The 69,880-nt window shown below is 45.5% G+C and overlaps 5 protein-coding genes, 1 non-coding gene and 1 pseudogene across 7 annotated transcripts in view; 4 read left to right on the top strand and 3 right to left on the bottom strand.

Moving 5' to 3' along the window:
* PRAMEF8 (PRAME family member 8) overlaps positions 1-1,916 on the top strand; it is a 4,560-nt gene extending 2,644 nt beyond the window's left edge. The window contains exons 3-4 of the mRNA XM_054679576.1: positions 1-114; positions 1,031-1,916. The exon at positions 1-114 is cut by the window's left edge and continues 462 nt beyond it. Coding sequence (XP_054535551.1) covers positions 1-114; positions 1,031-1,592 — 676 coding nt within the window. The 3' untranslated portion in view covers positions 1,593-1,916. The remainder of the gene's footprint in view (positions 115-1,030) is intronic.
* Positions 1,917-3,714: 1,798 nt separating this feature from the next.
* On the top strand, positions 3,715-3,821 carry LOC129138498 (U6 spliceosomal RNA). The gene has a single exon (XR_008541810.1). It is a non-coding gene; the product is annotated as a U6 spliceosomal RNA (small nuclear RNA).
* A 4,419-nt stretch (positions 3,822-8,240) lies between these two features.
* On the top strand, positions 8,241-9,407 carry LOC129143374 (PRAME family member 1-like). Its single transcript, XM_054679537.1, has 2 exons — positions 8,241-8,371; positions 8,849-9,407. Exons 1-2 carry the CDS (start codon positions 8,241-8,243, stop codon positions 9,405-9,407), a joined length of 690 nt encoding a protein of 229 aa, XP_054535512.1.
* A 10,410-nt stretch (positions 9,408-19,817) lies between these two features.
* On the bottom strand, positions 19,818-23,683 carry LOC129143362 (PRAME family member 15-like). The gene is made up of 3 exons (XM_054679468.2): positions 23,376-23,683; positions 22,131-22,712; positions 19,818-20,379 (listed from the first exon to the last, which is right to left on the bottom strand). Exons 1-3 carry the CDS (start codon positions 23,666-23,668, stop codon positions 19,818-19,820), a joined length of 1,437 nt encoding a protein of 478 aa, XP_054535443.1. The 5' UTR covers positions 23,669-23,683.
* Positions 23,684-37,535: 13,852 nt separating this feature from the next.
* Positions 37,536-40,500, bottom strand: LOC129143364 (PRAME family member 10-like; annotated as a pseudogene).
* Positions 40,501-49,758: 9,258 nt separating this feature from the next.
* Positions 49,759-50,918, bottom strand: LOC129143379 (heterogeneous nuclear ribonucleoprotein C-like 2). Its single transcript, XM_054679573.1, has one exon. The coding sequence runs from the start codon at positions 50,901-50,903 to the stop codon at positions 50,022-50,024; it is 882 nt and encodes a 293-aa protein (XP_054535548.1). The 5' UTR covers positions 50,904-50,918; the 3' UTR covers positions 49,759-50,021.
* A 1,570-nt stretch (positions 50,919-52,488) lies between these two features.
* Positions 52,489-55,969, top strand: LOC129143370 (PRAME family member 2). 2 transcript variants are annotated; one of them, XM_054679515.2, is made up of 4 exons: positions 52,489-52,800; positions 53,197-53,505; positions 53,555-53,824; positions 54,772-55,969. In XM_054679515.2, exons 1-4 carry the CDS (start codon positions 52,514-52,516, stop codon positions 55,328-55,330), a joined length of 1,425 nt encoding a protein of 474 aa, XP_054535490.1. In that variant the 5' UTR covers positions 52,489-52,513; the 3' UTR covers positions 55,331-55,969. The 2 variants fall into 2 exon arrangements, with proteins under 2 accessions (XP_054535490.1, XP_054535492.1); XM_054679517.2 differs by lacking the exons at positions 52,489-52,800; positions 53,197-53,505; positions 53,555-53,824 and adding an exon at positions 54,035-54,300 and having other exon boundaries at positions 54,772-55,966.
* Positions 55,970-69,880: the final 13,911 nt, after the last annotated feature.

Raw genomic sequence — 69,880 nt, forward strand, 5'->3', positions numbered from 1 at the left:
TAAGGGGCAGTTCATTGCCCGATTCACCTCTCAGTTCCTCAAGCTGGACTATTTCCAGAATCTGTTTATGCACTCTGTCTCTTTCCTCGAAGGCCACCTGGACCAGCTGCTCAGGTGAGGAAGGATGGTGAGCTTTCTCTTCAGACCACAGCAGAGCCTTTCTTTGTTACAGTAAACACCAGTGGGTATGCACTGTGAGCCTGTGAGGAAGTAAGAGTGAGGGGACACTAGAATATCCATGCATTATCCTGTTGGTGGCTCTGTCCTGATATGGGTATCACACAACCATCCCAATAAAGTCAGAGGGATCTCCTGGGCTAGATGCTATAGAGAAGATGCCAAGCTAGGAAGCTAGCTACTACAGGGTTTAGATCTGGTGAGAGTGCATTTGTGAATTCCTCCTGAGGATGTGTGTCTAAGTTAAGATGATGGGAAATAGGGAGGTGAAGAGGGCACTAAAGAAGAGAATGCCCATCACACTCCTATATTTTAAAATATGAGGTCTATCCTCACCTGCCTAGTGAACAGGCAAAATCCTGTGTTTCCCTGTCAGCACCCTGTTTTGAGCTCCAGGTCGGTAATTAATGTACGGGAAATACATGATGATAGAATAGAGGGCGAGGGAGCAGGAGTGAAGAATAGTAAAAATGATAGATGGTTTGCTGATGGTACAGGCATGTCAGGGTCCCCTGCAACCTGGCCACCCCAGCTGATGTTGCAGGATCCTGCCTGGGTTTGTCATTTAGGACTGTGTCTCCATCGGGCTCCTGTGGCCCAGAGATGTGGTTTTCTACCTGACAGATGAGGAAAGGGAGCCTTAGAGTTCATGGACTTGATCCAGTCACCTCGGTGATGGTGAAGGACTGAGCCTCGATTGGGACTGCACTGAAGGAACAGAGTCTCCATTCCCAAACCCCAGGTGCTGACTATCCTCAGATGAGCAGAGCAGCCCTGGGTTATGGAGAGCGTCATCCCTCACCCTGAAGTCATCCCCACCTCTCTCCTCTAACTCCTTCTTGTTCTCTCCCAGGTGTCTCCAGGCCCCCTTGGAGATGGTCGTTATGACCGACTGCCTGCTGTCAGAGTCGGACTTGAAGCATCTCTCTTGGTGCCCGAGCATCCGTCAATTAAAGGAGCTGGACCTGAGGGGCGTCACACTGACCCATTTCAGCCCTGAGCCCCTCGCAGGTCTGCTGGAGCAAGTTGTGGCCACCCTGCAGACCCTGGACTTAGAGGACTGTGGTATCATGGATTCCCAACTCAGCGCCATCCTGCCTGCCCTGAGCCGCTGCTCCCAGCTCAGCACCTTCAGCTTCTGTGGGAACCTCATCTCCATGGCTGCCCTTGAGAACCTGCTGCGCCACACCGTCGGGCTGAGCAAGCTAAGCCTGGAGCTGTATCCTGCCCCTCTGGAGAGTTATGACACCCAGGGTGCTCTCTGCTGGGGGAGATTTGCTGAACTTGGGGCTGAGCTGATGAAGACACTGAGGGACTTAAGGCAGCCCAAGATCATTGTGTTCTGCACCGTCCCCTGCCCTCGCTGTGGCATCAGGGCCTCCTATGACCTGGAGCCCAGTCACTGCCTCTGTTGAATGCCTGCCATCAGGGTGGATATATTTCAAGCTTTCTTCTGGTCATTTCGCAGCTGAAATCTAGGCCATGAGTGCATGTTAAAGGGAACACAGACCCATCGTTTCAAATGCCTCCTAAGTGTGAATGGGAAAGGAATGAGGATGCAGGAGGGGCAGGACTGGGGGAAAAGTTGACTTGGAGTGGATGGGCTCTTTAGAGACCTGTGTCCCAGAGAATCAGAAATGGCAATCTGAATTGCTAGAGTGAGAATCGGGGAGGAGAGACACATGAGAGGGTTACCCCTGCACAGATGGTTGTAAAGTAACAGTCAGAAATAAAGGGAAACTGAGTGGAAACTGTCTGGTGTCCTCCATAATTGCTTAACATGGCTTAACAATTAAACAATTTAAACCTAAAAAAGTCCAGTTACTGATCGAGCTAATAAGGCACTGATTTGTCTGTGACTGATGAGGTTCAGCTCCTGGAAATCAAGCCATCAAAATGGAATTTGATCATTTGGATCAATTCCCTCCTTTTCTTTTCTTCTCTCTGTGCATCTGTTACCTTCTTGCTATTCTCTCTGCCTATTTAATGGGTTAATACACATGAGAGACGCACACAGGGCCTGAAGCATTCTAAGTGTAAAGTGAGTGTCAGCCCCTGAAGTTAAGCCCCTTCAGGTGCCCTCATTCTGTCCCAATGCCAAGACCCTGTTCACTCTCAATGGGTGGATTCAGAGCTCTCAGTTCCTGACTGTTACCTGTGCTGGGAAAGGACTTCACTGCCCAAGGCGTGGCCCTGCCCTGGAAGGAGAGCTCCACACTGTATGAGCAGGAGCCTCAGGGCATCACTAACCCATGCCTGTCATGGTGGGTAGCGGCCCTTGCTGAATTAAAGTAGTTGTGGCCAATAAAGACATCCAAATTCCCTTTTAGCAAAATGCTGACATTATGTAGGCATATAATACCTATAACATCAATGAAAGACCTTTTCTTAACTCCTCCTTCTTCTCCCTGTGAAGGAAGACTAGTGCATGGTAGTAGGAATCACACATCCTTAGAGGGTGGATAATGATCAAGTGCCTGTGGGTAATTAATGACCACACCTGTGCTGAGGGACCCTACACAAAGGGCACCTAAGTGTAGAACCCTGCCGAGGACTCAGGGGCTGGTGCTGTTGGGCACGAAACAGCCAAGAGGCTCAGTTTCCCTGTAAAATGAAGATGATGATGCCACCACCCTATGAGACTATCGTAGGACCCAATGAGACGGTGCACGGCCAGGACTTGGAATGGGGCCTGGCATACAGTAAGAGCTCAATACATGCATCTTGTTCTTTTTTTTCCCCTCCTAATAGAAGTCCCAGCATTCTTCACCCTTCAATCTCACCTTCTATTCCTGATAACAGGGAGGCAGCAGAAACCCAGGGCAGGCAATGGGACTCAACTTCTACATGCCACCACCACTTAATCATGATTCCCCCAAACAGCAGAGCCTCAGCAGCCAGCAGAGGGTGCGATGGGTGAGGCAGGACTGAGTTCATCTCTAGTGATCAAGAGATAAAAATTTCCAACCCATGAGACTCATGTGCCATCTGCTGGTTGCTCAGACCATCTGGTGTAATTTATTGATGCAAACAGGGTGATATTGAGTGGTATCTCCAAAAATCTGCTGTTATGTAAATGTTTATAGAGAATAAATATTGTGATTTATATATAACACATTTATACATATTGAATATATATATTGAAATTTTAACTTATAATGGCAATTTGGTATTTTAAAGTATGTAGTGCAATATTTTAAAAATGTCTGTGGGCCAGGCACAGTGGCTCACGCCTGCAATCCCAGCACTTTGGGAGGCCAAGATGGGTGGATCACGAGGTCAGGAGATCGAGACCATACTGGCTAACACAACGAAACCCCGTAGCTACTAAAAATGCAATTAATTGGCCGGGTGTGGTGGTGGGCACCTGTAGTCCCAGCTACTCAGGAGGTTGAGGTAGGAGAATGGCATGAACCCAGGAGGCAGAGTTTGCAGTGAGCCGGGAGTGTGCCACTGCACTCCAGCTTGGGGGACAGAGTGAGACTCCGTCTCAAAAAAAAAAAAAAAAAAAAAGAAAGAAAAAAAAAGAAAATGCTTGTGTTGGTCTGGGCAGCACATATACTAAAACTGGAATGATACAGAGAAGATTAGCATGGCCCTTGCACAAGGATGACATGTAAATTCGTGACACGTTCCATATTTTTCAGGAAACAACAGATGCTGGAGAGAATGTTCAGAAATTAGGCATGCTTTGACACTGTTGGTGGGAGTGTAAATTAGTTCAACCTTTGTGGAAGACAGTGTGGCAATTCCTCAAGGATCTAGAACTAGAAATATCATTTGACCCAGCAATCCCATTACTGGGTATATACCCAAAGGATTATAAATCATTCTACTATAAACACACATGTACACATATGTTTACTGTGGCACTGTTCATAATAGCAAAGACTTGGAGCCAAACCAAAAGCTCTTCAGTGATACACTAGATAAAGAAAATATGGCACATATACACCATTCAATACTATGCAGCCATAAAAAATGATGAGTTCAGGTCATTTTCAGGGACATGGATGAAGCCGGAAATCATCATTCTCAGCAAACTAACACAAGAACAGAAAACCAAATACCACATGTTTTCAGTCATAAGTGGGAGTTGAACAATGAGAACACATGGACACAGGGAGGGGAACATCATACACCAGCGCCTGTCGGGCAGTGGGGGTGTTGGGGAGGGATAGAATTAGGATAAATACCTAGCGTAGATGACGGCTTGATAGGTGCAGCAAACCACCATGGCATATGTATCGCTATGTATCCCTATGCACATTCTGCACATGTATCCCAGAACTTAAAGTAGATTTAAAAAATGCTTAATGTGGTTTTGAGTCTCAAATAAAATGACACCTTCAAAACTGATTTTGAAGATCAATGAATAAGAAATGCTCTTATTTAAAAATATTTAAATTTATGCAATTTTGGAGCTGGAAGGAAGTGCAATATTTTTAGGGAAATATGATTTATTTTCTTAGAGCAGTTATAAGGTCACAGTGAAGTTGAGCAGAAAGTAGAGCATTCCCACATACTTCATGACCCCACTCTAGCACGGACTCCTAAAGGATCAACGTCCTGCCCCAGCGTGGTCCATTTGTTCCAATGCATGAACCACACGGACCATCCTTATCACCCAAAGTTCATAATTAACATTAAGGGTTCACATCTGGTGCTGTATATTCTATGAGCTCTGATGAATTGATGATGACAAGTATTCACCCTTATAGCATCATGCAGAGTAGCTTCAGTGCCCTAAAAATCACCTGTTCTCTTTCTATCCATCCCACTGTACCCTGACTCCTGGCCCCCCCAGGCTTTCTACTGTGTCCATAGATTTGCCTTTTCCAGAATGTCATGTGGCCTTTTCATGTTGGTTTCTTTCACTTGGTTATGTGCATTTACTTTTTTTTTATGTTTTTCAGGACTTAATAATCTACACTGTCAGGATGTCCTACAGTTTATACATCCATTTATCTGCTGAAGAACATGTTGGTCCCTATTAAGTTTTGTCTATTATGAATGTAGTGATTAAAAACATCCAGGTTTTAGGTTTTCTCATTTGGGTAAGTGCCAAGGAGCGTGGCTGCTGGGCCATGTGCCTAGGTTGTGTTTGATAATGATTTTTTTCCTGGACAATCTCATGTGGTAGACAGAGATTGCTTCTTCAAGGGGAGGGACTGTGTCTCTGTCACCCTGTGGTCCCACAGCAGAGCATGGAGCCTGGCAGGTGGCTGTAAATGCTTATTGATCACATAGTGCTTAGAAATCACTTTATAGCCACTACAATGCAAATGCCGGGCAGTCAACATGAGCTGCCACCAATAATATAAACATGTTGAATATGGATGAAGTCACCCTCCTTTTGCCGGGGTCACTACCTGTGTGTCACGGCAGTGCCGTCATCACATGGATGAACTTCATCTGTTTTTTATAGATTTCCCCCCATGTAATACAGGACACAGTCTTTAAACAAAGAGTCACCAGGGTTCCTGATGGCCACTGGCCTGAGTCTGTCCCCTTGGAACTAAGGGCCCTCATAACTGCACTTACCTACCACAGGCGTCCCTGTAAGCACCACTAGAGGGCGAGCATCTTCACCAAACCTGATGGACCCAAGAAGTCTGACCTGAATGTCTCCCTGCTAGGCAGGAGTCCTCAGAGGAATCTTCTATCCAGTCCAGATGGAGGGAACTGGAAGAGTCTCCTCAAACCCTGGACCAACAAAGAGATTCCCTCCAAGATCCCAATTAGGGAGCCAGGACAGGGACTGAGAGGGAACAGGGAAGGGAAGGCACCATAGGTCCCAAAACCTGGAACTGATGGAGAAGGTCCCCTCCAGAAACTGTTTGGAGAGAACCATCTGGGAAGAATCAAAGTCTCTGAGATCTTCCACCTAAGAGCTGGACATCTGAATTCAGGAAGACTTACCTGAGGCCTTCCCATGGCGCAATCGAGAAGAGCTCACGGGGCTCTTGCCAGTGCAGGATGCATTGGTTCTGGAGGCATCAGGAAGAGATCGGAGGTCCCCTTTGAATCCCACTTCTAACACCAATGAGGTCCACTAAAAATTATGGGGTCTATAGATTTAGAAAAAAGGAGCGTAATTTCTTCTAAAGGTTTACAACCTGCTCGCTGGGAAATGGGCCTCCAGGCAGGACCTGAGGCAAGCGCTTGGAGGGAGGGAAGGTGACCCAGGAATCTATGCTGAACCTGTTGGCTGCCAAGTGTGCATATTCAGCAGGTTATTGGAGCAGCTATGAAAATTCACAGGGCGGGGGATGCATGCATGTATGGTGAGCAAATATACATGTCACATACGTCCCAGGTTCACCTGGTGGTTGAGGCTTTACATTTAAATGCATTATAATTAGGTTCTTTGCATCCAGAGGTGAAGTTGGGACATGAAGGTCCCCAATTCCTAACTAAAGGGCCTGGGGAGTCACCTTCTACAAATCACAAAGTCCCCTCAGAGGGGGTTTATTTAACCCTATATAAAGTGGCTTGAGGCTGAGCGCAGTGGTTCACGCCTGTAATCCCAGCACTTTGGGAGGCCAAGGCAGGCAGATCACTTGAGGTCAGGAGTTGGAGACCAGCCTGACCAACTTGGAGAAACACCATCTCCACTAAAAATACAAAATTACCTGGGCATGGTGGTGCATGTCTGTAATCCCAGCTACTCGGGAGGCTGAAGCAGGAGAATCACTGGAACGCAGGGGATGGAGGTTGTGGTGAGCTGAGATCACACCATTGCACTGCAACTGGGGCAACAAGAGCAAAACTCGGTCTCAAAATCCATAAATAAATAAATAAATAAATAAATAAATAAAATAAAGCGGCTTGTTTTCCAGCCTGACTCAGGGTAGCCCAGAGTCTTCTGAAGGTGCTGGTGAGGAAGCTCAAGGAGGCTTTGGCCATTGTCCAGATCCTCAGAGAAAGGACTGCTCACCATACAGGGTCCACTGTGGGAACAGAAACCTGCTTTTTCCCAGTGGAAGGTAAAGGGACTAGAAGTGGGGAGCAGTATGAATCAAAAGAGAAAACGGACTGAGAAAAGTCAGAGAGAGAACAGGGAGCAATGAGAATGAAAGCAAAAGTCAGGGATGGCTCCTTCTAAATTCTGAGCTTCTCCCTTACTTTACCTATAGGAGGTGGAAACTTCAAGTGCTGGACTTGCTGGATGTTGATGAGAATGTCTGGGCCGGATGGCCTGGAGGCTAGGCCCTGTCCTCCTCCCCAGAGGCCATGAGTAAGAGGCAGACAGCAGAGGACTATCCAAGGATGGGAGAGCACCAGCCCTTAAAGGTGTTCATAGATGTCTGCCTCAAGGAAACACCCCAAGATGAATGCCTGAGATACCTCTTCCAGTGGGTTTACCAAAGGAGAGTTTTAGTACACCTGTGCTGTAGTAAGTTGGTGAATTATCTGACACCCATTAAATATATTAGAAAGTCATTGAAAATAGTCCACCTGAATAGTATTCAGGAGCTGGAAATTCACAACATGTCCTGGCTGCATCTGATAAGAAAGCTTCATTGTTACCTGAAGGAGATGAAGAATCTTCGCAAACTCGTTTTCTCCAGGTGCCATCATTACACGTCAGACAATGACCTCGAGGAATGGTTACTCACCAAATTCAGCCTGTGTTCCTCAGGCTGGAACACCTCCAATTGCTTAAAGTAAAATTGATCACCTTCTTCAGTGGGCACCTGGAACAGCTGATCAGGTGAGAAAGGATCGTGCACTTTCTCTGTAGACCACAACACAGCCTTTTTTTGTTACAGCAAACGCTAGAAGGCATAACTTTTGTGTCAGTCAGTGGCGACATCACAGTGAAGGGGACACCAGAATATCAACACATTGTCCCATTCAGTGCTCCATGTTCTGGAGTGGCTATCACAGGATCTCTGCAATGAGGGCAGCGGGGTCACCTGGGGTAGAGGCTAGAGAGCTACATCATGTACAAGGCAGGTAGTGGGGGTTTCAGCTCTACTGGGGGGTGCATATGTGAATTTCTCGTTACAAAGTGTGTTTCAAGTTGATATGATATAAAAGAGGTAATACAGGAGGGTATGAAAGGAGGGATAGCGCATCAAACCTGTGCATTTCACAGTAGAATCTCTGTCCTCACCAGCTTAGTGATCACAAATGATCCTGTCTCTAATTCCCTGTCTGTAAAAGGTTGTTTTGAACCCCCGGAAAGGTAACTGACATGGGAAATGTGTGCTTCTTGAACAGAGGCTGAGGGAGTAGGCGTGAGAGTGGTAAAAAGTGATAGGTGGTTTGCAGATGCAGGCACGTCAGGGAGCCCCTGCCAGTAGGGAGCCCTAGCTGATGACCCTAGACCTTGCTCAGTTGAGTTCTTCGTGCACATCTCCCACCGGGTACCTGTGGCCCAGAGATGAACTTTTCTGCTAAAAGATGAAGAAAAGAGGCTTTAGTGATGTGATTTTGTGGCCTTGAACCAATCACACAAGCAATGGTGAAAGGATCGAGGCTAAACTAGGACTGCCCCTGAATGATCAGAATCCTCATCACAGAGCAACTTGCATGTGGACCATCATCACATGATGGGAATAAACTTGTGTTTGGGTGAAGCAGACATTTCCCTTTCAGTTATTCCCCACCACCTTCATCTAACTGGTATCACTGCCCAGAACTAACTTCTTGATCTCCACAGTTGCCTCCAGAACCCCTTGGAGAACTTGGAGTTAACTTGTGGCTACCTATTGGAAGAGGACATGAAGTGTCTCTCCCAGTACCCAAGCCTCGGTTACCTAAAGCATCTGAATCTCAGCTACGTGCTGCTGTTCCGCATCAGTCTTGTACCCCTCGGAGCTCTGCTAGAGAAAATTGCTGCCACTCTCAAGACCCTCATCTTGGAGGGCTGTCAGATCCACTACTCCCAACTCAGTGCCATCCTGCCTGGCCTGAGCCACTGCTCCCAGCTCACCACCTTCTACTTTGGCAGAAATTGTATGTCTATGGGCGCCCTGAAGGACCTGCTGCGCCACACCAGTGGGCTGAGCAAGTTAAGCTTGGAGACGTATCCTGCCCCTGAGGAGAGTTTGAATTCCTTGGTTCGTGTCGATTGGGAGATCTTCACCCCACTTCGGGCTGAGCTGGTGTGTACACTGAGGGAAGTCAGGCAGCCCAAGAGGATCTTCACTGGTCCCACCCCCTGCCCTTCCTGTGGCTCATCACCGTCTGAGGAACTGGAGCTCCATCTTTGTTGCTAGGGAAGGCGTGCCTAGCGGGGTAGAGAAATCCAAAGTTATCTTCTAGGCCCTTGGACACTAAAATCTAGTATGTAGGTGCAAGTTATGTTTGTTTTTTCTTATTTCCTTTTTTAATAATTCTAAAATTTTATTAAAGAACATTTGAGACAGGGTTTCGCTCTGTTGCCCCAGCTGGTCTGAAACTGCTGGGCACATGGGATTCTCCTGCCTTGGCCTCCTAAAGTGCCAGGATTACTGGCATGAGTGATTGTGACCAGGCCACATGCAACTTACAGGAAGCACAGAATTCTTTGCTTCAGGCAGGTGCTCAATATGAGGGAAAAAAGATAACAGCAGGGGGCAAGACTAGAGGAAAATGTTGAGGTGGAGTCAATGAGACCTTATGGGACCCATGTCCTACAGAGTCAGAAAGAGAAGCTAAAGTTCTACAGTGATGAGAATGTTATCCCTGCAGGGACGGTTACCAAGGAATATCAGAAATAACCTCAATGAAAACTTTCTGGTGTCCTCTGTATTTGATTGACTTGTTTTAGCGATTTTACATCAGAAATCTCTAGTAATTGAGTTACTGATGGAAAAGTATCAAAGTACTCTGTTGTCTGTGATTGAGATTCAGCTGCAAAACATCTATTTCCCACCCATTCTTTTTCTTTGCTTTTTTTAAAAAAAATAAATAAATAAAAGACAACATCTTGCTTTGTCACCCAGGCTGCAGTGCAGTGGTCCCGTCTGGGCTCACTGCAATCCTATCCTTCGGGGCTCAAGTGATTCTCATGCCTCAGCCACTCTAGTAGCTGGAATTGCATGCAAGTGCCACCAAGCATGCTACTTTTTGTATTTTTAGTAGAGACGTGGTTTTTCCATGTTGACCAGGCTGGTCTTGAGCTCCTGGCTTCAGTGATCTGCTGACCTTGGCCTCCCAATGTGCTGGGATTACGGGTGTGCCAATGATCTCCACCCATTCTTTACTTCTCTTCAGTCATCTGTTTTTTCCTTACATTTTCGCCTGCAAGGAGCAGCTCAGTCAGGCACAAAGGGACGGGCAGAGAGGGGCCCCGAGGAGAAGATGGGCTTGAGGTGGTAGGCAGAGCTGGGATCAAGCTACAGGGGCCTTTGTTGGGAAGCAGAAATGGCACCTAGTTCAATGACCTGGCCAGCTATGGGGCCACTGTGCCCACCCTGCTAACAGTGCCAAGTTCCTGGGTGTCGAAGGGAGGTTCTGTGCTAATCCTCCTGGGGCTGCATTTCCAAGATCTGCCCCCCACAGGGGTGACCACGGAGACTGACGTTCCTAATTGCTGGGTCTGGGGACCACGGTCCACTCCTGGAGGCACCCCACCTTGGCAGGGTTGTGAGCCAGGCCTGTGCCCCGTGTTCCTGAGGCAGACAGCTGTGCCACCCACACCCTATCATGGCTTAATAAGACCCGCTCCCAGGTCTGGAGCCTCTACAAAGCCTCAAACTCACTCCTCACTGCCTGCTGTTAGCCTGCAATATTCTTAACTAGAGTGCAGTTGGGGCTCATTAAACCAGACCCAGAAGCATTGGGTTTGTTTTTGCAGGGTTGGCCAGAGCTGCTGTGAACCTGCATCTCACATGTCACCTCTGTGGAGAAACACAGAGAGAGGGCATAACTGAGGCTACGTACACTTTGAACCTGATGGGATCCTGGGACAAGAGGGAGTCCTGGCTCTCCCGAGTTGGCAGGACAGTAGCTCCAAAGGCACAACTGAAGCTGCCCAGGTCGCAGTTCCAACCAAGGTCCCCCAGTGCTCTTGAGGGCTCAGGAGGTCTCCCCTTCTCCTGCAGCATGGGGGTGTCTGCTCCCACTGTGTGGTCCCTCCTGGCACCTGCTGTAATTTTGGAGCGGGGTTGGGGTCAAGCATGTATGCTGTGGCAGCCCAGATGAGTGTGTGCATGCTCAGGTTAGTGCTGATGCACCGTCCGCCTGCTGTCTTGAACACTCTGGGCTTTGGGCCCTGATGAGCGTGGGAGGGAGGCTGAGAGGGGGCTGAGGACAGATCAGTGCTGGCCTTTGGATGCTCCTTGATGCAAGTGACCTGGGCGCCATGGGTGGTGGTGGCAGGCAGACAGACTCCTGGATGGGAAGACGAGGGTACCTGGTGAGGCTCTACCTTGTGACCAAGCAGGGCCTGAAGCCCGTGGGCTGGTCCACCAGTGCTATGGACCAGAGTGGGAATATGTGGTGCCTTTTCTGTGCCTGCCAATGGCTACCTATGACCCAAGCAGCACATACTTCCTTCCCCATGATGCCCCAAAAGCCCCAGATTCAGGGAGAACATCAGGATGAACAGTGGCAGAGTGAAACTACCCCCTCTTGGGATGATTTTCCTGCAGAGACAAGCAATCCACTCTGGGGCCTTTTCTCTACTGAGAGCTGTGGAGATGATGAGATGACTTTCCTGGAAAGAGCAGCAGACACCACTGTGTACTCCAGGGACAAACATGGAAGCTGCTTTTGCTGTGCCTGGTTCATTTGCAGCCTTGCAAAAATCTGGCACCTGTGCTGGCACCTGGAGCTGCCTGCCCCACTGCTGCGGGAGCCAGTGACTGTCCAAAGTGGCCAGACCCCCTGCTCACTCACACACCCCTCACTGCTCCAGTCCTGACCCTCCCTTAATAGGCATGTGATCCAGGCCTGAAGCATGAGCCAAGCGTAGTCTACCAGTCTGAGTGGGCAGAACAAACCCAGTGAACCCCATCAAAACTCTGGCAAAGGTGCCCCCAGCCATAGAGGCTTCTGGCCAGAAAAGTCACATCCCAAGGATTTCATAAGAGAAAATTACTTAAACACAAAGAAAGACAATAAGAAAGGAAGGATGGAAGAGAGAAGTCTCTAACCAACCAGAAAACAAGAAATTAAATGGGAGTACTAAGCCTTTATCAATAACAACAATGAAGACAATATATCTCAGTTCTGCAAGTGAAAGGCTTAGGGTCCTTGAATGAGTAAAAGAATAAGACCATACTATATGCTGTTTTCCAGAAACTCACTTCACCTATAAGGACACATGTAGTCTGAAAGTGAAGGGGTAGAAAAAGATATTCCATGCAACACACCTGTATTTCCAGCTAACTGGAAGACTGACATGGGAGGATCATTTCAGCCTGAGAGGCCGAGGCTGCACTGAGCCGAGATTGCACCACTGCACGCCAGCCTTAGAAACAGAGTAAGGCTCTGTCTTTCAAAAGAAGAAGAAAGAAAAGAAAAGCAAAGAAGATGTCTCTTCACATTTTATGCTGCACAGGCATTTTTTTTCTGATCTGCACTGCACTGCCAAGCCAGGTGTATTCTGTTGAGCTCACTTTGCAGCTGCCTTGCTTCTTGTTTATCCTAAGTAGCACCCAGAATAGTAGGTGGCACATTGCAGGCACCCAGTCAAAGGTTTTTTTTTGTGTTTCACATTTTTTTGTCTGTTTGTTTTGTTTGTTTGTTTGTTTTTGAGACAGAGTTTCACTCTTGTTGCCCACCCAGGCTGGAGTGCAATGGCGTGATCTCAGCTCACTGCAACCTCTGCTTCCCGGGTTCAAGCAATTCTCCTGCCACCACATCCGACCAATAGGAAGGGGAGGCACTGGATGTTAATAGTGTCAAATGTGCCAAAATCTTCTCTGTGGTTTTTCCCCAGAGTCTCCCCCTCCAGGGCCACCTGAAAATCCTCAGCCCTGGACAATGCAAGATTTTTTTTGACTGAGGATCACTGTGCTCCTTCTAGATCCACCAGAAAGTGCCAGTCAGTCTGATAGGTCCTGGTTTGACTTACATCTAGCAAGACCTTCACCTGGTTGGCACGAGTAGATATGGGGTCACTTGGATGACAGGGACTCCAGTCCAGACCCCATTCTACCCCATTCCCTCCTGCAAAGATCAATCCTCACAGTCCTATGAGGCTGTGGCAAGTGCAGAGACACAACTGCACCATATCCAACGTGGCTCCCTTCCCCTGGCCTCACACCAAGTCTCCCTCCCTCTGACATGTCCCTTGTCTTTGCATCCAGGGTGGATGTTTGCCATTGACTCTCTCTCCCCATGTCTCCCTGCTAGACTGACTCTTTGCCCCTGGGGTGAGATGGGGCAGCCACTGGAACCTCATGTAGACCAGGGTGAAATCAAAGGGCCTTAGAAACTCGCAGCTCCACATCCAGGCACAGGTCCTTTGAGGATCTCAGACACAAGTCCACAGCTTATCAGGGACGTGGCTCTGTGAAAGCCAAATAACCCGGCCCCCAACCCTGCTGCCATCTCTCTCCTCTGTACTTACTCTGGCCCACATCAGCTCCTCTGGGCCACTCCCTTTCTGGGCCCTGTTCTTTTCCTTAGTCCCCCTGGCTCCATCCAGCCTGCAGCGAGTTCCCAGACCTCCCCCACCCCAGGCTGCCACAAGCACCTTCTTAGGCATCCACTCTGCTCTCAGAGTGAGCTTCTCCTCAGATCTTTATTGGGGAAAAAAGGAGGGCAGCCCCTGATCTTGGAAAAGACGGTCACAAATGAGACCTGGAATGAGATCCTGTTAAGGACTAAAGAAGTCCAGCAGGGCCTGAACAGTGATTTCTACTGTTAGAAACATGGAGAGGGCAAACACCACAGGCAAAGAAAGCCCTGACTCAGAACCAGACTTACTGCATTCCAGGTGCAGCCTCGTCAGCTCTAAGGCTGGGCAAGGGGATCCTAGAAGGGATGGGCCCCTGCACTGGGACCTGTCCCAGGCTCTGCCAACAGCCTGGCGCTTCTAGGAAAACCAGAGGAGTCAGCTCTTCCTGTGGAAGGCAGACAGACTTCCCCTCCATTGGTCCTGGGTGCCTCTTTAGGTCCAGAAGAGCAGCTGAGGAGCTCCCTGTTTTGTGCCTTGCTATGTGCACCCAAAAAGCTCAGTAGAATTTGGGGAGAATGTATGAGTCACTGCTGATTCCAGGGAGAGTGTCTCTCAGCACTGTTTGTGGCCATAGTCCTCGGTGCAGGAGAGATGGCCTGACATTTCCAGGAAGCAGAGGATTCAGCTTCTCTCACAGCTCAGGCTGGGGGAGGAAAACAGAAGTTCAGAAATATTTCAGAGACCCCCATCAAAAGCCTGGAGAAGCTTTGGAATCCCAGTAGAAATTCTGTGAGTGGAATTGAAGTCAGGCCGTCCCTTCAGATGGGCTCTGAAAGCTACTCTGACCTGGACAGCAGAGGAGCACCTTCAGAAGCACATGCAACCAGAACATGGTAGAAAGACCCCCCAAACTGCAGGATTCTCACTGGGGTCCTGAGGATGGTGCAGGATTCCCCCAAGGGGTTCATTTTTCTCCCAAATTCTTCAGATACACAGCTTGCACCATTCATGCTTCCAGATTGAAAAGTCTCCCTCCTTATGTCTGACCACACTGCTCCTCTTTGGGCTCTGCCCCAGCTCGCACACTCAGATTCACTCTTCCCAAGCTGGTATTCTGAGGGAAGCCCATCACGTTTGTGAGTAATGATGCTTCACCTTCCAGTAGGAACCAAGACTGTATCTGCCCTCTCTGCCCTCAAAGACACTGTGATGTTTTACGAGTCTGCATTATGTCTTTTGTAATTAGGTTTTTTTAATTTTTAAACTCAATCTAGAAGGAAGTCTTTCAATCCTTTTGTCTAGATGCCCACAAAATACCTGCCGTGTTTTATGTTGTCTTGGTTGCCTCCTAGGGTCCCATTAGAACAGTCAGTACTGTCCAGCCCAACCTCCACCTCACTTTGTAATTTAGGCCTGATTTCTTTCAGTGATGCCTTGACCTTAACCTTGAGATAAATTACACCCTCAGTAGTTCCTGTCTTCCACCTGAATGGGCATATGATCTACCATGTTAGGTAGCACAAAACCCAGGTGACCAGTGGATACACTGAGATTTTATTGTGTTTTTAGGGATGACATCACTGTCTTCTTAAAGCTGTTTTAACTCTGAAAAGTTTTGATACTTTTGATGTGACCAAAGGTTCTCCAATAAAGATACCATATATATATATATATGTATTTCTAATGTCTGAAACAGATTAAACCCTTCCCTGTATCACTATGAAGGTCACATATTAGTAAAACTTTACCAATATTTATGGAATAAGTGAATAAATGAGTTTTAGTCCTTCACCCTATTATTAATTCTTTCACTTTCATAAATCCATATCTAATTTAATCACTTAATAAGAAGAAAGTTGAAAACTCAACCACCGTTAACTGGGTGGAAGTTCAGGATCCAGTTGGATGTCATTTTTGGATTGGAAGTTGGTAATTGAGAAGGGGGTCGTGGTGAGAAAAGTCAATAAAACTCCTGAAGATGCACAGAAGAGACCCAAAACCCTGGCTCCTGGAGCTACTGCTTGATTCTCAGAGAGGTCCCAGCACCCTGCAAAGTGAGTCCAGATCTGGCAAGTCACCACTTGTTAGGGATGTGCCCGTTTGATCTGATGTTCTGTATAGCATGTCACACAAAAGTCTGGAAGACACTAGCACATACACTGTGAAGAGAAGTCTCAAAAAAAGGGAAGGTTATAGAAGACACTTGCTCTGTGTTTTTGGAATGTTTTGCATTGAGAATTCTGTCCAGAGAAGGCAAAAAGAATGAAAAACAAAGGAAGCTCACCCACATGTACCTCTATGTACCTTTTACCATGCTGGACTTTCTTTTGTTTTGTTTTCTTTTCCCTCTCTCTCTTTTTTTTTTTTTTTTGATATGGCATCTCACTCTGTTGCCCAGGCTGGAGTGCAGTGGCACGATCTTTGATCACTATAACCTCCACCTCCTGGGTTCAAGCAATTCTCCTCCCTCGGCCTCCCCAGTAGTTGGGATGATACGTGCCACCACGCCCAGTTAATTTTTGTATTTGTTTTTATTATACTTTAAGTTTTAGGGTACATGTGCACAACGTGCAGGTTAGTTACACATGTATACATGTGCCATGTTGGTGTGCTGCCCCCAGTAACTTGTCATTTAACATTAGGTATCTCTCCAAATGCTATCCCTCCCCACTCCCCACACAACAGGCCCCAGGGTGTGATGTTCCTCTTCCTGTGTCCATGTGTTCTCATTGTTCAATTCCCACCCTATCACAAGGACAAAAAAAAAACACCGCATGTTCTCACTCATAGGTGGGAATTTTTGTGTTTTTAATAGATACAGAGTTTCACCATGTTGCCCAGACTGGTCTCCAACTCCTGACCTGAAGTGATCCATGCGCCTCAGTCTCCCAAAGTGCTGGGATTACAGACGTGAGCCACCACACCGGGCCAATTGCTGGACTCTCATGACACACATGGATATGGTATCACAAAGGCAATTTTTTCCATAATCCAATTTATTTATATTATTGGTAGTGAGCTAATGTTGACGTCCCCAAGTTAGCAATTCAGTGGCTATACCCATGACAAACGTTTCCATGCATCACGTGGTCAACAGCATTTGCTCCTGGGTTCAAGAGATTCTCTTGCCTCAGCCTCCTGACTATCTGGGATTACAGGGGCCCGTCACCACCCCAGGCTAATTTTTTGTATTTTTAGTAGAGACGGGTTTTTACCACATTGGCCAGGCTGGTCTCAAATTCCTGACCTCGTGATCTGCCTGCCTCGGCCTGCCAAAGTGCTGGGATTACAGGCATGAGCCACCACGCCTGGCCATTAACCATTCTTAAAATATCACATTGCATTCTTTAAAAGTTTTATATCTTTCATATACGTAAATTACAACACAAATATTTATACTCAACTAGTATTTACATTATAGTAAATTTTCTTTTCTTGCTCTGTCCCTCAGGCTGGAGTGCACTGGTGCGATCACAGCTCACTGCAATCTTCGCCTCCCGGGTTCAAGCGATTGTCCTGCCTCAGTCTCCTGAATACCTGGGATTACAGGCGAATGCCACCACGCCCAGCAATTTTTTTGTATTTTGAGTAGAGACGGGGTTTCACCATGTTGGCCAGCCTGGTCTCAAAATCCTGACCTGAAGCGATCTGCCCACCTCAGCCTCCCAAAATGCTGGGATTACAGGTATGAGACACCAAGCCTGGCCATGACAATAGCCTCAGCCTCCCAAAGTGCTGGGATTACAGACATGAGCCACCGCTCCTGGCTCATAATAGTAAATTTTTAAAAATACCATATAATATAATCCTTGCAACATTAAATTACACCATCTGGTCTGATCTACCAGCAGATGGCACCCGAGACCTATGGATTGGACATTTTACTCTTCTTAGGAATGAATCCAGTCCAGAAATGCCCACCCTGCCTCCTGCTGGCTCCTGGGGCTCTGCTGTTTGGGGGAGTCATGATGAAGTTGTGGCAGAGGGTAGAAGTTGAGCCCCATTGCATGCCCTTGGTTCTTGTTGCCTCCCTGTTATCAGGAAAAGGAGGTGAGATTGAAAGATGAAAATTACTGGGACTTCTGCTGAGAAGAGAAAAAAGAACAAGATGTATTCATCTAACTGTGTGCCAGTCCCCATGCCAAGCCCTAAACATGAACCATCTCATTGGATCCTTCCAGGGTCCTATAAGCTGTTGGACATCATCATCCTCATTTTACAGGGACCTGAGGCTCTTGGCTAAGATCCCTGACAGCAATACCAGCCCCTGAATCCTCAGCAGGATCCTTCACTTGGGTGCCCATTATGCAGGCTTCCTCAGCACAGGGAAGGTCACTCATCACCCACAGGCCCTTGATCGTTATCCACCCTTTGATGATGTGAGATTCCAGAACACCCTGCACTAGTCTCTTCCTTGATAGGGAGAGAGGGGAGTTGTTATGAGAAAATCTCTCATCGATCTGACCTAGCTCCCTAATAAGAAGTAACTTTTTAAATGACAGATGGAAATATTTAAAAAGTGTTACATACCTGTATAGTTGTAGTATTTTACTTAAAGGGAATGTGGCTGTCTTTACTGGCTACAACCAGTTTAATTCAAGAAGGGCTGCTAGTCATCAGGGGAAAAAGCAAGGGTTGGTGCTGCCCAGAGTCTCCAGCTAATACACAATATGGACATCCCCTTCCAGGGCAGCGGGAAGAGAGTGGCTCCTTGTGCAGTGAAGCTGACGTCCACCAACTAAGGCTTCTGGAAGCATGTGGAGACTCACAGGGAGTGGGCAGGGTCTCAGCATCTGGCTAGCGGTGAAAGACCCTGAGAAGAAGGTGCTTTCCATGTGGATTGGCTCACTGTTCTTGCCCAGTAACGTTCCAGGCCCTTGGTGTCCACCTAGTGTGTATTAACCCACTGAACAGCCACAGAAACTAACAAGGAATTAACAGACATCTAAAGAAGTGAAGAACTGGAGGAGGCCAAGCCAAGCGTGGTGGTCCACGCCTATACTCCCTGCATTTTGGGAGGCCAAGGCAGGAGAATCACAAGCTCAGGAGTTCCAGATCAGCCTGGGCAAGACAGCGAGACCTTGTCACCACATAAAAAAACAAGCATACAGGCGAGGTGGCTCACACGCCTGTAGTCCTAGCTCCTCAGGAGGCTGAGGTGGGAGGATCACTTGAACCCAGGAAATTGAGGCTGCAGTGAGCTATGATTGTGCCACCGCACTCTAGCCTGAGTGACAGGAGACCTCTAAAAAACAAAACAAAACAAAAAAGCCTGACACAGTGGCTCACACCTGTAATCCCAGCACTTTGGTAGGCCTACTTGCGTGAATCACCCAAAGTCAGGAGTTTGAGACCAGCCTGACCAACATAGTGAGGAAACCCTGTCGCTACTAAACATACACAAATTAGCTGGGCATGGTGGTGCATGCCTGTAATCCCAGCTACTTGGGAGGCTGAGGCAGGAGAATCATTTAAACCCCAGGTGGAGGTTGCAGTCAGCTGAGATGGCACCATTGCACTCTAAACTCCATGCTGGGCAACAAGAGTGAAACTCTGTCTCAAATAAAAGAATGGGAGGAAACTGATTACAATAACCAAATTTCATTTCAATGCCTTGATTTTCTTGGGCTGCATCTTATTGATTGGACAACTCAGTCCGTGCCTTTTGTTTTTTCCATCAATAACTGAAGATTCCTGAGGCTTAAACTGGAAAACAGGTTACTTAATAATAGAGGGCACCAGACAGATTCTGCTCAGTTTTCCTTTATTTCTGATTGTTTCTTTACAACCATGCATGCAAGAGTAACTCCCTCAAGTATTCTCAAGCCTCCACTCTACACATTCAGATTCCCATTTTCGACTCTACAGGACACAGGTCCCCAAAGTCCCATCGAATCCATGGCAACATTTCCCGCAAGTCCGGCCTCTGCTTGATCAGCTTTCCTTTCCCACTTTCAGAGCCCATGTGTGAAACGATGGGTTCTGTGCTCCCTATAGGATGTACCTAAGACCTAGGTTTTAGTTTCCAAGTGTCCAGAAGAAAGCGTTTGACATATCCACCAAAATAGGCAGGCATTCAACAGCAGCATTGATCTGCCTCCAGGTCATAAAATGACCTGTTGCCACAGTCAGGGCAGTAGTCAGTACAGAACAAGATCCTCTTGGGGTGCCTTAAGTCCCTCACTCTCTTCATCAGCTCAGCCCTAAGTTGGGCAAATCTGCTCCAGCAGAGAGTACCATCAGCATCATAACTCTCCCGCGGGGCAGGATACAGCTCCAGGCATAACTTTCTGAGTATGATTGTGTGGCTCAGCAGGTTCTCCAGGGTTGCCATGCAGATGGGATTTCCACAGAAGCTGAAGGTGTTGAGCTCAAAGCAGTGGCTCAAGGCAGGCAGGATGGTGTTGACTTGGGAGTCTACGATGCCACAGTCATCTAAATCCAGGTACTCAAGGGTGGCTGCAACTTTTTCTAGGAGAATTTGGAGAGGCACAAGGCTGTAATTCGTCAGTCTGATGCCATTCAGGTCCAGGGTCTTTAGTTGACTGATACTCGGGCACTGGGATAGATGCTTCAAGTCTGATTCCAAAAGCGCACAGTTAGTTATTGCGAGGATCTTTAACGAGGTCTTCAGACAGCTGGGGAGAGAGAGCAAGAAGTTAATTCTGGGGAATCATAGGGGTGAGTGGAGGGTGGTGGGGAACGACTTCAAGGTAATGGATGGAGACCATTTTACCCAAGCCCAGGGTCATTCTGATTGTCTGATGGTCAACACTTAGGAAGCAGCGTGATGAAGACCTTTGCCACTGAGGTCAATTCCACTTTAGGCCTGGTGCAGTAACTCACACCTGTAATCCCAGAACTTTGGGAGGCTGAGACAGGTGGATTCCTTGAGATCAGGAGTTTGAGACCAGCCTGCTGATCATGGCAAAACCTCCTCTCCGCCAAAAATCCAAAAATTAGCCAGGTGTGGTGGCAGGCGCCTGCAATTCCAGCTACTTGTGAAGCTGAGGCAGGATAATTGCTTGAACCCAGGAGGTGTAGGTTGCAGTGAGCAGAGATCATGCCACTACACTCCAGCCTGGGTGACAGAGCGAGACTCTGTATTTAAAAAAAAAAAAAAAGAGAAAAAATAATTCCATTTGAGGCTGAGTCATTTCACCGTCATTTATAGGAATGGATCAAGTTCTCAGAATCCCTAAAGCTCCCTTTCCTCATCTGTCAGGCAGAAAACCACATCTCTGGGCTACAGGAGCCCAGTGGAGATGCAGGCATAAAGGACAAACCCAGACAGGATCCTGCAACATCAGCTGGGGTGGGCAGGCTGCAGGCGTCCCTGACACGCCTGTATCATCAGCAAACCATCTATCACTTTCACCATTCTTTGTGCCTGCTCCCTGACCCTCTGTTTCAGAATCATGCATTTCCTAGGTAATTAATTTACCTGGAGCTCAAAAGAAACTTTTACAACTGGGAATTAGAGATGGGATCATTCATGTTCACCAAACTGTGGGGCACAAAGCTGATTTTCTGACATGTGCAGGTTTGCTGACCATTCCCCTCTTCAGTGCCCACTTCACTTCCCTACTTCCCATCATCTTCTTAAAAATTATCTTGTTGGCTGGGCGTGGTACCTCTCGCCTATAATCCCAGCACTTTGAGAGTCCAAGGTGGGTGAATCACCTGAAGTCAGGTGTTGGAGAATAACCTGGCCAACATGGTGAAACCCTGTCTCTACTTAAAATATAAAAATTAGCCAGGTGTGGTGGCCCACGCCTGTAATCCCAGGTACTCAGGAAGCTGAGGCAGGAGAATCGCCTGAACCTGGGAGGCAGAAGTTGCTGCGAGCTGAGATGTCACAAGTGCACTCTAGCCTGGACAATCAAAGTGAAAATCCATCTCAGAAAAAAAAAGTTATCTTGTTTGTTTTTACTTTTATTTATTCATTTCTGACAGGGGTCTTGGGATGTTACCCAGACTGGTCTTAAACTCCTAGGCTCAAGCTATCCTCTTGCCTCAGACTCCCAAAGTGCTAGGATTACAGGCATGAGCCAGCGCCCCTGGCCTATTTTTCATCATCTTCACTTAGACACACGTCCTCAGGAAGAATTCAGAAAGGCACCCTCACTAGATCTGAACCCCCCAGTAGCTAGCTTCCTAGCATGGCAGCCTCTCTATAGCATCTCCCCTAGCTGATCCCTCTGCCTCTATTGGGAGGGTTGCGTGATACCCATTTCAGGACAGGGCCGCCAACAGGACAATGCATGGGCATTCTAGTGTCCCCTTCACTGTTACATCCTCATAGGCTGGCTCACAGTAGAGGCCCACTAGTGTTTACTGTAACAGGCTCTGCTGTGGTCTGCAGAGAAAGCTCATCACCCTCCCTCACCTGAGCAGCTGGTCCAGGTGGCCTTCGAGGAAAGAAACAGAGTTCATATAAAGCTTTTGGAGGCAGCACAGCTTGAGGAACTGAGTGGTGAACTGGGTAACAATCTCCTTCTTCTGCTCTGGGGAAACGTAGCGAGAGACATCCATGTGGGAGAGAACGAGCTTCTGAAGATTCCTCATGTGGCCCAGGTATGGGGTAAACTGTGTCAGGATGGGCAGTATCCACTTGCAATTCACTTCCACCTCCTGGATACAGTCTAGGTTCACCATTTTCAGGATGCTTCTGATATTGTGGAAGGGCATTCCCAAAATTTTCAGCTTCTTACAGCACAGGTGTAGTAAATCTTTCCTCTGCTTGACCCATAGAAGGAGGTAGGTGAGGTATTCATCCAGAGTCCTGTTCTTGAGCCAAAGTTCTACGAACACAGTCAAGGGCTGCTGTCCTCTCATCCTTGGACAGTCCTGCACTGTTTTTTTGTTCCTCTTGGCATTGAGGAAGCACCCATGGGCCATAGCTTCAGACCAAACCATCCAGAAGTTCTCACAGACATCTTGTAAATCCAGCACTTGAAGTTTCCATCTCCTGTGGGAAAATAGAGGTGAGACTGAGAATTTCAGAACTCATTTCTGAACTTAAACTCCACATCCTGGATAGCGGCTCCTCCCCTCCCTGCTTCTTGTCCCTCTCTCTGACTTTTCTTCACCCTGTTTTCCCCTTGGATCCTGCCCACTTCCACATTTTTTTTTTTTTTGAGACCAAGTCTCCCTCTGTCGCCCAGGCTGGAGTGCAGTGGTGTGAGGTCACCTCACTGCAACCTCTGCTTCCCGGGTTCAAATGATTCTCCTGCCTCAACCTCACAAGTAGCTGGGATTACAGGAACCCACCACCATGCCCAGCTAATTCTAGTATTTTTAGTAGAGTTGGGGTTTACCATGTTGGACAGGCTGGCCTCCAACTCTTGACCTCAGCCTCCCAATGTGCTGGGATTACATTGTGAACCACCGTACCTGGCCCAGTTCTCACTTTTCATGGTGCCTTTCAGTGCCATTAGAGGAGAGGTTCCTGTTACCTCCATGGACCTTGCATGGTGAGCAGTGCTTTCCCTGAGGAGTTGGTGAATGACCAAGTCCTCTCAGCTTCCTCACCACCACCATACCCCCTTGGGCCTCCTCACTTCTCATGACCCAGCTGTTCCTTCTGTTGGACACCTGGGCCCTCCCCACCAGCCCACCTGGCCCACCTCACCTGGGATGAACCCCTTGGGTAAGCAGTGCATCAAGCCCATCCAGCACAGCTTGGAATGCTTCCAGACAAGGCATCTTTATCAGAGGCCTCAGAGGGAGGCGGCGGAAGGGCCAGGCCTGCACCATCAGCTTCAGGGCCTCACAGCGTCTCCTGCTGAAGGCCTCCATGAACAGTGGGGGGAAAAGTTCCATGGGCAGCTCCTGCAGGGTGGAGATGGCCAAGGCTTGGTCCTTCAGCAGGCTCCGCCCCGCAAGCTCCAGGAGTCTGGGTGGAGTCCGGATGCTCATCTTCATGAATCTGCAGGGAAAACTTCCAGAGGACAAACCCAGAGAAAAGGCATCACTCTCAGGACAAGCCCATGCAATCTCATCTTCTCCTATGGCAAAAGTCACTGCTCTGGCAATGGTGAAAGAGCCCTCAGTTTACTCCAATTCTACTCTGTACTCAGTGGCCATTAAGCCAGCATTCTGCTTCTGCTGCATCAGCATGAGCGTCTCCCAAGCAGTGAGGAAGCAGGGCCACCACTAGCCCTTCCTTTCTATCCAGTGTTCCATCCAGTGACTAGTGAGTGTGGAGGAACCTGAAAGCGAACCCCTCCTACCATTGGGGGAAATTACTAATTACTCAAGGTTCTAAAACAATGGGAATGGGAGTGTCACAAGCCAACATGCCCACATTTTCAGTTCCTACAAATAAGCTTGTTGGGAACATTCATGGAGCATCCCTAGAATAGGTTCTACTTGTTTTCTTTTCATTATTTAAGCTTGCTTTCTCTTTCTCTCTCTTTCTTCTTTCCTTCTTTCCCTCTCTCCCTTCCTTCTTTCTGTCCCACTCTCTCTCCCTTCTTTCTTTCTTGTCTTCTTTCCCTGCCTCCCTTCTCTCATTCTCTCTCTTTCTCTCTCTCCCTCTCTCACTCTCTTTCTGACAGGGTCTTGCTCTGTCACCCAGCCTGGAGTGTAGTGGTGGGATCTTAGCTCAGTGCAGCCTTGACCTCCAAGCTCAAAGGATTCTTCCCCCACAGCGTCCTAAGTAGCTGGGACCACAGTTATGCATCACCACACAAAGCTCATCTTTTATTTTTTGACTTTTTGTAAAGACAGTGGATTTCGCTATGTTGTCCAAGCTGGTCTTGAACTCCTAGTCTCAAGCAATCCACCCCCCTTGGCCTCCCAACCTACTGGGATTACAGGTGTGAGCCTCCGCCCCAGCCTTATTATTGAAAATTTCAGTGAAAAGCTTTGAAAGCTATGTGACACTGTTATGCATCACTCGCAAGATAGACGTTTCCAATGCACACCTCTTACACATATTCAAACTGAACCACTTTGGCAGGGTGCAGTGACTCACACCTGTAATCTGAGCATTTTGTGAGGCCAAGGCAGGTGGATCATCTGAGATCAGGAGTTCAAGATGAGCCTGGCCAACATGGTAAAACCCTGCCTCTACTAAGACAGCAAAAATTAGCCAGGTGCAGTGGTTTGCACCTGTAGTCCAAGCTACTAGGGAGGCTGAGGTTGGAGGATTGCTTGAACCCAAGAGGCAGAAGTTGCAGTGAGCTGACATTATACCACCCCACTCCAGCCTGGGAAATAGGCTAGATTGAACAGAGAGACAGAGAGAGCTACATTTGACTAGACTTCTTAATCTCTACCCAGTTAATCCTGATTGGATTTTTGGCTTTCTTAAAGATCACTGATTGAATTAATATTCATCCATCAAAATGAAACATTTAGGGATAGGGTGAAAGTCCAAGACTCATTCACTGATTCCCTTCACAAACATGGAGTTTTACTAATATGTGTCCTTCAAAGTCCTGAGTGTGAGATAGGGAAGGGTTGAATCTCTTCCTGATATTAGACACAAAGAAAGCAAACTTGAAAGTATCTTTGTTGAGGGATCCTTGGCCACGTCAAATTTATCAAAATATTTCAGAGTTAAAACAGTTTTCAAAGACAGAGATGACAGTCCCTAAGAAAACACAGTAGAAATCTTCATGTATCTAATGATCACCTGGGTGGTATCATCTAATATTTTTTGGTGTGGGTGAAGCTAAGTCTCACTTTGTCGCCCAGGCTGGAGTACAGCGGTGCCATCTCAGCTCACTGTAACCTCCACCTCTGAGATTCAAGCAATTCTCATGCTTCAGCCTTCCACGTAGCTGGGATTACAGGCATGCACCCCCACGGCAATGTCTCCATTTGGGTGAAAGAGGATGTGATTGGTTTAAAATTAAGGTCAAAGATCCTTTTTGATTGATTTTGTTTTTGTTTTTTGGACAGGGTCTCTCTCTTTTGCCCAGGCTGGAGTACAGCAGTGGTGTGAGCATGGCTCACTGCAGCCTCAATCTTCTGGGCTCAAGTGATTCTCCCACACCAGCCACCCAAATAGCTGGGACTACAGATGCATGTCACCATGCTCGGCTAATTAAAAAAAAAAGTAGAGGCCAAGCACCTGTGACTCACAGCTGTAATCCCAGCACTTTGGGAGGCCAAGGCAGGTGGATCACTTGAGGTCAGGTGTTTGAGACCAACCTGGTCAGCGTGGTGAAACCCCACCTCTACTAAAAATACAAAACTTAGCCAGGCATGGTTTCAGATGTCTGTGACACCAGCTTCTGAGAATGGAGACTGAGGCATGAGAATTGCTTGAACCCGGGAAGTAAAGGTTGCAGTGAGTTGAGATCGTGCCACTGCACTCCAGTCTGGGCAACACAGTGAGACTCCATCCCCACCCTCAAAAAAAAAAAAAAAACGTTGTGTAGAGGAGGGTTTTTGTCATGTTGCCCAGGTTGGTCTCAAACCCCTGGGCTGAAATGATCCTCCCACTTTGGCCTCCAAAAGTGTTGGGGTTAAAGGCATGAGTCACTGCTCCCTTCAAGAATTTTAAAATGGCATCAGCCAAAGCACAATCAACTTTTTTGAAATAAAGACAGAACTGCATTTAGAGGAAAAAATTCAAAGCTTCAAATTGTTCATATATATATAAAAAAAGGACAGGATATAGATCTGTGCCATCGTAGGCTGCACTGTCACCATCCCAGACCGACTGACTCTAGGTCAGATGGGAGTGTCCTTACAGAAATTAGTGACTTACCAGATCTGGATGTAGTTTAGAAGGTGCTCAGACCTCAGGAAGAACCAGGCAGGAACTCCAGGCTTGAAGACTTTGGGTCTCTCCTGTGGGTCTTTAGAAGCTTTTATTGACCTTTCTAATCACAACTCCCACCCACGCCCCTCCACGTATCCGCTGCTAGCTTCCAATCAGAAAATGATATCTGATTGCATTTGTCAAGCTCCACCCAGTTAATCCTGATTGGGTTTTTGGCTCTCCCCAGATTAATGGATTGAGTCAGATATCCATTCACATCACATATCTATATTCAGTTTGTGAAGCAAGAAATTGACAGTGTTAGGGATAGGGTAGAAGTCAAGAATACATTCATTCAAGGCCAGTCGAAGTGGCTCACACCTGTAATCCCAGCACTCTGGGAGGCAGAGGCAGGTGGATTATCTGAGGTCAGGAGTTTGAGACAAGCCTGGCCAACATGGTAAAACCTTACCTCTACTAAAATTACAAAAATTAGCCAGGTGCGGTGGTCTGCGCCTATAGTCCAAGCTACTAGGGAGGCTGAGGCAGGAGGATCGCTTGAACCCAGGAGGCAGAGGTTGCAGTGAGCTGACAATACACCACTGAACTCCAGCCTGGAAAATACGCTAGATTCAAAAAAAAAAAAAAAAAGAAAAAAAGAAAAAAAGAAAAAGAAAAAGAAAAAAGAGAGAAAGAGAACTACATTTGATTCGTCTTCTTCCCAGTTAATCCTGATTGGATTTTTGGGTTTCTTCCAGATTTACTGATGGAATTAGATATTCATCCATCAAAGTGAAAGATTTAGGGTTAGGGTGAAAGTCCAGGACTCCTTCACTGATTCCCTCCACAAACATGGAGTTTTACTAATATGTGTCCTTCACAGTCCTGAGTGTGAGATAGGGAAGGGTTGAATCTCTTCCTGATATTAGACAGAAAGAAAAAACTTGAAAGTATCTTTGTTGAGGGATCCTTGGCCACGTCAAATTTATCAAAATATTTCAGAGTTAAAACAGTTTTCAAAGACAGAGATGACAGTCCCTAAGAAAACACAGTAGAAATCTTCATGTATCTAATGATCACCTGGGTGGTATCATCTAATATTTTTTGGTGTGGGTGAAGCTAAGTCTCACTTTGTCGCCCAGGGTGGAGTACAGCGGTGCCATCTCAGCTCACTGTAACCTCCACCTCTGAGATTCAAGCAATTCTCATGCTTCAGCCTTCCACGTAGCTGGGATTACAGGCATGCACCCCCACGGCAATGTCTCCATTTGGGTGAAAGAGGATGTGATTGGTTTAAAATTAAGGTCAAAGATCCTTTTTGATTGATTTTGTTTTTGTTTTTTGGACAGGGTCTCTCTCTTTTGCCCAGGCTGGAGTACAGCAGTGGTGTGAGCATGGCTCACTGCAGCCTCAATCTTCTGGGCTCAAGTGATTCTCCCACACCAGCCACCCAAATAGCTGGGACTACAGATGCATGTCACCATGCTCGGCTAATTAAAAAAAAAAGTAGAGGCCAAGCACCTGTGACTCACAGCTGTAATCCCAGCACTTTGGGAGGCCAAGGCAGGTGGATCACTTGAGGTCAGGTGTTTGAGACCAACCTGGTCAGCGTGGTGAAACCCCACCTCTACTAAAAATACAAAACTTAGCCAGGCATGGTTTCAGATGTCTGTGACACCAGCTTCTGAGAATGGAGACTGAGGCATGAGAATTGCTTGAACCCAGGAAGTAAACGTTGCAGTGAGTTGAGATCGTGCCACTGCACTCCAGTCTGGGCAACACAGTGAGACTCCATCCCCACCCTCAAAAAAAAAAAAAAAACGTTGTGTAGAGGAGGGTTTTTGTCATGTTGCCCAGGTTGGTCTCAAACCCCTGGGCTGAAATGATCCTCCCACTTTGGCCTCCAAAAGTGTTGGGGTTAAAGGCATGAGTCACTGCTCCCTTCAAGAATTTTAAAATGGCATCAGCCAAAGCACAATCAACTTTTTTGAAATAAAGACAGAACTGCATTTAGAGGAAAAAATTCAAAGCTTCAAATTGTTCATATATATATAAAAAAAGGACAGGATATAGCTCTGTGCCATCGTAGGCTGCACTGTCACCATCCCAGACCGACTGACTCTAGGTCAGATGGGAGTGTCCTTACAGAAATTAGTGACTTACCAGATCTGGATGTAGTTTAGAAGGTGCTCAGACCTCAGGAAGAACCAGGCAGGAACTCCAGGCTTGAAGACTTTGGGTCTCTCCTGTGGGTCTTTAGAAGCTTTTATTGACCTTTCTAATCACAACTCCCACCCACGCCCCTCCACGTATCCGCTGCTAGCTTCCAATCAGAAAATGATATCTGATTGCATTTGTCAAGCTCCACCCAGTTAATCCTGATTGGGTTTTTGGCTCTCCCCAGATTAATGGATTGAGTCAGATATCCATTCACATCACATATCTATATTCAGTTTGTGAAGCAAGAAATTGACAGTGTTAGGGATAGGGTAGAAGTCAAGAATACATTCATTCAAGGCCAGTCGAAGTGGCTCACACCTGTAATCCCAGCACTCTGGGAGGCAGAGGCAGGTGGATTATCTGAGGTCAGGAGTTTGAGACAAGCCTGGCCAACATGGTAAAACCTTACCTCTACTAAAATTACAAAAATTAGCCAGGTGCGGTGGTCTGCGCCTATAGTCCAAGCTACTAGGGAGGCTGAGGCAGGAGGATCGCTTGAACCCAGGAGGCAGAGGTTGCAGTGAGCTGACAATACACCACTGAACTCCAGCCTGGAAAATACGCTAGATTCAAAAAAAAAAAAAAAAAAAAAAAGAAAAAAAGAAAAAGAAAAAGAAAAAAGAGAGAAAGAGAACTACATTTGATTCGTCTTCTTCCCAGTTAATCCTGATTGGATTTTTGGGTTTCTTCCAGATTTACTGATGGAATTAGATATTCATCCATCAAAGTGAAAGATTTAGGGTTAGGGTGAAAGTCCAGGACTCCTTCACTGATTCCCTCCACAAACATGGAGTTTTACTAATATGTGTCCTTCACAGTCCTGAGTGTGAGATAGGGAAGGGTTGAATCTCTTCCTGATATTAGACAGAAAGAAAAAACTTGAAAGTATCTTTGTTGAGGGATCCTTGGCCACGTCAAATTTATCAAAATATTTCAGAGTTAAAACAGTTTTCAAAGACAGAGATGACAGTCCCTAAGAAAACACAGTAGAAATCTTCATGTATCTAATGATCACCTGGGTGGTATCATCTAATATTTTTTGGTGTGGGTGAAGCTAAGTCTCACTTTGTCGCCCAGGCTGGAGTACTGCGGTGCCATCTCAGCTCACTGTAACCTCCACCTCTGAGATTCAAGCAATTCTCATGCTTCAGCCTTCCACGTAGCTGGGATTACAGGCATGCACCCCCACAGCCATGTCTCCATTTGGGTGAAAGAGGATGTGATTGGTTTAAAATTAAAGTCAAAGATCCTTTTTGATTGATTTTGTTTTTGTTTTTTGGACAGGGTCTCTCTCTTTTGCCCAGGCTGGAGTACAGCAGTGGTGTGAGCATGGCTCACTGCAGCCTCAATCTTCTGGGCTCAAGTGATTCTCCCACACCAGCCACCCAAATAGCTGGGACTACAGATGCATGTCACCATGCTTGGCTAATTAAAAAAAAAGTAGAGGCCAAGCACCAGTGACTCACAGCTGTAATCCCAGCACTTTGGGAGGCCAAGGCAGGTGGATCACTTGAGGTCAGGTGTTTGAGACCAACCTGGTCAGCGTGGTGAAACCCCACCTCTACTGAAAATACAAAACTTAGCCAGGCATGGTTTCAGATGTCTGTGACACCAGCTTCTGAGAATGGAGACTGAGGCATGAGAATTGCTTGAACCCGGGAAGTAAAGGTTGCAGTGAGTTGAGATCGTGCCACTGCACTCCAGTCTGGGCAACACAGTGAGACTCCATCCCCACCCTCAAAAAAAAAAAAAACGTTGTGTAGAGGAGGGTTTTTGTCATGTTGCCCAGGTTGGTCTCAAACCCCTGGGCTGAAATGATCCTCCCACTTTGGCCTCCAAAAGTGTTGGGGTTAAAGGCATGAGTCACTGCTCCCTTCAAGAATTTTAAAATGGCATCAGCCAAAGCACAATCAACTTTTTTGAAAAAAGACAGAACTGCATTTAGAGGAAAACATTCAAAGCTTCAAATTGTTCATATATATATAAAAAAAAGGACAGGATATAGCTCTGTGCCATCGTTGGCTGCACTGTCACCATCCCAGACCGACTGACTCTAGGTCAGATGGGAGTGTCCTTACAGAAATTAGTGACTTACCAGATCTGGATGTAGTTTAGAAGGTGCTCAGACCTCAGGAAGAACCAGGCAGGAACTCCAGGCTTGAAGACTTTGGGTCTCTCCTGTGGGTCTTTAGAAGCTTTTATTGACCTTTCTAATCACAAGTCCCACCCACACCCCTCCACGTATCCGCTGCTAGCTTCCAATCAAAAAGTGATATCTGATTGCATTTGTGAAGCTCCACCCAGTTAATCCTGATTGGGTGTTTGGCTCTCCCCAGATTAATGGATTGAGTCAGATATCCATTCACATCACATATCTATATTCAGTTCGTGAAGCAAGAAATTGACAGTGTTAGGGATAGGGTAGAAGTCAAGAATACATTCATTCAAGGGTGGGCGAGGTGGCTCATACCTGTAATTCCAGCACTTCGGAAGGACAAGGCGAGTAAATCACCTGATGTCAGGGGTTCAAGAGGAGCCAGGTCAAAAAGGTGAAACCCCGTCTCTACAAAAATACAAAAATTAGCTGGGCATGATGGCAGGCACCTGAAACCCAGCTACTTGGGAGGCTGAGGCAGGAGAATTGCTTGAACAAAGGAGGCAATGGTTGCAGTGAGCCAGAATTGTGCCACTGCACTCCAGTCTGGGTGACAGAGGGACATTCTGTCAAAAAATAAAAAAATCTTTCATTCATGAACTCCACAAACACTGATGGTATTTTACTAATATGTGAACTTCATAGTCTTGAGTGTGAGGCAGGGAAGGATTTGATCTGTTTACGACATTAGACAGAAAAATAAAATCTGAAAGTAGTGTTGTTAGGAGATCCTTGGCCACATCAAAATATAAAAATGCTTTATACTTTAAAACGCTTTCTAAAAACAGAGGAGTCATCCCTACGAAATCAGAATGAAAATCTCAATGTATTGAATGGTCTTCGGGATTTTGTATAACCTAAGGTAGCACATTACATGCTCGTTCTGGTGGAGGAGAGGTGCCACTGAGGGCGTGAGTGGTCTCAGGGCTTAGGTTAAGCCTTCTTTGGAAGAAATTGAAACCACATCGATAAACTTTATAAATTTAATCAGTGAAGAAGGGAGGGAGAGAAACAAAAATAACCAAGCTTGCAACACATTCAGCATTCATCAGGACGTCTTCTTGCTCTCTGACCTGGTTCCTCATGGTTGCTGGCAACCTACTGTTCCAAAATCATATAGACCTTAGATTACGGTTCCCCTTAACTTCCCTGCAGACAACGTTTCAAGCATTGCAAAACATTAACTTTTTCATCTGAGATATTCTTTCAGGTTCTGCATGTCAGTGAAACTACTGATGCCAGCTGATCTGAAGGGCCCTGCAAGGCACCAACTCACCAAAGAATGCAGTTTCTACATCCTGTTGACTTCTTCCCTCTTACCGCTACCCCAACTTTCCGGCCCCTTGCTATCCAGCATCCACTGGAAACCCTCAGTACTCCTTGGGGAGATGAATTTGAGGATCTCCTCCTAGCTTCTCATTCTGCCACCTTGTGATCATTAAACTCTCTGCTGCAAACCCTGCAGTCTCAGAATATTGCTAAGCTACTGTGCAGCAGGCATAGGAACCTGATGGTTCTGTAATAAAGTCATGTGAAAATTACAAATGGGAAGTGAGGGTGGAGCTGGTCAGGGTTGAGCTGGGTTTTTAATGGGAACCTGGGAGTGAACTAAGACTTGCTGAACATGTTGGGGGTTATTGAGTGGGTGTAAGAGGAATCTATCTAACATTGCACTGATGCCCTTTTGGTTTTAATCCTTATGACCAAGTATGAGTCTTTCAAAACAATTTGTATAATCCTCCTTATTTTTCCTTTCAAAACCTTCAACTTCCTTTATCTCCCCAAATAATCTCACATCTATTCCCATTTCTTTGCTTACTTCATAATAAACATTTTTTTTTTTACAGAGTCTTCTTCTCTGTTAAGTAGACCATATATGTTGTTGCCACACAAGATTCGCAACCTGGTTCTATGGACAGAAAGGGTCAAAAGGATCCCATTCCTCAACAGCTGGGGGTGATGTAAAGGTCATGGTTATTCTTTGTCATATCTGCACCTGCATATTGCCAGTGAAAACTTGCAGGTCACATTGGGCAGGCTTCCAAATTCACCACCTGTGGAAGGTCTTTTGCTTGGCTTACATCCTGTCCCTGAGTAAAGAGTCTGATCGTGACTTCATGAGTGCTTCAAACTCTACAAGTATTGATGAAGGCTTCCACCCACTGACAGTGAGAAGGCACTGATTTGATGCTGATCATGAAGTTTTGCTGGTTGTCTTGCAAGGAATATGTTTTATTCTTTTATCTTGTCATCTAAAGCCAATGATTGTAACCTCTGTATTGTCCCTTCCAATGGAAAAAACGAAAACAAAAACTCAACTCTATTTGAGCCTTGTCAGGTCAATAAAACAAAAGAAAATTTAAAAAAATAATTGATAGGAGGAGTCCCATTCCCAGCCCGGGCAATAGAGTGAGACTCCATCTCAAAAGGAAAAAAAAAGGCCGGGCACGGTGGTGGCTCACACCTGTAATCCCAGCACTTCAGGAGGCCAAGGCAGGTAGATCACGATGCCAAAAAATTGAGACCATCCTAGCCAACATGGTGAAACCCTGTCTCTGCTAAAAATACAAAAATTAGCTGAGCATGTTGGCACCCACCCATAATCCTAGCTACTCAAGAGACTGAGGCAGGAGAGTCGCTTGAACTCAGGAGGAGGAGATTGCAGTCAGCCAAGATTTCACCACTGCACTCCAACTTGGTGACAGAGCAAGACTCCGTCTGAAAACGAACAAACACAAACGAACAAACAAACAAAGAAAAAATCTGGAAAAATAAATTCTGAAAGAATTTCCATCTCTATGAATTCATCTTCAGAACTGATAGCATTTCCTGCTTGGCATTTTTTGCCTACATTTTTGGCATAAGATCTATCAACAAAAAGTATGAACCCAGGTTTGTGTAATGGAATATCTTAAACATCAATAGGAGGAGTCAATAGTTCTGATGCCACACACACAGGTATGGTCTTCTCCATCATCAGGAAATGGTAACCAAGTGGTAGAGTTTTCCAGAGTGTAGCATTTGAAATGGAGATTTGAAGGTGACAAGGAAAGGATTTTGTAAGACATTAGTGTACAAGTTGAGCAATGTTGGTTCCTGTCACAATATTTTTATTGATTTATTTAATTTATTCATTTATTTTTTGAGATGGAGTCTCGCTCCGTCACCAGGCTGGAATGCAGTGGCACGATCTCAGCTCACTTTGACCTCTGCCTCCCCGGTTCAAGCAATTTTCCTGCCTCAGCCTCCTAAATAGCCGGGACTACAGGTGCATGCCACTACACCTGGCTAATTTTTTGTATTTTTAGTAAAGATGGGGTTTCACCATGTTAACTAGGATGGACTCAATCTCCTGACTTCGTGGTCTGCCCGCCTCGGCCTCCCAAAGTGCTGGGATTACAGGCCTCAGCCACCATGCCTGGTCGGTTCACATCAAAATTTAAGAGGTATTCAATTGCATATGAAACTTGTAGGCAAAGTTTATTTCTTTTTTCTTTAAAGCATTAATTAATTTATTCATTTATAACGTATTTATTTATTAATTTTTTTTTGAGATGGAGTTTCACTCTTGTTTTCCAGGCTGGAGTGCAATGGTGCGATCTCGGCTCACTGCAACCTCTGCCTCCCAGTTCAAGTGATTCTCCTGCCTCAGTCTCCCAGTTAGCTGGAATTACAGGCACAGGCCACCACACACAGCTAGTTTTTGTATTTTTAGTAGAGAGAGAGTTTCACCATGTTGCCCAGGCTGGTCTGGAACTCCTGACTACAGGTGATGCACCCACCTCGGCCTCTGAAAGTGCTGAGATTACAGGCATGAACCACCGTGCCCGGCCTACACTCATCACTTTTAATACTTTCTACATCACATGAAGAAGAAGAGCAGAAACACTTGAGTACTTCATGAAGGTCAAGGTTGGCATGAGTTTGGATTCCAATATGATCAATTTCTGCTTTTAGGGAAACAAGCAGTTCAGGTTAAGGAAGGTCAGGAAACTCTAGGGTTTTCTCTCCCTCCAAAGAAAGCTTTACGCATCACCTTAACAGAGAAAGCAAATCTCATCCCCATGTTGTCACTTAATAAAAAGCCACACTTTCCTAAAAATGGTCCAAATGTCATTTGGACTGCTTCAAACACAGGGATTTTCTGAACTTCATGTGAAACCCCTCCTCAGAAATATTTTCCTTTCTCCAAGGGATTTGCTGATATATTGGCTGTAAACTGGATATGGCAGCCCTGGTTTCCACCAATACTGTACCTAAGTCTGCAATGATCTTAATCTCAGCTTCTCCATTTTTATTTAAAGCTATTATAGAAAACAATTTACCAGAGAGTTATTTTAAATTCCATCAATATGGAGGCATCAGAAATGTCCTCTAGCCAGATGTGGTGGCTCATGCCTGTAATCCCAGCACTTTGGGAGGCTGAGGTGGGGGAATAACCTGAGGTTGGGAGTTGGAGACCAGCCTAACCAACATGGAGAAACCCTGTCTCTACTAAAAATACAAAATTAGCCAGCTGTGGTGGTGCATGAATGTAATCCCAGCTACTTGGGAGGCTGAGGCAGGAGAATCACTTGAACTCGGGAGGTGGAGGCTGCAGTGAGCTGAGATCCCACCATTGCACTCCAGCCTGGGCAACAATAGTGAAACTCTACCTTAAAAAAAAAAAAAAAGGCAGAAAAGTAAAGAAAAACAAAAAAGAAATGTCCTCTAATGTGAACAACCTCTGGGACAAAAGCCTTCTGTCCAATAGACACCTGGTGCATAGGTGGACAATTTTCATTCCAATGGCCTGTTTCAAAGGTGGCAGGCAACTCTAGCAGGGTTTCTGTGTTTACACCAAACTGGATTTGAGTTTTAATAGTAAGGGGAGCTCCCCCATAAAAAACCAACAGAAAATAATGGATGCTATGAAGAATATGGAGAAATGAGAACCCTGGTACAACATTGGTAGTTATGTAAATTAGTACAGCTACTATGGAAAGCAGTATGGAGTTTCCTCCAAAAAATAAAAATAGGATTACCATATAAACCATAAATCCCACTGCTGGATATATATCCAGAAAAAAAAAAGAAATATATCCATGAGATATCTACACTACCATGTTGGTCAGGCTGGTCTCGAACTCCTGACCTCAAGTAATCCACCTGCCTCAGCCTCCCAAAATTCTGGGATTACCGGCATGAGCCACTGCACTCAGCCTGCACTCTCCTATTTATTGCAGCACTATCTACAATAGCCAAAATTTGGAATCAACATACGTGTCCATCAACAGATGAATGGATCAAGAAAATGTGGTAAACATACACAACAGAATATCATTGAGCCGTAAACATGAAGGAAATCCAGTTATCTGCGACAACATGGATGGAACTGGAGGGCGTTATGTTGGGTGAAGTAAGCCAGATACAGAAAGACAAACATGGCATGTTCGCACTCACATTTGGGAATTAAAAAACACGAAACTTAAAAATAGTAAAATGACGGTTATCAGAAGCTAGGAAGGGTACTGGGAAATAGAGAATAAGAAGGGGATGGTTAATGGGAACAAAAACAGAGACAGGAATAAGATCTGGGGTTTAGTAGCACAATAGGGCAACTCATGTTGACAATAGTTCGTAGTAAATTTCTACATAATTAAAACAATGGAATTGGAATGTTGCTAGCAGAAAGAAATGATAAATTCTTGAGATGGTGGATATCCCAGTTACCATGATTTGAATATTACGCATTTTATGCTTGTATCAGAATATCAGGCCAGGTGCAGTGGCTCATGTCTACAATCCAAGCACTTTGGGAGGCTGAGGCAAGTGCTTTTCCTGAGGTCAGGGGTTGGAGACCAGACTGGCCAACATGGTGAAACCACCTTTCTACTGAAAATACAAAAATTAGCCAGGTGTGGTGGTGGTTCCTTGTAGTCCCAGCTACTCGGGAGGCTGAGGCAGGAGAGTTGCTTGAACCCAGGAGGCTGATTTCTAGAGACTTCTGATACATAAATGTCTAAAACAGGTTGATCAATCGTGGAAGACACCAGAAAGTTTCCATTCAGGTTCCATTTATTTTTGACATTTTTAAATAACCATCCTTGCGGTGGTAACTCCTGCATCAGTCTACAACTTCAGGCTCCATTTCTGAGTCTAGAACACAGGTCCCTGAAGGCCTCATTGCTTCCAAGTCAGCATTTTTAACCCAGTCCTGCCCCCGGCTGAGTCACCTTTGTTTTTCCACTCACGGTGAGCAGGTGCCTGAAACACACAGCTGTGTGCTTCCTTTAAGAAACGGCTGACCGGCCCCGGCTGCACACACTTGTAAACCTGGAACTGTGGAAGCCCAAGGCGGTCAGATCACTTGAGGTCAGGAGTTAGAGGCCAGCCTCCGCCAACATTGTGAAACCCTGTCTCTACTAAAAATACAAAAATTAGCCGGGCTTGGGGCCCACACCCATGACACCAGTTACTTGGGAGGCTGAGGCAGGAGAATGACTTGAACCCAGGAGGTAAAGCTTGCCATGAGCTGAGATTGTGCCACTACACTTCATCCTGGGGGACAGAGTGAGACTCTGTCTCAAAAATAAAATAAAATAAAATAAAAATATAAACAATTAAATTAAATTCAAATAAAAAATGCACCCATGTACAAGATTTTAGTTCCCAAGTGTCCGGAAGAAAGCTTATCCATCCCACTAACCAGGCCTTCCCTAGGAGCAAAGATGGAACTCCAGTTTCTCAGATGGCCATGAGCCACAGGAAGGGCAGTGGGTGGGACCAAAGAAGATCCTCCTGTTCTGCCTGACTTCCCTGAGTGTACGCGTCAGCTCAGCCCGAATTGGGGTGAGGATCTCCCAATTGGCATGACCCCTGTTGTCAAGATACTCCAGAGGCGCAGGATACATGTCCAGGCCTAACTTGCTCAGCCTGCCTGTGTGACGCAGCAGATCTTTCAGAGCATTCGTGGATGTCTGATTTCCATGAAAGTAGAAGGTGGTGAGCTGGGAACAGTGGCTCAGGGCAGGCAGGGGGACCCTGAGTTGGGGGGCCTGGATCCGACAGTTCTCTGAGACGAGGGTCTTCAGAGTAGCAGCAACTTTCTCCAGCAGAACTCCAAGGGGCTCAAGATTGGTGGTCCCCGTCAGGATATGAATCAGACACAGCTCCTTTAGCTGACTGAGGCTTGGGCACTGAGACAGACACTCCATGTCCCGATCAGTTAGGTAAGCATCACTGAATATAAAGGCCCCCAAGGGGTTCTTGAGGTACCTGGGGAGAGCAAGAAGTTAGTTATGGGCGATGGTGCCAGTTAGAGGAGGGGGGTGGGAAATCATCTCAATGGTAAACTTGAAGTGGGCATTGAGTAATTCTGCACCTTACTACCACACAGGTGTTATAGTAACTGCAACGGGGAAGCCTGTTTCACCCAAACACAAGTTTGTTCCCATCACCAGATGATGGTCTGCATGCAAGGTGCTGCCTGATGAAGACTCAGATCATTCAGGGGCAGCTCTATTTTAGGCTCCGTCCTTTCAGCCTCGCTTGTGTGATTGGTACCACTCTCACACCTACTCCCTCACCCTCCATCCCAGAAGCATGCACTTCCCATATCAATTACCTTTCCTGGAGTTCAAAACAACCTTTCACAGACAGGGAATTACAGACAGGATCATTGGTGTTTATTAAGCTGCTGAGGATGGAGCTTCTACTGTGAAATGCACAGGTTTCATGCACTTTCCCTTCTTCTTTTTCTTTTCTTTTCTTTTCTTTTTTTTTTTTTGACACAGAGTCTCACACTGTAACTTAGGCTGGAGTGCAGTGGCACAATCTCAGCTCACTGCAGCCTTCACTTCCCTTGCCTCAGCCTCCCAAGTAGCTGGGATTACAGGTGCCTGTCACCATGCTCAGCTAAATTTTGTATTTTTAATAGAGATAGGGATTCACTGTGTTGGCCAGGGTGGTCTGAAACTCCTGACCTCGTGATCTGCCTGCCTCAGCCTTCCAAAGTCCTGAGATTACAGACGTGAGTCATCGCACCAGACTGCACTTTCCCTTCTTTCATACCCTCCTGTTTATGAAGAATACGTTTTCATCATATTAACTTTATACACACTTCCTAAGGAGGAATTCACAAATGCACCTTCACTAGATCTGAACCCCCAACTAACTAGCTCCCTATACATCTCTCTCTGTAGCATCTACCCCAGGCCATCCCTCTGCCCTTATTTGAGTGGTCTTGTGATACCAACTTCAGGATATAGAACACTGAACAGCTTAATGAGTTGACATTCTAGCATCCCATTCCCTGTGACATCCCCAGTGGATGGCACACAGTAGATGCCCACTAACGTTTACTGTGAAAAAGAACAAAACTATGTGTTATGGTCTGCAGAGAAAGCCCACCATCGTTTCCTACCTGAGCAGGTGCTCCAGGTGCTCTTTGATATTACTGACCTTTCTTATATAATGCATCTGGGGCTAGGACAGGCAGAGGAATGGACAATCCAAGTCAGGAATGAACTGCCATTGGCCGCTCACGTATAACTCAGGCTCATAACCGAAGGCTAAAAAGTTTGCGAAGATTGCTCATCTGGCTTAGGTAAGGGGCAAACTTTCCTGTTTTATTGAGAGAGCACTTTTTCCAGACTTCCAACTCCTGGATACTGTCTGGGTATGTCTTTTCCAATAGATTTCTGAAACTTGAAGTTGGCATTGAGTAATTCTGCACCTTACTACAACACAGGTGCACTAGGCCTCTTCTGTAGTGGATCCACCTTCAGAGGTAGCTCAGGCATTCATCCTGTGTACTTTCCTCTAGGCAGAGGTCTATGAACACCTTCAAGGGCTGGCACTCTCCCATCCTTGGACAGTCCTCCACTGTCTTCCTCTTACTCATGGCTTCTGGGGAGCAGGGGAGGACCCTGGCTCCAGACCATATGGTCCAGAAATTCTCATCAACATCCCTCAAATCCAGCACTTGAAGTTTCCACCTCCTGTGCGTAACATAAGGGAAAAGCTCAGAATGTAGGCAAGGACCGACCCTTGACCTGAACTTTCACTCCACATCCAGGACATGAGTCAGCTGCTCCTGTCCCAGTGCTCCTCCTTCTGTCTTTTCTCCATCCCGTTCCCCCTTGGATTCTGCGTGGTACCCACTTCTAGTACCTTTACCTTCCACTGGGAGGAAGCAGGTTCCTGTTTCCTCAGTGGACTCTGTATGGTGAGCATTCCTTTTCCGGAGGATCTGGGCAATGGCCAAGGCCTCTCATGGGCACCATCAGAAGCCTCTGAGCCACCCTAGCTCCCACACACTGCCACTCCTCCTGAGCCAGCTGTCCCTTCCCTGGATGCCTGGACCCTTCCCACCAGGCCACCTGAGTCACCTCAACTGGGGCAAACCTTCTGGGACACTAGTGTATCAAGTCCCTTCAGCACAGCTCGCAAGGTCTCCAGATGAGGTGTCTTCATCAGGGATCCCAGAGGGAGGTGAAGGGAGGGCCAGGCCTGCACCATCAGCTTCAGGGCCTCACAACATCTCATGCTGATGGCCTCCATGAACATCAGAGGGGAGACCTCCCTGGGCAGCTAGTCCAGGGTGAAGATGGTCAAGAACTGGTTCCTAAGCAGGCTCTGCCCTGCCAGCTCCAGGAGTCTGGATGGGGCCTGGAGGCTCATTCTGACAAATCTGAAAGGAAAAACTCTACAGCACAATCCAGCAAAAAGGCAAGTTCCTCAGGCCGATCCCCTGCAACCCCCAATTCTCCCAGGGACCAAGTCATTTCTCTAGCATGTGTGAAAGAGCCCTCAGTTTACTCCAGTTCCTTTCTGCAATAAGTGGCCACAGAGACATAGTTCTACCCTTCTGGTACCATGAAGAATGTGTCCCAACTTCTAAAGAGCAGGCAAGATCCCTCCTAGTCCATGAATTATTAGCCACTGATCCACTAAACTCATAGCACTGGCAAATGTTACCGAGGATCTCTGAAGCTCAGATCTCATACCCAGCTACTCTTGTATTTTTTGACTTTTTGTAAAGACAGTGGGTTTCACTATGTTGTCCAGGCTGGTCTTGAACTCCTAGACTCAAACAATCCACCCACTTTGGCCTCCCACAGTGCTGGGATTGCAGGCATGAGCCTCTGCCTGGTCTCATTATTGAAAATTTCAGTGAGAAGCTTTGAAAGCTATGTGACAGTGTTATGCATCATTGGCAAGACACAGATGTTTCCAATACACACCTCTCACACATATTCAAAATGAACCACTTTGGCTGTGTGCAGTGACTCACACCTGTAATCCCAGCACTCTGGGAGGCAGAGGCAGGTGGATTATCTGAGGTCAGGAGTTTGAGACCAGCCTGGCCAACATGGTAAAACCCTACCTCTACCAAAATTAGAAAAATTAGCCAGGTGCGGTGGTCTGTGCCTATAGTCGAAGCTACTAGGGAGGCTGAGGTGGGAGGATCGCTTGAACTCAGGAGGCAGAGGTTACAGTGAGCTGACAATACACCGCTGCACTCCAGCCTGTGAAATAGGCTAGATTCAAAAAAAAAAAAAAAAAAGAAAAGAAAAGAAAAGAAAAGAAAAGAAAAGAAAAGAAAAGAGAGAGAGAGGGAGAACTACATTTGATTCGACTTCTTAAACTCTACACAGTTAATCCTGATTGGATTTTTGGCTTTCTTCCAGATTAACTGATTGAATTAGATATTCATCCATGAAAGTGAAAGATTTAGGGATAGGGTGAAAGTCCAGGAGTCATTCACTGATTCCCTCCACAAACATGGAGGTTTACTAATATGTGTCCTTCATAGTCCTGAGTGTGAGATAGGGAAGAGTTGAATCTCTTCCTGATATTAGACAGAAAGAAAGCAAACTTGAAAGTATCTTTGTTGAGGGATCCTTGGCCACATCAAATTTATCAAAATATTTCAGAGTTAAAACAGTTTTCAAAGACGGAGTTGACAGTCCCCAAGAAAACACAATAGAAATCTTCATGTATCCAATGATCACCTGGGTGGTATAATCTAATTTTTTTTGGTGTGGGTGAAGCTGAGTGTCACTTTGTCGCCCAGGCTGGAGTGCAGCAGCTCCATCTCAGCTCACTGTAACTTCCGCCTCTGAGATTCAAGCAATTCTCATGCTTCAGCCTTCCACGTAGCTGGGATTACAGGCATGCACCCCAACACCCATGTCTCCATTCGGGAGGAAGAATTACAGTGAGGATGTGATTGGTTTAAAATTAAGGTCAAAGATTCTCTTTGGTTAAGGTTTTTTTTTGTTTGTTTTGTTTTTGTTTTTGTTTTTAGCAGGGTCTTACTCTGTTGCCCAGGCTGGAGTACAGCAGTGGTGTGAGCATGGCTCACTGCAGTCTCAATCTTCTGGACTCAAGTGATTCTCCCATGTCAGCAAACCAAATAGCTGGGAATACAGATGCATGCTACCATGCCTGGCAAATTAAAAGATATATATATTTTGTAGAGGCTGACCACCATTGGCTCACGGCTGTCGTTCCAGCACTTTGAGGGGCTGAGGCAGGAGGATCACTTGATGTCAGGAGTTTGAGACCAACCTGGCCAGCATGGTGAAACCCCACCGCTACTAAAAATACAAAACTTAAGCAGGCATGGTGGCAGAGGGATGTAATACCAGCTACTCAGGAAGCTGAGGCTTGAAAAGCCTGGGAGGAAGAGGTTGCAGTGAGTTGAGCTCTTGCCACTGCACTCCAACCTTGGCAACAGAGTGAGACTCCATCCCCGCTTCAAAAAAAGAATGTTTTGTAGAGATGCATTTTTGCCATGTCGCCCAGGTTGGTCTCAAACCCCTGGGCTCAAATGATCCTCTCGCTTTGGCCTCCCAAGGTGTTGAGGTTATGGGCATGAGTCATTGCTCCCATCAAGAATTTTGAAATGACATAAACCAAAGCACAATCCAATTTTTTGAAATAAAGACAAAACTGCATATAGAGGAAAAAATTCAAATCTTCAAATTGTTCATATATATATATAAAAGACAGATATAGCTCGGTGCCATCAAAGGCTGCATTGTCCCAGTCCTAGACCAGCTGACTATAGATCAGATGGGAGTGTCCTTCCAGAAATGAGTGACTTACTAGATCTGGACTGAGTTTGCAGAGTGCTTAGACCTCAGGAAGAACCAAGCAGGAACTCCAGACTTGAAGACTTTGGGTCTCTCCTGTGGGTCTTCAGAAACTTTTATTGATCTTTCTAATCACAATTCCCACCCACACCCCTCCATGTATTCAGTGCTTGCTTCCAATCAACAAGTGCTATCGGATTGCATTTCTGAAGCTCCACCCAGTTAATCTTGATTGGGTTTTTGGCTGTCCCCAGATTACTGGATTGAATCAGATATCCATTCATATCAGCTATCCATATTAAGTTCATGAATCAAGAAATTGACAGTGTTAGGAATAGGGTGGAAATCAAGAATTCACTCATTAAAGGCCGGGTGAGGTGGCTCACACCTGTAATCCCTGCACTTTGAGAGTCCAAGTTGGCTGGATCACCTGAGGTCAGGCGATCAAGACCTGCAAGGCCAACATGGTGAAACCCCATCTCTACAAGAACACAAAAATTATCCTGGCATGATGGCAGGTGCCTGTAATCCAGCTACTCAGGAGGCTGAGGTGGGAGAATCGCTTGAATCCAGGAGGCAATGGTTGCAGTGAGCCAAGATTGCACCATTTCACACCGTTCTGGGTGACAGAGTTAGACTTTGTCAAAAAAAAAAAAAAAAAAAAAAGAATTCATTCATTCATGAACTCCGCAAACACTGATGGAATTTTACTGATATATGACCTACATAGTCCCGAGGTTGAGGCAGGGAAGGGTTTGATCGGTTCCGGATAGTAGACAGAAAAATAAAACCTGAAAGTAGTGTTGGGAGATCTTTGGCCACATCAAAATTATAAAATTGTTTTATAGTTAAAACAGCTTTATAAAACAGAGGAGTCATCCCTACAAAATCAGAAAAAAAATCTCCATGTATCGAATGGTCTTGTGGGTTTTATATCACCAAAGGTAGCAATTTATTTGCTCATGCTGGTGGAAGAGAGGTGCCACTGAGGGCTTGAGTGGTCTCAGGGCTTAGGTTAAGGCTTGTCTGGAAGAAATTGAAACCGTATCTCTAAACTTTATAACTTTAATCAGTGAAAAGGAGAAGGGGAGAAACAAAAACAAACCAAGCTTGCAGCACATTCAGCATTCACCAGGAGGTCAGCTTGCCCTCTGACCTGCTTCATCATGGTTGCTGGCAGCCTACTGTCCCCAAATCGTGTAGAACTTAGACTACACTTCCCCTTAACTACGCTGCAGACAACAATTTAAGCATTGTGAAACATTCACTTTTTCATTTGAGATATTCTTTCAGGTTCTGCATGTCAGTGAAACTACTGATGCGAGCTGATCTGAAGGGCCCTGCAAGGCATCCACTCACCAAAGAATGCCGTTCTGACATCGTGATAACTTCATACCTCTTATTGCCATCAAACTACACCAACTTTCCAGCCCCTTGCTATCCAGGATCCACTGCAAACCCTCAGTACTCCTTGGGGAGATGAATTTGAGGATCTCCTCCCAGCTTCTCATTCAGCCACCTTGTGATCATTAAACTTTGTGCTGCAAACCCTGCTGTCTCAGAATATTGGTAAGCTACTGTGCAGCAGGCATAGGAACCTGATGGTCCTGTAACAAATTTATGTCAAAATTATAAAGGGAAGTGAAGGTGGAGGCTGGTCAGAGTGGAGCTGGGTATTTTAATGGAATCCTGGGAGTGAATGAAGACTTGGTAAATGTGTTGGGGTTTATTGAGAGGGTGGAGGAGGAATCTTTCCAACATTGCACTGAGGCTCCCTTGGTTTTCATACTTGTGACCAAGAATGAGTCTTTCAAAAAAATTTATGCAATTCTCCTCATTTTTCCTTTCAAAACCTTTGTCTTCCTTTACCTCCCCGAATAATCTCACATCCATTCCCATGGCTTTGCTCATTTCATAATAAAAATCCTTTTTTTTTTTTTTTTTTGTGGAGTCTCTTTCTCTGTTAAGTAGACCATATATTTTGTTGCCACACAAGATGAGTAACCTGGTTTTCTGGAGAGAAAGGGACAAAAGAATCCCAATCCTCAACAGCTAGTGATATGAAGGTCAGGATTATTCTTTGTCATATCTGCACCTGCATATTGCCAGTGAAAACCTGCAGGTCACATTAGGTAGACTTCCAAATTAATCATCTGTGGAAGGTCTTATGATTGGCTTACATCCTGTCCCTGAGTAAAGAATCTGATCTTGACTTCATGAGTGCCTGAGACTCTTCAAGTAGACTGATGAAGGCTTCACCCAGTGACAGTGAGAAGGACACTGATTTGATTCTGATCGTGAAGTTTTGCTGGTTGTCTTGCAAGGAAAATATTTTTGCCTGTCATGTTGTCATCTAAAGTCAATGATTGTAACCTCTGTATTGTCCCTTCCAATGGAAAAAACAAAAACAAAAAAGCTCAACTCTGTTAGAGCCTTGCCAGGATAAAACAAAAGAAAATTAAAAAAAAACAACTGATAGGAGGAGTCCCATTCCCTTCTTTCAACCTTTCTTATAAAAGCATTCCAACTTGTAACAGACTTTGGAAAACACTCATTTTGTCAGTGTGTGTCTTCCAGGTCGATCCTGACATTTAGCTTCCAATGAAGCTTTGTTTAATTATTTCTGCCTCAACAGCCTGGGCAACAAGAGTCTGGGACACCACCTAGATTAGACCCAGTTACACTAATGTTTTCTATGCATAGAGATAAATTACCAGTAATGAAATCAATAATAGTCATAGGCCACCCATTTGCACCTATAGCTTCTTCCAGTACCAAGTCATTTAATTATCAATATTAACCAACCTTCCAAAGGAAGGATAACAAACCTTATCATGAAGTTAGCATCCTCAATTGCTACCCAACTGTGTATGAGAGCAGGTTCTACTATTATTTGGGATCCTTCCCTTTCATCTAAATGTCTCCATAGCCAGTAATTGCTTTGGTTAGTGAGAGTGGCTACATTTTGAACAGGAGACCTTAGAAAGTGTTTGGTTTGAGTGGTGAAAGTACCTAACAATATAAAATACAGGTTTGAGAATTTTGTGTTAATACAAAACAAAACCAAGTCTCAGTCAATGGAAGAAGATCAAATGGAGTCTTGTTCCATTGTCTTGGAAAAGCTGTCTGCCAGGTGATGATGTCTGCTTCTAGGGAAGACTTTTCCTAGGGTATCTTTAAGTTTCAGTCATCTGGTACGGTCCCGTCCATTGCTGCTCATGCGCAGATTTCCCTTGGTGTCATTTCTAAAGGATGCAATCTCCAAATGCTAGGGCAGGAAGATCTAAGCATCACTGAAAGCCTCCTTCACCTACTGGAAATAGTCTTTGAAATTCTGCATCAAGGTCTTGCAGTATTAATTCTTATTGTTACTGAATGATGGGCTCACTCTCCTAAGTGCATAGAACCCAATACTATGACACCATCTTTGAGAAAAGAAAAAAAGATTCGGCCAGGTGTGGTGGCTCATGCCTATAATCCCAGCACTTTAGGAGGCTGAGGCAGGCAGATCCCGATGTCAGGGGTTCAAGACCAACCTGGCCAACATGGTGAAACCCCACTTCTGCCAAAAATAATAAAATTAGCTGGGTGTGGTGGTGTGTGCCTGTAATCCCAGCTACTTAGGTGGCTGAGGCAGGAGAACCCCTTGAACCCGGGAGGCAGAGGTTGCAGTGAGCCAAGGTAGCACCACTGTACTCCAGCCTGGGCAACAGAGACTCTATCTCAAAAATAAATAATAATAATCCAGATTTCTTTGTCAGTTTAGCTAATTTTAGTTTAAAGATACCATTTGTTCACTCAACCTTTATAGAATACCAAGGATAATGAAGTTAATGCTAGTGTCATTGGATCTGTAAAATTTTATCTGTGTGATAACCTGCCCAGTAAACTGAATTCTCATACCATTAGAGATTTCTCCAGAATTGCCCCAGAAAGGAAACACATTTTATAAACACTTATTTGCTATGACTGCATCATCAGCCTTTCTAAAAAGGTAAGCTACAACTCATCCTGAAAATGGAAACACAATCACAAGAATTTTAGCCTTTTTACACGGCTCACTGTCATCATTGGTCCATGACAACCCCCTTTCTTGCAGCTATATATGTGTATGTCTACCTATTCATATCTATATCTATATCTATCTGTTTCCTTTTATTACCATTATTCACTTCCACTCCCCTTTCCATATATTGCCACTCTACTCTTTGACCTAGCCTTGAATTTGCATGTGACCTTATATAATATAAGTATATGGAAAGTATATAGAATATATACTTGCATTTTTATGTGTATTTATTTTAATCCACATATATGCTACAGCGTAGGGTGCTAGAGAAGAGGGCCTCACAATTAATTGTCCAGTCCCGGACACTTTGGAGAGTGAATGGATATGCTGTTATAATTACTATTAGTAGTATTTTTTGGAGATGGAATCTTGCTGTGTGGCCAGGCTGGAGTGCAAAGGTGCTATCTTGGCTCAATGCAACCTCCACCTCTCGGGTTCAACTGTTTTTCCTGCCTCAGCCTCCCAAGTACTTGAGAATACAGGTGCCTACCACCATGCCCGGCTATTTTTTGTATTTTTAGTAGAAATGGAGTTTCTCCATGTTGGCCAGGCTGGTCTCAAACTCCTGATCTCAGGTGATCCACCTGCCTCGGCTTCCCAAATTGCTGGGATTACAGGTATGAGCCACCATGCCCGGCCTCTCGCGTGCCTTTTTAAGTTGATGGGAAAATGACAGCCAGGATAATTTATGACCATAGTGAGAATTATTGGAAATCTTTAAGACTGTTTTTCTTACAAAACCACAATGGTAGGATTAAACAGTCTGAATGGGACGCTAGCATGTAGAGCCTTCTAAACTCTCTTTCTCTCCTTTTTTGGGGAATTTGGGATCTGCCTACTGATTACAATTAATTGCACTTTTTAAACTGTTTGATTAAGATCTTTTTTTTTCGACAGTCTGACTCTGCTGCCCAGGCTGGAGTACAGCACTGGTGTGAGCATGGCTCACTGCAGCATCAATCTTCTGGGTTCAAGGGATTCTCCCACCTCAGCCACCCAAGTAGCTGGGACTACAGATGCATGCCACCATGTGTAGGGAAAAGAAAGAGAGATCAGACTGTTACTGTGTCTATGTAGAAAAGGAAGACATAAGAAACTCCATTTTGACCTGTACCCTGAAGAATTGCTTTGCCCTGAGATGCTATTAATCTGTAACTTTGCCCCAACCTTGAGCTCACAAAAACACGTGTTGCATGGAATCAAGGTTTAAGGGATCTAGGGCAGTGCAGGATGTGCCTTGTTAACAATATGTATACAGGCAATATGCTTGGTAAAATCATCGCCATTCTCCATTCTTGATAAACCAGGGGCACAATGCACTGTGGAAAGCCACAGGGAACTCTGCCCTGGAAAGCTGGGTATTGTCTAAGGTTTCTCCCCATGTGATAGCCTGAGATATGGCCTCTTGGGATGGGAGAGACCTGACCATCCCCAGCCCAACTCCCGTGAAGGGTCTGTGCTGAGGAGTATTAGTAAAAGAGGAAGGCCTCTTGCAGTTGAGGTAAGAGGAAGGCCTCTGTCTCCTGCCTGTCCCTGGGAATGGAATGTCTTGGTATAAAACCCAATTGTAGATTTGTTCTATTCTGAGATAGGAGACAAACTGTCCTGTGTTGGGAGGTGAGACATGTTGGCAGCAATGCTGCTCTTTTATTCTTTACTCCACTGAGATGTTTGGGTGGAGGGAAGCATACATCTGGCCTACACGCACATCCAAGCAGAGTACCTTCCCTTGAACTTATTTGTGACACAGATTCCTTTGCTCACGTTTTATGCTGAGCGCCGGTCCCCTGGGCCCCCTGTTCTTTCTCCATACTTTGTCTCTGTGTCTTATTTCTTTTCACAGTCTGTCGTCCCACCTGATGCGATATACCCACAGGTATGGAGAGGCTGCTCCCCTTCAACCATGCCCATCTCATTTTTTAAAAAAGAGGCAGGGCATTGGTGGCTCACTGGTGTAATCCCAGCCCTTTGGGAGGCCAAAGCAGGTGGATCACTTGAGGTTAGGAGTTTGAGACCAGCCTGGCCAACATGGTGAACTGCCATCTCTATCAAAAATATGAAAATGAGCTGCTCATGGTGGTGGGTGGCTATAATCCCAGCTACTCAGCAGGCTGAGGCATGAGAATAGCTTGAGCCTGGGAGGCAGAGGTTGGAGTGAGCTGAGATTGTGCCACTCCATTCCAGCCTGGGTAACAGAGTGAGCCTCCACCCCGCCCCTCAAAACAAATGTTTTGTAGAGATAGGGTTTTGCCATGTTGCCCAGGTTGGTCTCGAACCCCTGGGCTCAAATGATCCTCCCGCCTTGGCCTCCCAAAGTGTCGTAGTTACAGGCATGGGTCACTGCTCCCACCAAGAATTTTTTTTCTTTAAATTGCTGGTTTAATAAGGACTTGTTTATTTTGAGAGAAAAGGTCCCAAACATCAAGCTGTTCACAAAAAGAACCCACAGTATCAACTTTAGAAAACACATTTGAAGACTATAACACCAATTATGTTTCTGAGGATGCATTTGACATGCCTGCCAACTCTCATTCACAAAAATACATTGTTAGATTTTTGTTGAACTGCCCCACACAGCACACTAATATGGGGTGTAACACACATACTTCTAACTCCAAGCTGCTATCAGGAGCTACTCAACTCAATGAGATTGCCTTTGCAGTTAGGGAAGCAACTACTGAACTTATGTATGAAAGAAAAGAACCGTATTCCCTGCAAAAAAAGAAATTATTTTGGAGACAGTTGATAAAAACCATACGTCCTTTTTACTGTTAAGTCGTAAAGAGGTGTCAAAATTAAAAGCAAAAATTACAGGGTAAGACTTAGGAAAACTACTAGGGGTGTCAAGGGAAGTGAAAATGGGACTAGGCGCAGGGCAATATGAATTAATGAATGTGGGAAGGACAAGGATGGGGAGAACAGTAAGCATGTGCTGAAGATACTAAGGGAGAGGATCTGGTGAAAAATTTGTTGTTAGACAAGCTCCTAGGTAAAGAAACAATGGGATAAGATTTCTCAACCCCACTATGTGCTTAAGAGTCATCCTGGCCATTGGTGCTGTCTCTGTTATCCTCTCCTTCCTCAGCCTCTTTTTCATTATTGTTGATCAACTCCAGCTTGTTGTCCCCCTGATCTTCATTATCATCATCATCCAGTGGGTCCCCCTCCTCAGCAGAGTCTTCTGCACCCCCCTCAGACTCCATCTTCACATGAGTCTCATCGTTCTTCATGGAGCTACTGCTCTGCTCCTCTTCTGACTTAGCATTTTTCACCTCTACCTCTTGTTTGCTCTGTTCCTTTTCAATTTTTTCCAGGTTTTCCAGGAGAGAATCCACTTTCTGTTTTATCTGGGTCAACTCCTGCTTAATGGCCTGAAGGTCATCTCCTTTCAGCTTTGCAGACTTGGAAGATCCCCGCTTTCCATTCTTAGAATTGAAGCCACTTTTGCCCCTTCGTGAGGTATTTCCTGATACACACTGACGTTTCGAGGGCGCTACAGCCAGAGCAATGGGAGGAGGAGGAGGTACACGTGCTGGGAAACTGTACATCCCATCATAATAATGCCGTTGAAAGCCATAGTCCAAGTCAAAAGAGGAGCCGTACATCTCCGCTGCTGATCGTTTCACACCTGCGTTTCCTCGATTCGCTTTTGGCTCTGCAGCCAGGTTAATATCTACAACCTGGTCAGCAATCATTCTGCCATCCTCTCCTGCTACAGCAGCCCGGGCATTTTTCTCCTTATCATATTGAACGAAGGCAAAGCCCTTATGAACAGAGCAGCCCGCAATTTTGCCATACTTGGAAAAGATCACCTCCACATCCGATTTCTTGACAACAAGAGCGTTGAGATTCCCAATGAACACACGGGAGTTCATGGAGTGAGGATCCATCTTGTTGGTAATGTTGCTGGCCATTGTGTTGGATGATAAGGTTTCTCAAAAAGCCAAAAACAGGAGGAGGGAGGGAGAAGAGATTCGATTCTAAGTCTCCTACTGCCGGGTTCTACGTGGAGAAGCTGACTGTGGCTCGAGGCCAGAAATGTGGCCACAACAGCTCAGTCTTCCTCTCGTCACAAAATGGCTCCCAACAAGAATTCTGAAATGACGTAAAGAAAAGCACAATCAACCTTTTTGAAATAAAGACAAAATTGCATTTAGAAAAAAAATCGAAGCTTGAAACAGTGCTCTAGAATAGCGTGGTAGCACTTTTACAGTTTCTGGTTAATTTTCTTTTTGAGATGGAGTTTCCCTATTGTTGCCCAGGCTGGAGTGCCATGGTGTGGTTTGGCTCACTGAAATTTCTGCCTCCTAGTTACATGTGATTCTCCTGCTTCAGCCTCCTGAGTAGCTTGGATTACAGGCACTCACCACCATGCCCAGCTAATTTTTGTATTTTTAGTAGACACGGGGTTTTGTCATGTTGGCCATGCTGGACTCAAACTCCTGACCTCAGGAGATCTGCCCACCTCAGACTCCCAAAGTGCTGGGATTACAGGAGTGAGCCACCGCGCCCAGCTACAGTTAGCATTTCTATACATACCTTCCAAATGCTGTGGAATACCATCACACCACTTTTACAGTTCCAGTGAATTAGTTTGTTTTTCTCTGCGATGTACTCTGAGTGTGTCACCCAGACTGGAGTGCAGGGCCCTGAGCTGGGCTCCCTGGAAACTCTGCCTCTGGGCTTCAAGTGATTCTCCTTCCTCTGCCTCCAGAGTAGCTAGGATTACAGTCATGCATGACCACATCTGGCTAATATTTAAATTAATTAATTTATCAATTTGTTTATTTTTGAGTCAGAGTCCAACTCTGTCACCCAGGCTGGAGTGCAGTGGTACGATGTCGGCTCACTGCAACCTCTGCCTTCTGGAGTCAAATGATTCTTAATTTTTGTATATTTAGTAGAGACATGGTTTCATTATGTAGGCCAGGCTGTTCTTGAACTCCTGACCTCAAGTGATCTGCCTGCCTTGGTGTCCAGCAGTGTTGGGATTACAGACATGAGCCACAGCACCTGGTCCATTTCTGGTAGAAAATTTTCAAAATAAAAAATAATGGCATCGATTTTAGGGAATCCCTTTAGTGTTCCCCCAGCATGTTCATGGTGTAAACTGAGAATGGAGGCTGTCTGGGCCCACGGGACACTCATTCTGAATGCTTTAGGGTGGTAAGTGACAAGAAATTTTTCCTCAAAGAGGTAGAGCTTGGATTTCAGGATCCTCAGTGGCACTGTCCAGTGGTTCTGGGATTCAGTGGAGCGAAGGATGAAAATTAATGGGTCAATGGTCTCTTTGACCCCTCCCTCCTTGGTGTTTGGAAGATATTCTTCCTGGTGCCAGCAGAAGCAGAAGTATAGATGTGAGGCCACCAAGCACAGTGGAATTGGGGTAAAGTGGTAATTTTTCTACCTCTACCAGAGCAATGATATTGGTCCTAGGGGAAGATGAGGTGATTGTGTTTGCCCTGAGAGTGATACATTTTCCCTGGATTTGTCTTCTAGAGATTTTTCTTGAAGATCCATCAGGATGAGCATCCAGGCCCCACCGAGACTCCTGGAGCTGGCAGGGCAGAGCCTGCTAAGAGACCAGGCCTTGGCCATCTCTGCTATGGAGGAGCTGCCCAGGGTGCTCTATCTCCCACTCTTCATGGAGGCCTTCAGCAGGAGACACTTCCAGACTCTGATGGTGATGGTGCAGGCCTGGCCTTTCACATGCCTCCCTCTGGGATCGCTGATGAAGACGCTTCATCTGGAGCCGTTGAAAGCATTGCTGGAAGGGCTTCATATGCTGCTTACACAGAAGGATCGCCCCAGGTGAGGTGACCCAGGAGGGCTGATAGATAGGGCTTAGGTGTCCAGGGAAAGAACAGCAGGGTCAGGCAGAGAAGTAACCCAAGTGTGGCCCAGAGTCTTCTGATGGTGTTGGCGAGGAAGCTCAGGGAGGCTTTGGCCATTGTCCAGATCCTCAGAGAAAGGACTGCTCACCATACAGGGTCCACTGTGGGAACAGAAACCGGCTTTTACTCAGGGGAAGGTAAAGGGAATAGAAGTGGGGACCAGTCAGAATCCAAAGGGAAAAGGGATTGAGAAAAGACAAAGAGAACAGGGAGCACTGAGGACAGGAGCAGCTGATTTATGGGATGAGAATGAAAGCAAAGGTCAGGGATGGGTCCTTCTAAATTCTGCGACTCTCCCTTACTTTACCCACAGGAGGTGGAAACTTCAAGTGCTGGATTTGCGGGATGTTGACGAGAATTTCTGGGCCATATGGCCTGGAGCCTGGGCCCTGTCCTGCTTCCCAGAGACCATGAGTAAGAGGCAGACAGCAGAGGACTGTCCAAGGATGGGAGAGCACCAGCCCTTAAAGGTGTTCATAGACATCTGCCTCAAGGAAATACCCCAGGATGAATGCCTGAGATACCTCTTTCAGTGGGTTTACCAAAGGAGAAGTTTAGTACACCTGTGCTGTAGTAAGCTGGTCAATTATCTAATGTCAATTAAATATCTCAGAAAGTCATTGAAAATAATGTGCACATGTACCCTAAAACTTAAAGTATAATAAAAAAAAGAAAATAATATACCTGAATAGTATTGAGGAGCTAGAAATTCACAACACGTGCTGGCCACATCTGATAAGAAAGCTTCGTTGTTACCTGAAGGAGATGAAGACTCTTGGCAAACTTGTTTTCTCCAGGTGCCATCATTACACGTCAGATAATGAACTCCAGGGATGGTTAGTCGCCAAATTCAGCTCTGTGTTCCTCAGGCTGGAACACCTCCAGTTGCTTAAAATAAAATTGATCACCTTCTTCAGTGGGCACCTGGAACAGCTGATCAGGTGAGAAAGGATTGTGCACTTTGTATGCAGACCACAGCACAGACTTGTTCTGTTACAGCAAACACTAGAAGGCATGTACTGTGTGCCAGCCAGTGGCAACGTCACAGTGAAGGGGACACCAGAATGTCAACACATTGTCCCATTCAGTGTTCCATGTCCTGGAGTGGCTATCACAGGATCACTGCAATAAGGGCAGAGGGGTCACCTGGGGTAGAAGCTAGAGAGGGACATCATGTACAAGCTAGTTAGTGGGGGTTTCAGCTCTATTGGGGGTGCACGTGTGAATTTCCTGTTACAAAGTGTGTTTCAAGTTGATATGATGTCAAAGAGATAATAGAGGAGGGTATGAAAGGAGGGAAAGCACATCAAACCTGTCCATTTCACAATAGAAGGTCTGTCCTCACCAGCTTAGTGATCACGAAGGATCCTGTCTCTAATTCCCTGTTTGTAAAAGGTTGTTTTGAACTCCAGGAAAGGTAATTGACATGGGAAATGTGTGCTTCGGGGATGGAGGTGAGGGAGTAGGCATGAGAGTGGTAAAAAGTGACAGTTGGTTTGCAGATGCAGGCATGTCAGGGAGCCCCTGCTGACATGTAGCCCTAGCTGATGTCCCTAGACCTTGCTCAGTTGAGTTCTTTGTGCACATCTCCCACCGGGTACCTGTGGCCCAGAGATGAAGTTTTCTGCTAAAAGATGAAAAAAAAAGGCTTTAGAGATTTCATGGCCTTGAGCCAATCACACAAGCCATGGTGAAAGGGCTGAGTCTAAAATGGGAGAGCCCCTGAACGATCAGGGTCCTCATGATGCAGCAACTTGCATGAGGACCATCATCAGATGGTGGCAACAAACTTGTGTTTGCTTGAAGCAGGTATTTTCCTTGAGGTTATTCCCCACTACCTTCATCTAACTGGTACCATTGCCCAGAACTAACTTCTTGATCTCCACAGGTGCCTCCAGAACCCCTTGGAGAACTTGGAATTAACTTGTGGCAACCTATTGGAAGAGGATGTGAAGTGTCTCTCCCAGTTCCCAAGCCTCGGTTACCTAAAGCATCTGAATCTCAGCTACGTGCTGCTGTTCCGCATCAGTCTTGAACCCCTAGGAGCTCTGCTAGAGAAAATTGCTGCCTCTCTTGAGACCCTCGTGTTGGAGGGCTGTCAGATCCACTACTCCCAACTCAGTGCCGTCCTGCCTGGCCTGAGCCACTGCTCCCAGCTCACCACCTTCTACTTTGGCAGAAATTGCATGTCTATTGACGCCCTGAAGGACCTGTTGTGCCACACCCGTGGGCTGAGCAAGTTAAGCCTGGAGACATATCCTGCCCCTGAGGAGAGTTTGAATTCCTTGGTTCGTGTCATTTGGGAGATCTTCACCCCACTTCGGGCTGAGCTGATGTGTACACTGAGGGAAGTCAGGCAGCCCAAGAGGATCTTCATTGGCCCCACCCCCTGCCCTTCCTGTGGCTCATCACCGTCTGAGGAACTGGAGCTCCATCTTTGCTGCTAGGGAAGGCGTGCCCAGTGGGGTAGAGAAATCCAAAGTTCTCTTCCAGGCACTTGGACACTAAAATCTACTATGTAGGTGCAAACTATTTTTCTCTTTTCTTATTTATTTCATTTTTTAATAATTCCAAAATTTTTATTAAAGACAATTTGAGACAGGGTTTCTCTGTGTTGCTCTGGGATCCTCCTGCCTCCGCTGGGCTTATGGGATCCTCCTGCCTCAGCTTCCTAAAGTGCTGGGATTACTGGCATGAGTGACTGTGTCCAGGCCACATGCAACTTAAAGGAAGCACAGGGAAGTGCTCAGTGTGAGGGAAAAAAACATAACAGCAGGGGGCAAGGCTGGAGGAAAATATTGAGGTGACATGAATGAGAACTTCAGGGACCCGTGTCCTACAGAGTCGGAAAGAGAAGCTAAAGTTCTACAGTGATGAGAATGTTATCCCTGCAAGGATGGTTACCAAGGAATATCAGAAATAAAGAGCACCTGAATGAAAACTTTTAACCTGTTGTAGCAATTTATCCACCAGAAATATCTAGTTATTGAGTTACTGATGGAAAAAGAATGAAATACTACTTTGTCTGTGATTGAGTTTCAGCTGTAGAACATCAAAGCAACCAAATAAAATTTGATCATTTTAAGTATTTCCCACCCATTCTTGTTCTTTGTTTTGTTTTGGAGACAATATCTCAGTTTGTCATTTAGGCTGGAGTGCAGTGGTGCAATCTGGGCTCATTGCAATCCTTTCCTTCAGGGCTCAAGTGATTCTTGTGCCTCAACCACTCAAATAGCTGGGACTGCAGGCACGTTCCACCAAGACTGGCTGATTTTTGTATTTTTAATAGAGATGGGGTTTTTCCATGTTGATCAGCCTGGTCTCAAGATCCTGGCTTTGAGTGATCCACTGACCTTGGCCTCCCAAAGCGCTGGGAAAACAGGCATACAGATGATCTCCACCCATTCTTTACTTCTCTTCAGTCATCAGTTTTTTTCTTACTTTTTTGCCCAAGGGGAGCAGCTCGGTCAGGCGCGAAGGGACGGGCAGAGAGGGGCCCCAAGGAGAAGATAGGAATGGGGTGGTGCCACGCTCGCACAAGATGTGCGGATGCCAGGCCCAGAAGGCATAGCTGGGGCCATCCATTAGGGGGCCAGGGTGAGAAGCAGAAATGGCACCTGTTTCAAGGACCTGGCCAGCTATCTGGCCACTGTGCCCATCCTGCTAACAGTGTCAAGCTCCCAGGTCTTGAAGGGAGGTTCTATGCAGATCCACCCCATGCTGTGTTTCCGAGATCCGCCCCCCATAGGGGTGACCAGCCCGATTGCTGGGCCTGGGAACCATGAACCACTCCTGGAGGCACCCCCGTTGACTGGGTCATGAGGCAGGCCTGTGCTCCATTTCCCTGAGGCAGCCAGCTGTGCCACCCACACCCTCTCATGGCAAAATGGAACCTTGTCCCAGGTCTGGAGTCTCCACCACAGCCTCTACTTCACTGCTCACTGCCTGCTGTTAGCCTGCAAGCTCCTGGATGATAGTGCAGTTGGGGCTGGTTAAACCACACCCAGGAGCATTGGGTTTGTTTGTGCGGGGTTGGCCAGAGCTGCTGTGTACCTGCTTCTCACCTGTCACTTCTGCAGGGAAACACAGAGAAAGGGCACAGCCAAGGCTGCGTACACTTCAGAGCTGATGGGAGCCTGGGACAAGAGGGAGTCCTGGTCCTCCTGAGTTGGCAGGGCAGTAGCTCCAAAGATGCAACTGAAGCTGTCCAGGTCACAGTTACCAAATGAGGTCCCCCAGTACTCTCGAGGGTCCAGGAGATCCCCCCTTCTCCTGCAGCTTGGGGGTGTCCGCTCTCACTGCCTCATCTCTCATGGCACCTGCTCTAATTTTGGAGTGTGGTTGTGGTCAAGCCCAGATGCTGTCACAGCCCAGGCGGGTCTGTGCACACTCGGGTCAGTGCTGATGCACCATCCCACTGCTGTCTTGAACCCTCTGGACTTTGGGCCTTGATGAGTGTAGGAGGGAGGCTGAGGGGTGTTGCGGACTGATCAGCACTGGTCTTTGGATGCTCCTTGGTACAAGTGACCTGGACTCCATGGTTGGTGGTGGGAGGCAGACAGAATCCTGGACAGGAAGGTGAGGGTCACTGGTGAAGCTCCACCTTCTGATCAAGGAGGGCCTGAAGCCCGTGGGCTGGGCCACCAGTCCTATGGACCAGAGTGGGAACATGTGTTGCCTTTTCTGTGCCTGCTCATGGCCACCTATGACCCAATGAGTGCGTACTTTCTCCTGTCTGATGTCAAAAAAACCCCAGACTCAGGGAGAACATTAGGAAGACCAGTGGCAGAGAGGAACTACCCACTGTTGGGATGATTTTCCTGTAGAGACAAGCAACCCACTCCGGGTCCTTTTCTCTGCTGAGAGCTGTAGAGATGATGAGATGACTTTCCTGCAGAGAGCAGCAACCCACTCCAGGGTCTCCTCTCTACTGAGAGCTGTGGTGATGATCGAATAACCTGCCAGGAGGGAGGGGTCACGCACCCCAGGGCCTCCTCTCTGCTCAGAGCTAAACACTCATCAGGACGCCCTGGCTGTAGAAAGAAGTTACCCACTGTGGGTCTCTGAGCTATTCTATTGCTCAGTAAAGCTCCTCTTTATCTCACTCACCCTCCACTTGCCTGCATATTTCACTCTTCCTGGTCACAGGACAAAAACTTGAGACCCGCCTAATGGTGGGGTAAAAGAGCAATAACACAAATAAAGCTGAAACATGCCCCTTGCTCACCAAATTGTAGGTGAAGAGAAAAAGAGAAGAGCGACTACTCTTCCAGGAGCCCAGATGTGGGAGCTTCCTGAGCCAGGGCTGTGACTCCCTTTTGGGGGTTCTGCAGTTCCTGGCATTTCCAAGCTTTCAGTGTTGGTGTCACTGTGTATTCCAGTGACAACCATGGAAGCTGTTTGTGCTGTGCCTGATTCATTTGCAGCCTTGAAGAAATCTGGCACCCATGCTGGCACCTGGAGCTGCCCATCCCACTGCTGCAGCAGCAGCAGCCGGTGACCGTCCAAAGTGGCCAGACCCCCTGCTCACTCACACACCCCTCACCACTCCAGCCCTGACCCGCCCTTAATAGGCATGTGCTCCAGGCCTAAAACATGAGTCAAGCATAGTCTACCAGGCTGCACGGGCAGAACGAACCCAGTGAACCCCATCAAAACTCTGGCAAAGGTGCCCCCAGCCACAGAGGTTTCTGGCCAGAAGAGTCACATTCCAAGGATTCCAGAAGAGAAAATTACTTAAACACAAAGAAAGACAATAAGAAAAGGATGGAAGAGAGAAGTCTCTAAACAACCAAAAAACAAGAAATGAAATGGGAGCACTAAGCCTTTATCAATAAAAACAATGAATATAATTTATCTCAATTCTGCAAGTGAAAGGCATAGGGTCTTTGAATGAGTAAAAAAATACGACCCTACTATAGGCTGTTTTCCAGAAACTCAATTCACCTATAAGCATACATGTAGATGGAAAGTGAAGGGGTAGAATAAGATATTCCATGCAACTGGAAACCAAAAACAGCAAGAGTAGCTGTACTTATATCAGGTAAAATAGATGCCAAATCTCACAATGCACTCAGGTAAAACAGAATACAAATCTGAGCTTGTAAAATAATAGACTACGCTTACACAAACTATGCCTAGAAAGAACATACATCAAAATAATAGAAGCCAAAAATGACAAATCCACATGCAACATCATATTGAATGAAGAAACGTTGAAAGTATTCCTGCTAGGAACTATAAGCAGACAAAAATGCTCACTTTATCCACTTGTAATCAACATAGGACTGAAAATTTTTGTCAGAGCAATCTGGTAAGCAAAAGGAACAAAGTATAATTAAATTGGAAAGAAGGAAGTGAAACTACCTGTGTTTGCCAATGATGTGATCATATGTGCTTAGAAAACTGGAAAGATTCCACCAAGACTCGTAGATGCGATAAGTGAATTCACTTAAATCTCAGGTACAAAATGAATATGTACAAATCAGTACCACTGTTTGATACCAACAACAAGCAAGCTGAGAATCAATTCAAGAACTCCATCCCTTCACAATAGTTGCAAAACAACAACAAAAACAGTGACAATAACAAAAACAACCTAGGAATACACTTAACCATTAGGTAAAGGATCTCTATCAGATGAACTACAAGACACTGCTGAAAAAAATCATAGACAACAAAAAAGTAGAAAAACATCCCATGCTCATGGATTGACAGACACAATATTGTGAAAATGACCACACTGCCCAAAGCAATCTAAAAACTGCAAACATCAAACATCAATCTAAAAACGTCAGTCTAAAAATTTCATACACCAAAATACAAACACCATTTTCACAAGATTAAAAAAAGAATCCTAAGATTCATATGGAGATGAAAAAGAGGCTGAAGAGCCAAAGCAATCCTAAGCAAAATGAACAAATATGGAGGCATCACATTACCTGACTTCAATTTATACAGTAAGGCAATAGTAAGCAAAACTGCGTGGTGCCAGTATGAAGGTGGAGACATAGACCAATGGAATGGAATAGAGAACCCCGGAATAAAGCCACATACTTACAACCCAGCGGTAGGACTGCTGCTTCTCAGTTTGTGCTGAGTGATGCCCCTTGGGGATATGGGGCCAAAGTTACTGGATTTTTCCCCCAAGAAAACCAGAGAGTGAATTGGGATATCCTGTGTGATTTTTAGACTGACTATTGCCATAGTTCTTAGGTCGTCTCCAGGTGCCCAGGGACTCAATCACCAACCAGTGTCCACATTCTTGTCACCGCTGCAAGAAAGAGTTTAGGAAGTAGGCAGAATGAAGCAAAAGGCAAGAAGTGTCTATTGCAAAGCAAAGGAACACACTCAAGAGTGGGCTTATTCAGGAGAGCGAGTCAGGTACAAGAGAGTTTGGGTTTCTAATTTTATAGGATTTCTAAGGAGAGGTTGAAATAATCATTAGGATTTTAAGAAAAAATGGTGAAGTTTCCTTAGAACTGAGGTGTCACCTATTTATTTATTTATTTATTTACGTTTAGAGATGGAGTTTCGCTCTTGTTGCCCAGGCTGGAGTGCAATGGCGCGATCTTGGCTCACTGCAACCTCCGCCTCCCGGGTTCAAGCAATACTCCTGCCTCAGCTTCTGGAGTAGCTGGGGTTACAGACATGCACCACCACACTCGGCTAATTTTGTATTTTTAGTAGAGACGAGATTTCTCCATGTTGGTCAGGGTGGTCTCAAACTCCCGACACCAGGTGATCCGCCTGCCTCAGGTTCCCAAAATGTTGGGATTACAGGCATGAGCCACTGCACCTGGCTAGGTGTTAACTATTTTTATACTAAATATGGGCATTCTCAGAACCGTCCTGGCGCTGGTGTGTGACTTACTGTCATAATAGGTGTATAATTAGGCCTGGGGTAGGGCAAGGGTCAAACCCAGTGCCATGTCTGACCAATTCAGTGTCAGCCAGCATAGCCCCTTCCTGCTTGTTCGGATCTTATTGGTCAAGGCTTATCCTTATTCTTGCAGCTAATTTTACAAGCTCTTTTCTTGCTGCTGTATGAAATCACTGCTTGATATTTTCATGCTTCTCCTGTGACCAGCCCGCTTTCCTATTTTATGGGTATTTCTTTTCTTCTCCCTTCCCTTCCCTTCCCTTCACCTCCTCTCCTCTCCCCTCCCCTCCACTGTCTTGTCGTTTTCTTTCTTTCTTTCTTTCTTTCTTTCTTTCTTTCTTTCTTTCTTTCTTTCTTTCTTTCTTTCTTTCTTTCTTTCTTCTTTCCACTTTAAGTTCTGTGGTACATGTGCAGAATGTGCAGTTTTGTTACATACGTATACACATGCCATGGTGGTTTGCTGCGCCCATCAACCCGTCATCTACATTAGGTATTTCTCCTAATGCTACCCCTCTCCTAGCCCTCCACACCCCGAGAGGCCCTGATGTGTAATGTTCCCCTATCTGTGACCATGAGTTCTCATTGTTCAACTCCCACTTATGTGGTGTTTTGGTTTACTGTTCCTGTGTTAGTTTGCTGAGAATGATGGTTACTAGCTTCATCCATGTCCCTGCAAAGGAAATGAACTTATTTTTTATGATTGCATAGTATTCCATGATGTATATGTGCCACATTTGCTTTATCCAGTCTATCATTGATGGGCATTTGGGTTGGTTCCAAGTCTTTGCTGTTGTGAATAGTGCTGCAATAAACATACTTGTGCATGTGTCTTTATAGTAGAAGGATTTATAATCCTTTGGATATATACCCAGTAAAGGGATTGCTGGATCAAATGGTATTTCTGGTTCTAGATCCTTGAGGAATTGCCACACTGTCTTCCACAATGGTTGAACTAATTTACACTCCCACCAACAGTGTCAAAGCATTCCTATTTCTCCACATCCTTTCCAGCATATGTTGTTTCCTGACTTTTTAATGATCACCATTCTAACTGGCCTGAGATGGTATCTCACTGTGGTTTTGATTTGCATTAGAGAAATGCAAATCAAATGACCAGTGGTGATGAACATTTTTTCATATGTTTGTTGGCTGGATAAATGGTTTTTTTGGAGAGTTGTCTGTTAGTATCCTTCACCCACTTTTTGACAGGGTTGTTTGTTTTTTTCTTGTAAATTTGCTTAAGTTCCTTGTAGATTCTGGATATTAGCCATTTGTCTGATGGATAGATTGCAAAAAATTTTCCCATTCTATAGGTTGCCTGTTGACTCTGATGATAGTTTCTTTTGCTGTGCAAAAGCTCTTTATTGTAATTAGATCCCATTTGTCAATTTTGGCTTTTGTTGCCATTGGTTTTAGTGTTTTAGCCATGAAGTCTTTGCCCATGCCTATGTCCTGAATGGTATCACCTAGGTTTTCTGCTAGGGTTTTTTATGGCTTTAGGTCTTACATTTAAATCTTTAATCCATCTTGAGTTAATTTTTGTATAAGGTGAAAGGAAGGGGTTCAGTTTCAGTTTTCTGCATATGGCTAGCCAGTTTTCCCAACACCGTTTATTAAATAGGGAATCCTTTCCCCATTGGTTGTTTTTGTCAGGTTTGTCAAGGATCAGATGGTTGTAGATGTGTGGCATTATTTCTGAGGCCTCTGTTCTGTTCCATTGGTCTACACATCTGTTTTGATAACTGTACCATGTTGTTTTGGTTACTGTAGCCTTGTCGTATAGTTTGAAGTCAGGTAGCGTGATGCCTCCAGCTTTGTTCTTTTTGCTTAGGATTGTGTTGTGTATACAGGTTCCTTTTTGCTTCCATATGAAGTTTTAAGTAGTTTTTTCTAATTCTGTGAAGAAACTCCATTAGAGCTTGATGGGGATAGCATTGAATCTATAAATTACTTTGGGCAGTATGGCCATTTTCATGATATTGATTCTTCAGACCCATGAGCATGGAATGTTTTTCCATGTGTTAGTGTCCTCTCTTATTTCCTTAAGCAGTGGTTTGTAGTTCTCCTTGAAGAGGTCCTTCACATCCCTTGTAAGTTGTATTCCTATGTATTTTATTTTCTTTTAGCAATTGTGAATGGGAGTTCACTCATGATTGGCTCCCCGTTTGTCTATTGTTGATGTATAGGAATGATTTTGATTTTTGCACATTGATTTTGTATCCTGAGACTTTGTTGAAGTTGCTTATCAGCTTTAGGAGATTTTGGGCTGAGACGATGGGGTTTTCTAAATATACAATCATGTCATCTGCAAACAGAGACAATTTGACTTCCTCTCTTCCTATTTGAATACTTTTTATTTCTTTCTCTTGCCTGATTGCCCTGGCCAGAACTTCCAATACTATGTTGAATAGGAGTGGTGAGAGAGGGCATCCATGCATTGTGCTGGTTTTCAAAGGGAATGCTTCTAGCTTTTGCCCATTCAGTATGATATTGGCTGTGGTTTGGTCATAAATGGCTCTTATTATTTTTACATATGTTCCATCAATACCTAGTTTATCTAGAGTTTTTAGCCTGAAAGGGTGTTGAATTTTATCGAAGGCCTTTTCTGCACATATTGAAATAATCATGTGGTTTTTGTCATTGGTTCTGTTTATGTGATGGATTACGTTTATTGATTTGCGTAAGTGGAACCAGCCTTGCGTATCAGGGATGAAGCCGACTTGATATTGGTGGATAAGCTTTTTGATGTGCTGCTGGATTTGGTTTGCCAGTATTTTATTGAGGATTTTTGCATCGATGTTCATCAGGGATATTGGTCTAAAATTCTCTTTTTTTGTTGTGTCTCTGCGAGGCTTTGGTGTCAGGATGATGCTGTCCTCATAAAATGAGTTAGGGAGGTTTCCCTCTTTTTCTATTAAGTGGAATAGTTTCAGAAGGAATGGTACCAGCTCCTCCTTGTACCTCTGGTAGAATTCGACTCTGAATCCATCTGGTACTGGACTTTTTTTTCGTTGGTAAGCTCTAAATTATTTCCTCAATTTCAGAGCCTGTTATTGGTCTATTCAGAGATTCACCTTCTTCCTGGTTTATTCTCGGGAGGGTGTATGTGTTGAGGAATTTATCCATTTCTTCTAGATTTTCTAGTTTATTTGCATAGAGGTGTTTATAGTATTCTCTGATGGTAGTTTGTATTTCTGTGGGATCCGTGGTGATATGCCCTTTATCATTTTTTATTGCGTCTATTTGATTCTTCTATCTTTTCTTCTTTATTAGTCTTGCTAGCAGTCTATCAATTTTGTTGATCTTTTCAAAAAACCAGCTCCTGGATTCATTGATTTTTTGAAGGGGTTTTTGTGTCTCTATTTCCTTCGGGTCTGCTCTGATCTTAGCTATTTCTTGCTTTCTGCTAGCTTTTGAATATGTTTGCTCTTGCTTCTCTAGTTCTTTTAATTGTGATGTTAGGTTGTCAATTTTAGATCTTTCCTGCTTTCTCTTGTGGGCATTTAGTGCTATAAATTTCCCTCTACACACTGCTTTGAATGTGTCCCAGAGATTCTGGTATGTTGTGTCTTTTTTCTCATTGGTTTCAAAGAGTGTCTTTATTTCTGTCTTCATTTCGTTATGTACCCAGTAGTCATTCAGGAGCAGGTTGTTCAATTTGCATGTAGTTGAGCGGTTTTGAGTGAGTTTCTTTTATTATTATTATTATGCTTTAAGTTTTAGGGTACATGTGAACGACGTGCAGGTTTGTTACATATGTATACGTGTGCCATGTTGGTGTGCTGCACACATTAACTGGTCATTTAGCCTTAGGTATACCTCCTAATGGTAACCTATGCAGCCATAAAAAATGATGAGTTCATGTCCTTTGTAGGGACATGGATGAAGCTGGAAACCATCATTCTCAGCAAACTATCACAAGCACAAAAAAACAAACACTGCATGTTCTCACTCATAGCTGGGAATTGAACAATGAGAACACATGGACACAGGAAAGGGAACATCACACACTGAGTGAGTTTCTTAATCCTGAGTTCTAGTTTGATTGCACTGTGGTCTGAGAGACAGTTTGTTTTAATTTCTGTTCTCTTACATTTACTGAGGTGTGCTTTACTTCCAACTATGTGGTCAATTTTTGGAATAAGTGCAGTGTGGTGCTGAGAAGAATGTATATTCCGTTGATTTTGGATGGTGAGTTCTGTAGATGTCTATTAGGTCCGCTTGGCGCAGAGCTGAGTTCAATTCCTGTATATCCTTGTTAACTTTCTGTCTCATTGATGTGTCTAATGTTGACAGTGGGGTGTTGAAGTCTCCCATTATTATTGTGTGGGAGTCTAAGTCTCTTTGTAGGTCTCTAAGGACTTGCTTTATGAATCTGGGTGCTCCTGTATTGGGTGCATCTATATTTAGGATAGTTAGCTCTTCTTGTTGAATTGATCCCTTTACCATGATGTAATGGCCTTCTTTGTCTCTTTTGATCTTTGTTGGTTTGAAGTCTGTTTTATCCGAGACTAGGATGGCAACTCCTGTCTTTTTGTGTTGTCCATTTGCTTGAAAGATCTTCCTCCATCCCTTTATTTTGAGCCTATGTGTGTCTCTGCATGTGAGGTGGGTTTCCTGAATACAGCACACTGATGGGTCTTGACTCTTATCCAACTTGCCAGTCTGTGTCTTTTAATTGGAGCATTTAGCCCATTTACATTTAAGGTTAATATTGTTATGTGTGAATTTGATCCTGTCATTATGATGTTAGCTGGTTATTTTGCTCGTTAGTTGATGCAGTTTCTTCCTAGTATCGATGGTCTTTCCAATTTGGCATGTTTTTGAAGTGGCTGGTACCTGTTGTTCCTTTCCGTGTTTAGTGCTTCCTTCAGGAGCTCTTATAGGGCAGGCCTGGTGGTGACAAAATCTCTCAGCATTTGCTTGTCTGTAAAGGAATTTATTTCTCCTTCACTTATGAAGCTTAGTTTGGTTGCATATGAAATTCTGGGTCGAAAATTCTTTTCTTAAGAATGTTGAATATAGGCCCCCACTCTCTTCTAGCTTGTAGAGTTTCTGCCGAGAGATCCGCTGTTAGTCTGATGGGCTTCCGTTTGTGGGTAACCCGACCTTTCTCTCTGGTTGCCCTTAACATTTTTTCCTTCATTTCAACTTTGGTGAATCTGACAATTATGTGTCTTGGAGTTGCTCTTCTCAACGAGTATCTTTGTGGCATTCTGTGTATTTCCTGAATTTGAATGTTGGCCTGCCTTGCTAGATTGGGAAAGTTCTGCTGGATAATATCCTGAAGAGTGTTTTCCAGCTTGGTTCCATTCTCCCCATCACTTTCAGGTACAGCAGTCAGACATAGATTTGGTCTTTTCACATAGTCCCATATTTCTTGGAGGCTTTGTTCATTTCCTCTTATTCTTTTATCTCTGAACTTCTCTTCTCGCTTCATTTCATTCATTTGATCTTCCCTCACTGATACCCTTTCTTCCAGTTGATTGAATCAGCTACTGAGGCTTGTACATTTGTCACGTAGTTCTCATGCCATGGTTTTCAGCTCCATCAGGTCCTTCAAGGACTTCTCTGCATTGGTTATTTTAGTTAGCCATTCATCTAATTTTTTTTTCAATGTTTTTGACTTCTTTGCCATGGGTTCGAACTTCCTCTTTTAGCTCAGAGTAGTTTGGTCATCTGAAGCCTTCATCTCTCAACTCATCAAAATCCTTCTCCCTCTAGCTTTGTTCCATTGCTGGTGAGGAGCTGCGTTCCTTTGGAGGAGGAGAGGAACTCTGATTTTTAGAGTTTCCCATTTTTCTGCTCTGTTTTTTCCCCATCTTTGTGGTTTTATCTACCTTTGGTCTTTGATGATGCTGATGTACAGACTGGGTTTTGGTGTGGATGTCCTTTCTGTTTGTTAGTTTTCCTTCTAAAAGTCAGGACCCTCACTGCAGGTCTGTTGGAGTTTGCTGGAGGTCCACTCCAGAACCTGTTTGCCTGGGTATCAGCAGCAGAGGCTGCAGAACAGTGGATATTGGTGAACAGCAAATGTTGCTGCCTGATCGTTCCTGTGGAAGTTTTGTCTCAGAGGAGTACCTGGCCATGTGAGGTGTCAGTCTGCCCCTGCTGGTGGGTGCCTCCCAGTTAGGCTACTTAGGGGTCACAGACCCACTTGAGGAGGCAGTCTGTCCATTCTCAGATCTCCAGCTGCGTGCTGGGAGAACCACTATTCTCTTCAAAGCTGTCAGACAGGGACATTTAAGTCTACAGAGGATTCTGCTGCCTTTTGTTTGGCAATGCCCTGCCCCCAGAAATGGAGTCTGCGGAGGCAGGCAGGCCTCCTTGAGCTGCAGTGGGCTCCACCCAGTTCCAGCTTCCTGGCTGCTTTGTTTACCTACTCAAGCCTCGGCAATGGCAGGCGCCCCTCCCTCAGGCTTGCTGCCACCTTGCAGTTTGATCTCAGACTGCTGTGCTAGCAATGAGTGAGGCTCCGTGGGCATAGGACCTTTTGAGCCAGGCACGGGATATAACCTCCTGGTGTGCCATTTGCTAAGGCTGTTGGAAAAGCGCAGTATTAGGGTGGGAGTGACCGGATTTTACAGGTGCCATCTGTCACCCCTTTCTTTGACTAGGAAAGGGAATTCCCTGACTCCTTGCACTTCCCAGGAGAGGCAATGCCTCACGCTGCTTTGGCTCATGCTCGGTGCACTGCACCCACTGTCCTGCACCCACTTTCTGACACTCCCCAGTGAGAAGAAACTGGTACCTCAGTTGGAAATGCAGAAATCACCCGTCTTCTGCATCGCTCATGCTGGGAGCTGTAGACTGGAGCTGTTCCTATTTGGCCATCTTGGCTCAACCCCCTAGTTAATTTTTTATCTTTAATAGAGACAGGGTTTCATCATGTTGGCCAGAGTGGTCTCGAACTCCTGACTGAAGTGATCCACCCACCTCAGTCTCTGAAAGTGCTGGGATTACAGATGTGAGCCACTGTGCCTGGTCAATTGCTGGACGTTCATGATGCACCTGGAGTATCCACAGTATCACAAGGGCTATTTTTTCCCATAATCCAATTTATTTATATTATTGGTAGTGAGCTAATGTTGATGTCGCCAAGGTAGCAATTTAGTGACTATACCAATGATAAACGTTTCCATGCATCACGTGGTCAACAGCATTTGCTACTAAGTGCCACGTTCCATGCTCAGCAGTGGGAACACAGGATGATGGAGACAAAGTTCCTGACCTTTAGCAGCAATATTGCACAAGTGAGATTGTCAAGAAAGAAGAAATCATTGTAAAACATACCATACCCCTACAATTCCATAATCATGCTCCTGGAAATTTAATGAAGTGAGTAAACCCACACCTGGATGTTTACAGCAACTTATTCATAATCGCCAAAACTTGGAAGCTAGCAAGTTGCCCTTCGGTTAGTGACTGGATAAGCAAACTGATCCATCCAGTCAGTGAACTATTATAAAGCTGTAAAAAGACATGAAAAATTCCTAAATGCACGTTATTGTACAAGTGAAAGAAGGCAATCTGAAAAGACTCATTCTATTAGACATTCCAGAAAAAGCTTTTGCGTTTTTCTAAGGAGACAGTAGAAAGCCCAGTGGATGCAAGGGGTTGGGAGTACAATGGGATGAATGGGAAGAGGACAGAGGACTTTTAGGGAAAGAAAACTACTCTCCATGATGCTCTAATGGTGGATACATGTCATTATCCCTCTGTTAAAATCCATAGAATGTACAAAACCAGCAATGATCCTTCATGCGAACTATGGACAATGGGTGATAACGGTGTGTCCCTGTGGCTCATTGGTTGTGATGAATGCTCTGTGCTGGTGTGGGTGCTGATCCTGTGGGGGTGCTGTGTATTGAAGGGGGAAGAAGGTAGATGAGAACTCTGCAGTTTCTGCTTAGTTTTTCTGTGAATCTAAAACTGCTGTAAAGAAAAAAATAGGCTGGGTGTGGTGGCTCACGTCTATCGTCGTAGCATTTTGGGAAGCCGAGGAGGGTGGATCACCTGAGGTCAGGGGTTCCAGACCAGCCTGGCTAAAATGACAAAACCCTGTCTCTACTAAAAAATAATAATAATAATAATACAAAAATTAATCAGGTGTGGTGGTGCATGCCTGTAATCCCAGCTACTCTGGAGGCTGAGACAGGAGAATTGCTTGAACTCTCGAGGCAGAGGTTGCAGTGAGCTGAGATCGTACCACTGCACTCCAGCCTGGGTGAAAGAGTAAGACTCCATCTCCAAAATAAATAAATAAACTCAAGGCTGGGTGCAGTGGCTCATGCCTATAAGGGCTCACTCCCAGCAATTTAGGAGGCCGAGGCAGGTGGATCGCTTGAGCCCAGAATTTCAAGACCAGTCGGGGCAACATGGTGAAACCTGGTCTTCACTAAGAATACAAAAATAAGCCAGGCATGATGGTGCATGCCTGTTTTTCCAGCTACTAGGGGGACTGAGGCAGGGATATCACCTGAGCCTAGGAGGTCAAGGCTGCAGTAAGCCGTGATCATGTCACTGCACTCCAATCTGGACGACAGAGTGAGACTTTGTCTCCAAATAAAATAAAATAAAATAAAATAAACACAATATTTTTTAAAACTGTAATGTTTCCTTTCAAAGCTAAAATTGTGTTATTCTAAATATATTTTAAAGAAGAAATGATTATTGTTCAGTGTCTTTAAAATTGGTTTTTAAAATCTCATTTGTTTTGACATTTCAAACCAAGTTAACTATTCTTTTTCTCACCCTCCTTGAGACGGAGTCTTCCTCTTTCACCCAGGCTGGAGTGCAGTGCTGCATTCTTGGCTCACTGCAACCTTTGCCTCGCAGGTTCAAGCGATTCTCTTGCCTCAGCCTCCTGACTATCTGGGATTACAGGCACCTGTCACCACGCCAGGCTAATTTATTGTATTTTTCATAGAGACAGGGTTTCATCATGTTGGCCAGGCTGGTCTGGAACTCCTGACCTCGTGACCTACCCACCTCGGCCTCCCAAAGTGCCAGGAATACAGGCATGAACCACCACACCTGGCCATTAACCATTCTTAAAATATCACGTTGCATTCTTTAAAAGTTCTAATCTTTCATATACATAAGTTACAACACA

This window comes from Pan troglodytes, chromosome 1 (assembly GCF_028858775.2).
Source record: "Pan troglodytes isolate AG18354 chromosome 1, NHGRI_mPanTro3-v2.0_pri, whole genome shotgun sequence".
Classification (NCBI taxonomy): Eukaryota; Metazoa; Chordata; class Mammalia; order Primates; family Hominidae; genus Pan; species Pan troglodytes.

Excerpts from the sequence above, each read along its gene's own strand:
- LOC129143362 (XM_054679468.2), bottom strand. The coding sequence starts at position 23,668 with ATGAAGATGAGCATCCGGACTCCACCCAGACTCCTGGAGCTTGCGGGG. Across the intron at positions 22,713-23,375 it reads ACCCAAGGGGTTCATCCCAG|GAGATGGAAACTTCAAGTGC; the intron begins GTGAGGTGGGCC and ends ATTTTCCCACAG. Across the intron at positions 20,380-22,130 it reads CACCTGGACCAGCTGCTCAG|CTGTCTGAAGACCTCGTTAA; the intron begins GTGAGGGAGGGT and ends CTCTCTCCCCAG.
- LOC129143379 (XM_054679573.1), bottom strand. The coding sequence starts at position 50,903 with ATGGCCAGCAACATTACCAACAAGATGGATCCTCACTCCATGAACTCC.
- LOC129143374 (XM_054679537.1), top strand. The coding sequence starts at position 8,241 with ATGAAAGGAGGGATAGCGCATCAAACCTGTGCATTTCACAGTAGAATC. Across the intron at positions 8,372-8,848 it reads TGTTTTGAACCCCCGGAAAG|TTGCCTCCAGAACCCCTTGG; the intron begins GTAACTGACATG and ends TGATCTCCACAG.
- LOC129143370 (XM_054679515.2), top strand. The coding sequence starts at position 52,514 with ATGAGCATCCAGGCCCCACCGAGACTCCTGGAGCTGGCAGGGCAGAGC. Across the intron at positions 52,801-53,196 it reads ACACAGAAGGATCGCCCCAG|GAGGTGGAAACTTCAAGTGC; the intron begins GTGAGGTGACCC and ends CTTTACCCACAG. Across the intron at positions 53,825-54,771 it reads CACCTGGAACAGCTGATCAG|GTGCCTCCAGAACCCCTTGG; the intron begins GTGAGAAAGGAT and ends TGATCTCCACAG.